Below are 72,089 nucleotides of genomic sequence, written 5' to 3' on the forward strand. Positions count from 1 at the left end.
TGCCCCAAGGCCCTCAAACGCTGCCTGGGGTTCTTTTCCTACTACGCTCAGTGGGTCCCAAACTATGCGGACAAGGCCTGCCCACTCATTCAGTCCATCCAATTCCCCCTTGCGGCCGAGGCACAACATGCTTTCGCCCGCATCAGAGCAGACATCGCCAAGGCCGGGATGCGCGCAGTGGATGAGTCACTGCCTTTCCAAGTAGAAATCGACCCTTCAGACGTCGCCCTTTCCACCACTCTACACCAGGCAGGCAGGCCCGTGGCATTCTTTTCCCGCACCCTTCATGCCTCTTAAATTCGACACTCATCCGTCGAGAAGGAGGCCCAAGCTATCGTTGAAGCGGTGCGGCATTGGAGGCATTACCTGGTCGGTAAGGGATTCACTCTTCTTACGGACCAATGGTCGGTAGCAGTCATGTTCAATAACACACAGAGGGGTAAGATCAAAAATGATAAAATCTTGCGGTGGAGAATCGAGCTCTCCACCTATAATTACGAGATCTTGTATCGCCCCAGTAAACTCAACGACCCCCCAGACGCCCTCTCCTGAGGTACATGTGCCAGCGCACAAGTGGACCAACTCCGGGCCCTACATGACAGCCTTTGTCACCCGGGGGTCACTCGATTGTACCATCTGGTCAAAGCTCGCAATCTGCCCTACTCCGTCGAGGAAGTAAGGACAGTCACCAGGGACGGCCAGGTCTGTGCGGAGTGCAAGGCACACTTCTACCGGCCGGACCTTGCGTGCCTGGTGAAGGCTTCCCGCCCCTTTGAACGCCTCAGCGTGGATGTCAAAGGGCACCACCCCTCCACCGACCGTAACACGTACATCTCAGTGTGGTCGATGAGTACTCCAGATTCCCCTTATATGACATCTGCCACTGTCATCAAGGCCCTCAGCACCATCTTCGCTCTGTTCGGTTTCCCCGCCTACATCCACAGTGACAGGGGATCCTCATTCATGAGCGATGAGCTGCGTCAGTTCCTGCTCAGCAGGGGTGACGAGCAGCTACAACCCCCGGGGAAACGGGCAAGTCGAACGGGAGAATGGGATGGTTTGGAGGGCCGTCCAGCTGGCCATACGGTCCAGGAACCTCCCAGCCTCTCGCTGGCAGGAGGTCTGCCCTGACGCTCTGCACTCCATCCAGTCACTATTGGTCACCGCCACTAATAACACACCCCATGAACGTGTTTTTACCTTCCCCAGGAAGTCCACATCCGGGGTGTCGCTCCCGACTTGGCTCACTGCTCCAGGACCGGTCCTTCTCCGTAGGCACGTCCGACTCCACAAGCCGGATCCCTTGGTCGACAGGGTTCACCTGCTCCATGCCAACCCTCAATATGCCTACGTTGAGTTCCCCGACAGCCGCCAAGATACTGTCTCACTCAGGGACCTGGCACCGTCAGGTTCCACCCCAACCCCCCCCCCAACCAATGCGTCCCCCCCCACCTCCCATCGCGCCGCCAATATTGGCCCCACCAGACCACCCCCCCTCCCCTTTTCCGCACAAGAGGACGAAGAGGACTTTGGCACGCTTCCGGAGTTCCCCGATGACTGGCCAGCATCAGCACCGCCACCACCGCCATCTGTGCCACCTCCACCACCGCCAGCACCGACTTCGCCGCCACCGTTACACCGGTCCCAACAAAGCACCAAAGCACCGGACCGGCTGAACCTTTGACGGACTCCGGACTGTCAACGTGGAGTTTTCTTTCCCTGTAAATAATTGCACTAATTATATATAGCTTCACATCACCCCCGCCGGACTCATTTTTAACAGGGGGTGAATGTGGTGAACCACTGTAATAGGAGATGTAAGGTAGGACCTGCACTACAGGTTCGCCGGTAGCTCCTGCCGGCTGGCTCCGCCCACGGAGAACTGTATAAATATGTCTGACCTCTAGTGCCCTGCCATTTCGCAGGAGGCCACACATCTGACTGTAATAATGCCACAGTTGTACCCAACTTTAGTCTTTGTGCAATTGATCGTGCATCAAAGGTACACTCCATCATGTTAAGAATAATATTGCATTTGTTGATCCAAGTGACTGAACTGAATTTTAGCAAACTGCTATTTATCGTACATTACTCACTATAAAAGCTGCATTCACTGTATGCCAAACACAACTTCACATCTTTCCACAAATATCAAGAGTTCTTAAATTCTGAGAGGTTTCATTTGGTGCCAAGTTTTGATTTTCTAAATTAAGACATACAGGTCCTGGCTTCAGCAGTCTCTCAATAACACTACTGTGAAGCTGATTGAGTAGCTTACTTTCCAAACTAAGAGGATGTTCATATATCAAGTAGTTTGTTTATGGCATGAGGGAATGTTTGCAGGTGCTGGCAAGTGTAATGTCACAGCCACTGATCTTTTTTCCAACTCTTACAGGATCTGAGAGAGTAGTTTCTTTGTGAGATTTGTGCTGTATATTGGTACATGGCATGCAAGGAGAGTCTCTCTAATAACAAACTCCAGACAGAATTGGAACTGAGCACTTTGCAGAGCTGCTACCACATAATTATAGTGTAAAGTGAGGTGATCCCAATGCATTATGGGTTTACATTCTTTTCTTTTGCCTTGATAACAATTTTAATCTCCAGTTTCAAAGTTGTCGTTTAAATTTTCCATATATTTATCGAACAGCATTCTTACTTAAATCATTTTATTCCTGTTTAATTTTCTGGAGGTACTGCAATTATGCATATCTTTCTTTTGAAATATATAAGCTTAAGTGAGACTTAGGCAGTTTGTCTGGGAAACATTGTTGGAGAAAGGACTTTGATGGATAAGAGCTAATTAGATCCATGAACTGGATAAAGCTTGGTTTGCATCCGAACAATTTTCACAACAGAAGTATTGGAAAATAAAAACAAAGTTTAAAATTACTGCCTAAGTATTTCTGCTTCCCTTCACCACTGGACCAATGTTTCAGATCAGAGATCCGCTTGCGAGAACTCTGTAGCACACTTCCATTGTCTGATGACATTTCAAATCTCACCCAGGTGGAACTGTGACAGCAGCATGAGGGCCTGACTGAAAATGATTAGACTAGCTCCACCCCAAGTGAGAGCTTGGAAACATGGTACTGGTTCCCAGAAAGTTACCTCCTTTTATTTTTTTTTAAGTGCCAGGAATTCTCTCAGAGTCACTACTATTCTACTGCCACAACTTTACTCAAAGTGCACCAGAAATCCCATTTATGTACCCAATTCATTTTTCCAATTAAGGGGCAATTTAGCGTAGTCAATCCACCTACCCTGCACATCTTTTGGGTTGTGGGGACAAAATCCAGCCAAACACGGGGAGAATGTGCAAATTCCACACGGACAGTGACCCAGAGCCGGGATCAAACCTGGGACCTCGGCGCCGTGAGGCTGAAGTGTTACCCAGTGCGCCACCGTGCTGCCCTGGAAATCCCACTTATGTGACAGAGAGGTAGCGCGCTTGAGAAAATTCCATGCCAATGTTTCTCTTACACACCACCTTGCTGAGTAACAGTAACTAGTACATAATAACATAACTACTTTAAAAAGCAACATTGATTCAAGAAATCTGAGACAAATAGGTTGTGAGATGAGGAGGTGGCACTGACCAAGACAAATTTCATAAGTGAAGAAGAACAAGTGGTAAATTAACAATAAATAAACTTTCTATGCGTCCAGCCCAAGTGGTTAAAAAGTTTGGCACTCTTCTTGGCTTGCCTTTAGAAGGCTGTGAATTTCTGATATTTTTTTGACAGTAAGAAGTCTTACAACACCAGGTTAAAGTCCAACAGGTTTGTTTCAATGCCACTAGCTTTCGGAGCGCTGCTCCTTCCTCAGGTGAATGAAGAGGTATGTTCCAGAAACATATATATAGACTGATTCAAAGATGCCAGACAATGCTTGGAATGCAAGCATTAGCAGGTGATTAAATCTTTACAGATCCAGAGATGGGGTAACCCCAGGTTAAAGAGGTGTGAATTGTGTCAAGCCAGGACAGTTGGTAGGATTTCGCAGGCCAGATGGTGGGGGATGAATATAATGCGACATGAATCCCAGGTCCCGGTTGAGGCCGCACTCCTGTGTGCGGAACTTGGCTATAAGCTTCTTTTTTGGGCAGTGCATGTCTTGCTGCAAGGGATTTTAGTGAATGTGTAGATAAAAGTGATGGAATGTGCTAACTGTTGTATACCATGGAATGACTGCTATCTCGCAAACATCTGTAAGGGAGTCAGACCAAACACTGACATACATTCTCTCAAGGATACTCTTACTCAGGATGTGGAGATGCCGATGTTGGACTGGGGTGAGCACAATAAGAAGTATTACAACACCAGGTTAAAGTCCAACAGGTTTGTTTCAAATCACTAGTTTTTGGAGCGCTGCTCTTTCCTCAGGTGAATGAAGAGATATATTCCAGAAACATAAACAAAGTCAAAGATGCAAGACAATGCTTTGAATGTGAGCATTTTGCAGGTAATTAAGTCTTTACATATCCAGAGGTATGGGTAACACCAGGTTAAAGAGGTGTGAATTGTCTCAAGCCAGGATAGTTGGTAGGATTTCGCAAGCCCCAGGCCAGATGGTGGGGGATGAATGTAATGTGACATGAATCCAAGGTCCGGGTTGAGGCCGTACTCATTTGTGTGGAACTTGACTATAAGTTTCTGGTCGGCAATTTTGCATTGTCGCGCGTCCTGAAGGCCACCTTGGAGAATGCTTACCCGGATATCAGAGGCTGAATTGCATCCTTTCCTGTCCTGAAGCGTGGTACATTGGCGAGACCATGCAGATGCTGCGACAACGGATGAACGGACATTGTGCGACAATCGCAAGGCAGGAATGTTCCCTTCCAGTCGGTGAACACGTCAACAGTCAAGAGCATTCAGCCTCTGATCTCCGGGTAAGCGTTCTCCAAGGGAGCCTTCAGGACGCTCGACAACGCAAAATCGTCGAGCAGAAACTTATAGTCAAGTTCCGCACACATGAGTATGGCCTCAACCCGGACCTTGGATTCATGTCACATTACATTCAACCCCCATCATCTGGCCTGCGAAATCCTACCAACTGTCCAGGCTTGAGACAATTCACAACTTTTTAACCTGGGGTTACCCCTATCTCTGGATCTGTAAAGACTTAATTATGTTTCTGGAAAAATGTTTCTGGAACATACCTCTTCATTCACCTGAGGAAGGAGCAGTGCTCCGAAAGCTAGTGATTTGAAATAAACCTGTTAGACTTTAACCTGGTGTTGTAAGACTTCTTACTGTACTCTTACTCAGGCCATTGAAATCTTATGTGCTAACTTATAAATTCTGCCGTAGCCAGATTTGACAGATTGAGAGAGCCATGACAATAACATTTACAGAATCTCACACAGCCTGCATGCTTCCTCGCAGGAGTGGCCAGCGCCTGACTGGAAAAAGGACAAATGATGGACCGCCTATCCATCTAAACCAACGAAACTCATCAAAGGATTACACAGTGCCAGGTAGTGGGAAAGTGCACTTTCTCCGGCATGGCTCCAACTTTGGCAGGTCCATACTCATGCCCACCAACATCCAGAAGTAAACATCATCTCAGCGTTATTGTGGACAGATGTGGCTGCATCAGGTTGGTCGGTGAGGACAAAGTCACATGGGTATTTTTCTCCTATAATTCCCTTATTGACGGAAGCATGTTTATTTTGGCAGCCGTTCCTCCAGGACTTTTGTCAGTTCACTCAGAAAATGTACAACTCAGATGTTTATTTCACTTCCCATCCTGTTTAGTCACCCAATAACCTGCCACCAAATGTGCAATGGTCAGCAGCCCCATGCCTATAGCCTAGTCAAGGCAGCTTGTCAGTAAAAGTTGCAAAAATGACGATTACATGATGAAAATAATCGAATTAAAGAAGCAAAATACATTTACAGATTTTCACGTTTCACAAAACAAGTATAGGCTATAATGTAGGAAAATGGGGCGGGATTTTCCATTTCAGAACCTAAGGGCTGGATTCTCTGATTTTGAGGCTATGTCCGGAGCATGTGTCTAGTCTTACGACAAAACCACCGGCGGTGCCCCCACACTGATGCTCCGCCCGGTGGGGAGCTAGCCCCATAACCACATACGCCACGTAACGGCTTTACCTGCAGATACGGACGGAGAATTGCCGGGTCCGTGGCCGCGCATACGCATGGCAGCGGCCCGTGGCAGTCATGCCTTAAAACATGGCGCTGGCCACGCGTGGACAGGAAGTGCCAGATAGTGCTCCCCCTGTAGCCCTCCTCGCCACCCCCGGACCAACCCTCACCAGTCCCCCCAGCCCCCGTCGAAACCCACCCCCAGCCAGTGGAACGGCTCCCCACCGACTGTGGCGGCGCTGGACACAGTCCACAGCTGCTGCACAAGGTCCCCACGAGCACACATGCTGTCGGGAAGTCCGCCCGTCATACTCAGCGATGATGCCGTTTTTGAGGGAGTGCAGCATCCGGAATAGTTTGTGTTGGTGAGTTGGTGGGATGATTTTGGCGTAAAAACGGATTCTCCGGCCAACCGCCAAACGCGATTTCGGCATCGGCAGTCGGCGACTCCATCCCTAAGTGTTGCCATATCAGGACTGAATCGGTGGACCTCTACGACCACTAAATTGGCACTAGCCCCAGAGCAATTCATGAGCGGTTAAATAACTAAGACCGGCGCCATGTGGAACTTGAGAGATTCCAATTAAAAACAGTGCCCAATTTGCTGGGGTTGGGATTGACACGCGAGAGGCTGACAAGCTGAAATCACATATCAGCACTCCGCTCCCCACATAGACTCATTCCAGCCAATAAGATGGCAGCACTCCAGTTTGAGGGTGCGGAGCTGGAGATCTTGCTAGATGCTGTGGAGAAGAGGCGGGACACCCTGTACCCCAGGGTGGGAAGGAGGCTGCCATCCGCCACCGTACACCGGGCCTAGGCACATGTTGCAGAGGCCGTTAGCCCCAGAGCCAGGATTGGCTAACAGTGCCGAGAAAAGCTGCATGACTCCTCAGGGCAGCCAGGGTGAGTAGACAGCCCTGTGTCCCTGGCACCAACTCCCGCCCAAACACCTGTAACCCTCCCCAACCCAGAGAGCGACCGAACCCTACCCGCCGGCAGAGTGCACGCTCCCTAACCTGGACAACATGCCAGCCCTCATACCGCCATGGCTGGGTGCCCTGATCACAAAGGCCACCAACAGCCCACTCCCTGTACTGCTCGCGTCCAACTGTCTAACACTGTGCGCTTTCTGTCTCTCCCACCACCAGGAGAAGGAGGCACATTACCGTAGAGAGCAGGAGAAAACTGGATGGGGACCCCTGGACTGCGACCTCTCATTGCAGTGGAGTGGCTGGCACTGCACCTGGTCGGTGGTTCCGGAGAGGGGGTAGTCACCGAGGTGGAGGTCAGCATCGAGCAACCAAGTGAGACCCCGCTGCGCTGGGATTTCCCATGGCATGAGTGGCATCACCACCACTACCTCACACCCCTCCTCATCTCGCCCTCATCATTCCCTCACCACCCTACCCCTCACTGCACCACTCCTCCCAACAACCCCACTTCATCACCTCGCAACCCCCACCCCACCCCCTCACCACCTGCACCCCATCTCACCACCCCCATCCCATCCACTCACCAAACCAACCTATGAACCAATCGTGTGTAATGTCTTCTGTCTTGCAGGATCGCCTAGCAACAAGGTGGGCACTTCTGGTGTCCTCCAAATCCAACCACAAGCAGATACCAGCAACAAGGAGGACATGAACACCGAAGCAAGCCCCCAAACACCAGCCCAAGACACCCTGGAGCACCAGCCTGGGGACAACACTGACTTTCTGTCATAGCTGTGCCCAACAACCTCACCATCCCAGAGACACTCACCTTGATTTGGGATTTTAGCGAAAAGGTTCCTGGAGCACAATCTGGTGCGCACCACAAGCATGCCGCGGTACCATCAGGTGGAGGTAGGAACCTCCAAGGAGACGGGTGGCGGGCGGCCCGACCCCAGGGACTAGCTGCCGTTCAAATGTGTCTCAGGCTTTTGGAAAGGATGGTCCCATGGATAATGGAGATACTGTCACAGAGCCAGGGAGTACATGAGGGGTTGTCAGCAACCATCAAGTGCCTGCAGGTGCAGTTGGAGGAGTTCAACTGCCTTCAGGGGCAGGAGGTGGTCCCGATCATGCATTCCACCCAGGCCAACACCGCACTGTGGCGTCCAAGGCAGAGGCCTTGCCGGTTGAAGGTATCGGCCATGGGTCAAGATGTCCAAGGCCTGCGGCGCTCTGTGCAGGCAGTGCACCAGGCACAGGACAGGGCTGCATTTTCACAGGCAGCTATGTAGCAGGGCCACCTGGACACAGAGCTTGGCCCACTCACAGCGGGATACAGCTGAGGGCGCACTCGGCATGCTCGGGTGCTGGCTGAACTGCGCCAGTCCTGGAGGGAGGTGGCTCAGTCCCTGAGTGATGTGTCACAGTCCCAAAGGAGGAGGTCTACTCCCTGTGCTCTATGGCCACGAGCCTGGAGACCCTAGTAGACATGAGAGTGGGCCTCCAAGACTGACGGCACCAGGTGGCGGGAGAGCCCCGGAGTTCGCGCCAGTTTCATGGAGTAGCCCGAAGTCCATCGAGCATCCCGAGGGAGGAGGAGGTGATGGGGACCGTGCAGGCGACACATGCAGTGTGGGGCGCTGTGGAGTGGGGTGGATGGGCGGATGGTGGAGCTGGTCACGGGCCGGGGCCCTCAGGTCAGGCACTGCACATCGCCCAGTACTCTGCCCCTCTTTCCCAACACCCCAACCCCCCCCCCCCCCACCCCACCACCCCACCCCCACCCCCCACCTCCGCCCCCCCAAGGATTTGTGATGGAATAGCCAGCTCGCTTGCTGGGATCAGCCAGCGGATGGTGGAACATGCCACCATGGGTAAGAGTCAGACAAAGTCAAGTGATGCAGAGCACCAGAGCTCATTGCAGAGCAGGTTGTCATTATCCTCCACTCCATCGTCCAGACCCGCTGTTACTGCCAACTCAGGTAGGAATCACAGAGGGGTTGTAAGGGATGGGAGGTTTTGATACTAGAATACAATGTCCGCGCCATCTGCCTCTGGTGGTTAACCTGGAGGCGATTAGAGTGTCCCTTAGGCGCTAATCCTTTGTGCGGCTTCCTATGCCTGCCTGGGCCCCATGCCCTGCCTGTCATGGCCACCCTCCGCGTCGGTCTGTGGCTTCTGGATAGGCGTCATCACTCATATCAGCAGCGGATAACCCCTGTCGCCCAAAAGCCCACCCCTCATATGACGGTGCGCCTCGAAGGTATCAGGAACCATTGAGTGCGTCAGGATGAAGGGGTCGTGCACACTGCCTGGGTACCGTGCATAGGCGTGCATGATGCGCATCTCATGGACGCGCATCAGCTGCACGTTCATGCAGTGGAACTTCTTTTGGTTTGTGAAGACTGGCCTGTCATGTGCCGGTGCTCGCAGGGTAACATGCATCTCGTTGATCAACCCCTAGACCTGGGGAATCCAGGCAATGTCAGTGAAACACGCTGCCTGGGCAGCCTGGTGGGCTCGGTCAACATTGAATTTCATATATTGTGCTGACCGGGGTTATAGGGCCTCCGTGGCAGCGAGTATGCACCTGTGCACCTAGCTCACTGACGTTCCAGACAGGTCCCCACTCGGCATGTGGAAGGATTCAGTGGCGTAAAGGTTCAGGGTGACCACCAGGAGCAGATGTCCTCCCCCATACCCCAGCGGCTCCAGATGCACCATGATCTGGCAAATAGGTCGCACTGTCCCCCTGCGCAGTTGCAATATTCGGCGGCATGCCCAGTCCGGCAGGTCCACGAATGACAGTTGCTGTCGGCATACCCGAGGCCTCCTACGGCGCTCCCTTTCCCCCTCCTCGGCCTGTTAGAGGGCTGGCTCTCCATCCTCACTGGCTGGCTCCTGTTCCACTGGGACAGGCTTTGCCGCAGTAGGGTCCTCCTCGAGCAAGTGCTTACCCCCATGCCCAACCAAGTCCGCTCTGGGCTACCTGGTGGCCCCGGCCTGCACTGCAGCACATGCCCCCGCCTGCCCCCTCCCCCCATCCCCATGTCCACAATTTCCGCCTCATGCGCGATTCTCCGCCCAATCACATTCCCCGAATCCGGCACCGCCTGATGGAGAATCCCACCCATGAACTTTGGTGGGAAGAATAAAAAAAATCTGAATATTATTTAAATTGAGAAAGACTGCAAAAAAACTGCAGCACAGTGGGGTTTGGGGGTCCTCGTGCATGAATCACAAAAAGCTAAAATGCAAGTTCAACAGGTAATTGGGAAGGCAAATGGAATGTTGGCCTTTATTTCTTTTATTAGACATTTCTTTGGAGGAGAACTCCATTGGAGTTTCCCGACTCTCTCCTTTGTTTACACACACTTTCCCAGAGATCAATGTCCTTCCCAACTCTGGTGTTGATACCTCTGAAGATGGCAAATTTGTTGCCTGCCAGGAATCAGGTTAGAAGTTGCTCAAGGTCAGTGTCGAGTTTATCCTTGGCCTCGTCTGTTGCATCAAATGAAGGAGTGTATGTGCTGAAGAATGTGGCATGCTGATTCCTTGGTAGCATGAGTCAGACAGTCATGAAATGTTTGCTTATTCCACAGGAGGAGTATCTGAAGTACCAGACAAACTAATGTTTCATGGCGACGCTAGCCCATAGAGGGATCATTCCTCTTCTGGAAGGCCCATCTACAGAAAGGTGTAGTTGCTGCTTTGCTCCTACAGTTGGCTTCTCCTCACTTAGGGCGACAATGTATGATGGTAACATGGTGGTCAGGTCTATTGTTGTTCAGGTTGTCTACCCTGACACCAGGTCCTAAACTTCATTTTGATGAGTGGAAGGCCTGTGCATTTGTTTGAGAAGCGGGGCTGTGGTTGCATGCTAACGACCATCATCTCAGACAGGAGACTGAATCTCAGATTCTCAGTTGATTGATTTGAGAGGGTCTGCAAGTTTTTCAGTTGGCCAGCAGAGAAATGATAAATTTGAGGCACCACAAGATAAAATATAAATTTTGGTTACATTAAACCCTCTCCCCATTCTTATGGTCACAGGCATCGCACCCCTCTCCCCACTTTTATAGTCATCAGCATCTAACCAGCACCACCCCCGCATCACACCACCCCCCCCACTCAATTGGTCAAAAACATCAACCCCACCCCACTCCCAACTTCACACCTTCCCAGTCCTATGGCAGAAGCTCTTTGTTTTTTCTCCTCAGAGTTGGCCATCCTGAGTGCAGTCCAGAGCAGGAAATGTCTTAATATTGGGAGGAATCCATGAGTTTGAAGCCAAGTTTGAAAGATTATGTAGATTTCGGTTTTCCCACAGGTTGCAGATCAGAAAAGAAAACTGTGCGATCCAAGATGGCTGCAAGCTGTGCTGGCAGCTCCCTTGCGAGCTCTTCGCCTGTGCATGGCCATCTGCTGCCAACTGCAGCTCCTGCTCTCCTGTAATCCTCACTTGTGCGGATTAAGTTCCCCTGATTCTAACTGTGGAAACATTTTAACCCAAGCTTCACGTTAACTGTTGGTTTAAACCCTTGGCGATCAAAAATATATATCTCATATCTCACTGTTTCCACACGGCTGCAACTTAGAATTAAAAGTAATGGCTCGAGTGACCTGGCAGCAGTATGATTTATTGCTTCAACAATGTTTGTTGAGATCTTTAAATGTGTTTTTTTTCAATTGGTTTGAGCTCAATTTGCTTAGCCCTCGATAATTTACAACAAATATGATTTATTTCAAAGTATTCATTCAATACTGGCATTGTATAATTCCATAATAAAAGCTTTATCAATCTCACAACCACCATGTAATGCTTTGTACACTAGCAAAGCAGTCAGTGGTACTCATGCATTGGAATTCTATTGCCACCCAGAATGTTCCTTCAAAAATCTCTAAATGATAAAGAACACATTTTAAAATCAATGGATAAAATGGCATACTGCACAAGTTAATGCCAGGAGTCTGAAGATCTTTCAATCGCAGTAAAACTATCTGTGGCAAAATTATTGGGATTGGAGTATGAGTGTAAAGAAAACTTACTCCAATTATTCCTGAGACACGCCTGCAGCATTATGTACAGTTGTGGACCCCTTATCAAAGGAAGGATACCCTTGTCTTAGAGAGAGTGCAAAGAACATGCATAGGACTGATACTTGGGATAAAAACATATGAATTAGGAGGAGTAGATCATTTGGCCCTTTGAGATTGTTCCACCCTTCAGGGCTGATCTTCTATCTCAATTCCACTTTCTGGCAATATTCCCATATCCCTTAATTTCCAAAGTATAGAAAAATCCATGTCTTGAATATATTCAATGAACATCCAAAATCTCTCTGGCGTAGAGAAATCTAAAGATCTTCAAACATTTGAGTGAAGAAATCTCACATTTCCTCAGCCCTAAATGACTGTCCCTTTGTTCTCAGAATGTGCTCCCTAGTTTGAGATTCCACAGCTAGGAGACAGACCATCCCAGCATCTAGCCGACCAAGCCATTCAAAGGCGATCACCTCTCATTCAGAGGACAAGTCCCTCATCCCAGGAACCAGTCCAGCGACGTTTCGCTCCATTCCCCCAGGCTGGTAAATCCTTTCTTAAGTGTTAAAACCCAAAGCTTGTCTCCACAGATCCATAATTTTGAGTCACTGCAATTCACAATGTTTGAAAGAATCGCGGTATTCTAGGTATCATCTCACAAAGACGCTGTACAATTTGTGAGAAATTGGGGATTTTAATAACTGGTATTTTCCACATAGTAAAGAACTTTTATGAGATTAGCTGAACAGCATTGATTCTCTCTCTGGAAAGGCAATTTGTAAAATTTTCTAAGAAGTCCCAGGTCGTTTGATTCAGGCTGCCATGTTGACATTCATAAATTGTTAGGATGGCATTTTATACACTCCTTTATCAATGCAATTGATTAGAAAGGACCAGAGTATAACCCTCGGCATGATGTAAACTAACAATCTGACCTCCTGTACGGTGATGAATAGGGGAGGAGATTAACACCCTGATAATTTGTGTCTCTGTGCTGTATCCATTGGTCAGAAGAGTTTGAAAAGGTGATTGACACTGGAGAGGCTAAGCAGCATGGTGATGCAGTGGTTAGCATCAGTGGTTTGATCCCGGCCCGGGTCACTGTCCGTGTGGAGTTTGCACATTCTCCTCATGTCTGCGTGGTGTCATGTGAGTGTCCCTTTAAGAAATATTTTTGTCTTATCACATGGCTTCAGTGATGTCATTGTGTGGGTGGAGCTGGGCTGTGGCTCTGGGAGTTTACTTTCGCTTTTGACTTTTACTTTTGTTTTGAGTTTGGACTGGTTTGTACTGCACAGATTGAAAGAAGGGTTTCTCTATCTTCATTTTAAAAGTTGTTTCCAGACTGCTTGATAACTGAAAAGAGATAATTTCTTTCAGGAAGGAATTCAAACCTATTGTTTGGAAAGGAAACAAAAGTGTCAATAGCAAGTCTATTACCAGTAAGAGTGCTGTGTGCTGGGCCACACCTTTGGAAAGGGGGTTCTGTTTTTTATTTGGATCTTTTTATTAAATTGGAGCAGTAAAGCAGGGGATTCATCAAGGGTTATACATAGATTACTGTAGCTGTGCGGGGTATTTATGTTTGTAGTTGATAAAAATTCTTGCATCTGTGTGTTTATACAAATGTTAACTAAATTCGTAGAATAACGTTTTTTTTTAATTAAAAGCACCTAAGACTCTGTTAAATAACACCTGAAAGGCAGGCTCTTGTGCTCATCCCAGCCATATTCAATAAACAGTTGTAGGTCAGATGAACTCTGCGATATACTTTGGAGTTTTCTAAACCCTGGCCCATAACAGTGGGTCTCACCCCCACAACCCAAAAATGTGCAGGGTAGATGAATTGGCCTCGCCAAATTGCCCCTTAATTGGAAAAAGCAGAATTGGATATTCTAATTTTGTTTTAACAAAGACACTGGAGAAGCTACTAGCCTTCCCCAAAAAGGTATATCATCAAGTCCTCAGGGGCGAGCCGGCAGATCCTGTGGAGGTGAGTGCTCATCAGCTAGCCATCTTCTTCAGATGGAAAAGGGAGATGCAGAGGCGGTGGAAGAGCGAGGGAAGAGTTCCCTGACACTTTGATTAGAGAGCAGAATGCTGCTATCAAAAGCTATCGAGATCAACGCACAGTATGAAAGTGTCCATTCATTCTTTGAGATCAGTAAATCGTTCTCAAACATCACGGATCGTATACATTTTCTGTTGAATTAAGTAATGCATTGTATCTAAACCATTGCTTCTTAATAAAGTACCTTAAAATTACTCGCGAATATTCGTCAGTCTATCTCAGGTATCTGTGTCCCAAATCCACAAATGTTCCAAATTGCAACAACTTGTTTTCACTCTTGTATTTTAATTCCTTTGTAATAAAGGTGATATTATCATTTGCTTTCCTAACTGTTTTCTGCAGCTACATGTTAACTTTCCATAAATTGTGTAATTTATAGCCTTTCACCATCTAAACGTTTTTAAAAAATTATTTCCCAAATAATTGACATTTCCTCACATTATATTAAATATTTCCTCTTCGTGGCCTTTGTGGTCTCCACACAGCTTGGCTTCCCAGCTAGCTTTGTATCATCAGAAAACCTGAGTACATTACAATTATTCCCCTCATCTAAGCAATTAATATAGACTGTAAAAAGCTGAGGATCAAATATTGTTCTTGTAATATCCGTCTAGATACAGATTTGCAACTCAATTCCTCTTGTTTTCTATCTGTTGACCAATCCTCTATTCATGCTAATATATTACCCTCACTCCAAAAAGCCCTAATTTTGTGCAATAATCTTGCGCGGCACCTTATAGAATGCTTTTGAAAACCCAAATACACTGCACCAACTTGTTTCCTTTTATCTACCCTATTAATTACAAACTCAAAAAATGGATTTGTTAATCAAAACAGCCCCTTCAGAAATTCAAGTTGACTCTGCCCAAACATTTTTTTTAAATACATTTAAAGTGCTCAATTCTTTTTTTTCCAATTAAGGGGCAATTTAGCATGGCCAATCCATGTACCTGCGCATCTTTGGGTTGTGGGGGTGAGACTCACATAGACACAGGGAGAACATGCAAACTCCACATAGACAGTGACCCGGGGTCGGGATTGAATCCGTGTTTCGGCGCCATGAGACTCTGCCCAATCATCATATGACTCTCTAAATGCTCTGTTATTGCATCCCTAATAATAGATTCTAGAATTTTATCCATTAATGAAGAGAGATTGAGTAGACTGTTTCAAAGGATATAAAAATCTTAAGGCTAGATGTTGAGCAGCACTCAGGGGTCAGAACTAGGGGTCATTGTCTTAGAATATGGAGCTGGAGGAGGGACAGTAAAATCCAGCTCAAAGAATCAAATATTCAGGATTGAGATGGGGAGAAATTTCTTCATTCAAAGAGGTTCTGAATCTTTGGAATTGTTCACCCCAGAAGGTTGAGATGTTCACTTGTTGAATATATTCAAAACAGAGGTTGATAGTTTTTTTTTAGATACTAAGAGAATCAAGGAATATATGGATAGTGCACAAAATGAAATGAAAGAAGTGATGTGGAGATGCCGGCATTGGACTGGGGTGGGCACAGTAAGAGGTCTGCAACACCAGGTGAAATTCCAACAGGTTTATTTGGAATCACTAGCTTTCGGAGCGTAACTCCTTCATTGAAGAAAACTGACCATGATCTTATTGAAGGGCCGAATGGCCCATTTCTGCTCCTAATTCTTATGTTCTTAAGATATCTTGTCAACAGATGATTGGTTGGCGTCACTCTTATGCTATCGACAAACAGTGAATCTCATGCCACGAAGAACCTATATGGGAATCAACAAAGAGAGATAATAATAAGAACATGCGATTAACTGAACACCACTAAAGACACTGCAGCGTATTGTAATTAACCATGCAAGGAGTAAGTAATCATAGGTAAGATTAAAATGTTAGATGGTAAAATCCCATCTTGGCATTGCTGGGAAGTCTGAACCTCTGGAACTATAGATTTCTTATGGCTGTTTCACTGTATTTCTTCTCCCAACTTAAAATTTAGGTTATTAACTAACTGTTGCTATAGGGTTACACTCCTGACTTATTGTACTTTGATTTAAGACATTTTAAAATCTTGTGGTACATTTCCTGACCTCCCACCATAACTTTGACAGAAGATTGCTGGAAACCATGTCGAGCAAAGGTCTTCAAAACTTTTTTTCCGGGGACCCATTTTTATCAACCGGCCAACCTTCGGGACCCAACCCTGCCGACATTCGCGACCCACTCCGGCCGACCTGCGCGACCCGCCATTTTCTCTTCTCTTGTTTGCTGCTGACAAAAATGGGAAATGGTTTTCGGTCCCTTTGGCTCTTGTACACGCTCCTCTAATGGAACCTGTTGGATGAAGATGAAGGCTTCCGGTGCCGGAAAGTATGGAGTCTCCATCTGTGCAAAGTTCTGCATTTTTTTTCTGTAAAATTTTATCAAATACAAACCCCCCAAACTTTTTAAAAAAAAAATAAATAAAATGAATAAAAGAAATGAAAAAAATAAAAATAAATAAAATGAATAAAAGAAATGAAAAAAATAAAAATAAATAAAATGAATAAAATAAATGAATAAAATGAATAAGACCCCCCCGAACTTGTAAAACAAAAAGCTGCGACCGTTTAAAAAAAAAGTGGCCGCACTGCGCATGCGTGCCTGATCATCGGCGCGCATGCACTTAGTTTTGCACATGCGCGTCGATGATCTGGCATGCATGCACAGTGCGGCCGCATTTTTATTACATGGTCGTGGCCATTTTGAAGGCCGCTTGCAGCCAGTGTTATTAACAGCCGGCTGCTGCGGCTGTTGTGTGTAGATTTGCACGATCGGGAGCGCCGCGACGGACGGCTCCGCGACCCTCCCGACACCCGCCCGCGACCCAGGGCCAGAATGGAACCCGGGTCCCTGAGGTAGCAATGTTAATCACTGTGTCACCGTCCCTCCGGTTTGTGACAAACAGATGCTTCTTTGATTTTAAATTGCTCATCAATTTAGTGAGTCATGTGATAAATATGTGACCAAATATGAGGTCACTATAAAGCTGCTGAGAGAGTAGGCAGGATAAAAAAAGGGAGGGTGTGGGAAGAAGCAGCAGTGATGCTGCCTTGAGCTTTTCCCACTGACTGTCATTAGGGTGTCTGAAAGGTTTGCATTGTAAAACATCAAACAATGTGTTTTCCAGATTATTACCGCTACCAGCTGGAAACTGTCAAACAAAAACAGTGAAGCCATCTGGATGTTGCTCAACCTTAGCTGCTCCTTCCATGGAAGAATTGGACTGGGTTTTATGGGCACGGGATATCTACCCATTCCAGAATCATCCCACTTTCATCCCGGAAGCCAGACAATGGAGGTGAGATCGCGACAATGGGATTAGTCCAGCCTTCCAATTCCCACTTCCGAGATGGAATTTCAGCCCCTCTCTCAACGTCCAGAACCTGGTTAAGGTGAATGACCCTAACCTCAGAAAATATCTCAAGAATAATTCTACCTGTGACCAACTAATCAACCAAAATGACTGATCAGTGATACAAATTTCTTGCAAACATGTTAACAAATAGTATTGTGAAAAGCAAGGAATTGCACAAAAACACATTTCTAATAATTTTCTCCCAGTGTCCACCCAACTGGATTTCGGTTGAGAATTTTAGGGCTTTCCCCACTCTAGCAGAGTAACTTTGGAGGTCTATGCACGTAAATATGGTTTTCAGCAAACTACTGCTGAAGCTATGGTGGTAGCTATGGAGAAACCCAAAGATAATTGTTGATGTTCATACTGATAATGGCCCTTAAGGCTGCATTAGCAACCCAAGGACCATGACGCATCAACAAACCATGCTTCTTCATCTGGGAAAAAGTCCGTGCTTCAGTAGCTACAAGGGTTCTTAATTAACTGCACTCGGTCACACAATAATTTGTATACGTCCCACAAGGATTGACTCTTAATTTGTAGCACCACTCACAAGTATTTTTCCTTTCTTAATTATTGTTTTAATGGACAGTGCGACGATTCACTCTGCAATCCATATGAACTCAGTATGCACTCCTTGCAATCCAAGAAAGTTGCCTTTGAAAAACAGTTCATATACCCTGCAGATAAAGTCAGCTCCTGTACATTTACCGTCAATTTTGAACTACCAAAGCTCTTGAATTAAGCATTTTGAAATCAGAGAAGTTGTAACTTGGTTTCTCTCTTCACAGGTGCTGCCAGACCCGCGGAGAGCTCCCCGCATTTTCTGTTTTTATTTCTTCAGAATTGTCCCTCTTTTTATTGTTATTCTTTATGAGCATAGCCAGTTCTCCCTCAGTCGTTATCATTTCTAACTAGTTCCTTTGATCTACCTACTATGCTGAAAAATCCACTCGCTACACTGTTCCAGTTAAATTTTCCTTTTGTTCCTGTGCAGTCTGTAGCACTGTACTCCTAATCATGTTCCATATATTATGAGACTGAGTTCTAAATCAACATGACTTCTGCCAGGCAACGGAATAGATCATGGTTTCTTGACACAAAATTAGCTGTGCATTAATTTTGTTTCCCTCAAGGAATTAATCTTATTTTCGTAGTCTGAGCTACACTAATTGCTGAATATGATTAAAGGGAATGCCCCAAGTAACTTTCTCTTAACAAGATGGAACAGCTCTCCAATATCTATTTCATCTGCTAATTCATTTTTTATAATTCTGTACGTATAAGGAAAAATGAAAATGAATGCCTTCCATTATTGAATGTTGCAGTCAGGATGTTGTGTGAAGATTACAAGCAGGCATTCGTTATCAGATTAAGGTGTCACAGTTTTTACTGTTGGCACAAAAATTAAAAATAAATTAGCGGCAGTAGCTCGATCGAAGAGGAATATACAACAATCACAGATCAATAAAGAGGGGTGTTCTTGAATTCTCCTTTATTGAAATGAACAACGGCACTGGTGTGACTGAGTGAGGGAGCTGCCAAATAGTGACCCTTCATCGAATAATGAAAACAGAACATTTATGGCACATAAAGATGTCTTTTGGCCCATTTTGTCTGTGTCAGCTAAAAAAAAGAGCTATTTAACCCCACTTTCCAGCTATTGGACAGTAGATGTGTTGGTTACTGCACTTTGGGTGCAAATCCAAGTATATTTTAAATACAATGAGGTTTCTGTGTTTACCATTCTTTCAGGCAGTGAGATCCAGACTCTTACCACCCGCTGCGGAAAGTAATTACTCCTCAGCTCTCTTCTAATCCATTGACAATGATTGTAAATCTATAGCCCTTAGTTACTGAACTCTCTGCTAATAAAAATAAGACCTTCTAACCCACTCTATCTCGGTTTTTCATAATTCATAATCTGCGGAGATTAAAACTACTGTCGAATTTTAGACTGCCACTGTCTGGTCATCCTCTCCGAGTACTGCACAATCATTCTTACCTAATTTCTCTGTGTCTGCAGGGCCAGCCCAGTAAAGGAAGATAAAAGAGGAGGAGGAAGATAATGACGGTGAGGGAAATCTTGGGTGATTTTGATAAAGATGAGATTTTGGGGACAAAAATGAACGACTTGACTAGCATCTTATCTTGTGTGCAAAATGCGAGGTGGTAAATCATATTACTGATTTTCCATCTCTGGGGTCATCCATCTTGCAGTAATATGTTGACATTCTGCCAGTTACATGGGATATCAGTCAACTATCCATATAAAAGCAATATGCATAAAGCTGCTACATTCATGATGTAACAGGACTGCAGTAAATTGCACTGCAGGAGCCGTGGGGAGGGGTGAAATTGGGTTCAGTGGTGCCCATTTCTGGCTATGAGGCCCCTTAAGATTCCAAAATGGTGCCGGCTGTGCACATTCAAACATCATGCAATGCTCCAGATGCTATGTTGGTAAACGGGTTAGGGTATACACTTGCGTCAAAGGAAGAAAAACAGAGCAGATAGGTTGGTGTGCAATGCTGATGTCTCCTCAGCACCACACTCCAGCCTATACACTCTCTTACCCTCACACAGCCAAGCACATTTTAAACAACACAAAGGATACACACCATCCCACACCACATCAACATCCTTCCCCGTCCACCCCACCAACTGCTACACACAGAGCAGGAGAAGTCGTTAGAAAGAGCAGGGGACCAGGCCTCTTAGCAGGGGGGGGACACAGCCACCCAGCGTTCTCTGTGAACAAAACCTCAATGACTATCTAAGCCTCAATTAGGAACTGTGCCTGTATTTCACAAAGGAGGCCTTCACTGAAATCTGGCATGTGCTGCAACAACATCTCCAACCTGACAGCATGGTGAGAGTTGCATTGTCAGAGGCTGAGAAGGTGACAGTGGCTAACAACCTTTACGTACCTGGTTCCTCCCAGGCTGGTTTTTGAGATATTTTAGCAATGTCATATGGAAGACTATGACCTACAGTGTGTTTGGATAAATATCTTTGTACCTGTGTCTTACTATAACAGCTGTAGCCACCTGAGTTGGCCACTTCCCAACTTAAAATGGAGAACCGCAAAGGCTGAAGGGAAATTCAGCCAACACAGGCCAAGACTAGCAAATACAGAAATCATGTGTATTGAAACCTGTGAGGAACCAGATAGCACTGAAACCAGCAGCCATCTGCATAGTAATGCAGCAGCCATCTGCATAGTAATGAGCGATTCCAAGGCACAATCGCAACAGTTAAGGTGAATAAAGCCAAGCCAGACTCCTCGGCGCCAGCAGGAGCCAAGACAAAGGAAGGCCAACGGACATTTAGGGACCGCCCAACAATCAGGGAACAACTCCAGTATTGGAGAAATCGATCCAAGTGATTGGAACGCAGTCCAATCACTTGGAACCAGGTACGGGGTCCGCCCCGAAGGACAGGAAGCCCCTAGGGACTATAAAGTAAAGCCCCCAAGTTCAAATCGTCCTTCTTTGGCAGGGTCACTCAGCAACTTGAACCAACCCTTGACAGTGACCTGCCTCGCTGCCTCCAACCAAGTAATTCTCAAGTCAATGCTCGCTACGAGATAGGCGCTCCTAGCTACCAGTCCATACCAGCTTTTGAATCCTGCAGACTCAGAACCTGAACAAAAGGCCAGTTGTTGTTCCCCTGACCTGGTGGGACAGTCCGAAGCTAAGTACAGGCCTTTTAGTGCTAGGAATAGCCTAGAAAGTAGAGTTTACGCATGAGTAGTGATTTACTGTGTATAATAAATGTGCTTTGATTTGCCTCTTACTAATTGGTGTGTTGAGATATTGATCATTACTTGAACTTGAACCTCGTGGCGGTATCATAAAGATACCTGCCGACTCTCGAGCAATGGTTAAACAAACAGAGCAAATTACGATTTAAGAGCCAACCAAAAGTTAGCAACATATTACTGGCAACATCCTGACGGAACCCGATCTAGAAGTGGCTTAATCACTCCGGGAGAACCCAAAATTTGAATTAGAAATCCAATTGGGAACAGAAAAACCACAAGTGTTCAAGCAGTTATAATCAATCCTCATAATTCGGAAGTGTGTTAATGCATGCGTAACTAACAGGGCGATAAGGTAAACTGATAGATTTTTGTTGCGACAAAACTGTATTCCGGAAAATAGCGAAAGCCGTACCCGTAATTACAGCACCGCCTTAATACCCCTTGTTCCAAATTTTAAGAGAAGTATTCAGAGAGGAAAGATGGCAATGCAACGCCTCATGAACCCCGAAGAATTCGTGGTCGCAGCGACCAGCAGTAGAGTAGGACAGTGTCCCATTTGGGAAGAGGAAATCAGAAAGTACCTCAAAGGGAAAGGATGACCCCTTTGGAGCGAATTCTGTGAAAATGAGGAAACATGTCCCGGGAGTATAGGACATACTTGGTGGGAGAACCTGAGCGAAATCCATAAGAAAAGCTTGGGAAAAGCTCGCAAGCCGATGGCAATCATGTCCTGTTTGGCACAATTGCGAGGCACAGAGGAGGTCGTTCGGAGGCTCTATAAAGAGATAGAGGAGACACATCAAATGAGTAAGGTCGATGTGAGCGAGATAGAGAAAGAGAACCTAGAATTAAGAAGGAAGTTAGCAGCAAAGGACGGAGAGGTGGATGATGCCAAGTTGGCACACCAGTCTTGTCTGGCGCACCTAAGCAGCTTCCAGACACAGTACGAAAAGGCCTATCAGGACACGCAACGTGCAGACCTGGTGAGAGAGAAAACAGAGAAACAGGTAGAGGCATTGCAAAGGCAGTGTAGCGACCTGAAAGCAGCATTACGAGCACTCCATGCTGCCACCACAGAGCACAGACAAAGCTCACTGGATCACGCAAAGTGCCGGAAGCAGATTGCAGAACTGCAATCTTTACTTTCAGTTCAGAATGGATTCCAGAGCACCTTTGGATCCCAGTTAGATGAGGAAGACGGCCCGGATTGGGAAGAATTAAATGAGACCGCGCATAGATATGTTCAGGGAACATGTGCGCAAGCCCCAGAAGAGAAAAGCGCCCCAACCCCCCACAGAGCAGATAGTTCAGGCACCAATGAATCCAGTAACCACCCACCGCACAGTCACCTCGGAAGGAGACACAGAATTCCTGCACACGACCCCCTTAACTGTGACCCAATTATGGGCAGCGTGCGAGAAAATCACACCGTTCCTCCCCACCTTAGACCCCCACCACTTCTTTGCTAGAGTAAAGCAGCAGGCGACCATGTACGGCCTGGACGAGCGTGAGCACGTGAAGCTCACAGTTTTGAGTGTAGACCCTTCAGTCGTAGCAGCCCTTCCCGACCCACAGAATGTAGGAGCAGGAACCCTTGCAGAAATGCACGCAGCGATCCTAGACGCGATCGGCTACAACAGAGGTGACCCAGTAGAAGGCCTGAATAAGTGCAGGCAGAAAAAGACAGAACACCCCACAGCATTTGCTGGACGCCTGTGGATTCATTTCACAGCAGTTTTCGGTAATCTAGAACACGCCCATTTGTCCCAAGGCAGTATGGCCAAATGGACCCGCACCCTTATCTCCCATGCCACAGAGGCAGGACAAAAAGCCTGTACGAATTATGACCCCTCAGAAGAAGCCCACAATGAGAAATGGGTTTTAAAAAGATTGTCCCGCGCCTGGGAGCAGTCTGTACAAAACAAACCCACAGTTTGGAAACCCGAGGAACAGCAGGCAGAAGCAGACATCCAAGCGGTGAAAACGCACCAGAACCCCGCATGGGTGAACGAAGGCAAGAACAGCCCCCCACAGAAGCCAAAGGAGTGTTACAACTGTGGACAGTTAGGACACTTTGCACGAGAATGCAATGCCCCACGAAAGCCACAGAGAGCCCAGCAGGCAGGCACTCTGAATAAGAATAGGACAGAGCCCATACATAGTATGAGCACCCGTTCAGACCAGACGGACCTGAACAGAACGGACTGACGGTGTTCGGGCTCCCCCAGTTGGGCCTGTGACACCCTTTGGGATAGGTCCGGCCGACCAGTAGTTGCAGCAAAGATACGGGGGCAGCCCATCGAATTTCTCTGGGACACAGGAGGGTCCCGCACCACAATTAATTCCTCCACCATATTCCAGAAAGACACATGGCCCACTACAGCCACCATTACCTCAACGGCTTTACAGGCCACTAACAACAGGGACACATCACAGCATCTGTACCCATTCAAATCGGCAACGTCACCACCAAGCACCCCATAGTCTTAGTCGACCTGCCCTACACAGCAGAACACATTTTGGGCATCGATTTTATGAATTCCCACAACCTGTCCTTTGATCCAGTCAACCAATGTGTTTGGAGAATCGCAAAATCCGCAAGAGCCCCCGCAACGCTCACAATAGGAGAATATGCAAACAAGATTAGCGCAGTCGGCGAATTTTGGTTTGACCCGACCACAATTAGCACAGACAAGCAGGTTAGGGCAGTTCTGCAGAAGCACAGGACAGCATTTGCGACCCACAAACACGACTGTGGCCGGATGACTGGTTCCGTTCAAATCACAGGACCTGACCCTAGACCCCAAAAACAGTACGGATTTCCCCAAGAGGCAGAGGGAGAAATCGCAAAAGTTATCGACAGCTTATTAGAGCAGGGCGTACTCAGATCAGTAGCCTCCACTAATAATGCCCCGATTTGGCCAGTGAGAAAGCCCGATGGATCATGGCGACTGACCATCGATTACCGGGAACTCAACAAAGTTACCCCCGCAGCAGCCCCCACGGTAGCCACAAGTCCCGAGACCATGCTCAAACAGGGACTCAACTCACAATACTTTACGGTTTTGGACGTCAGTAATGGATTCTGGTCCATTCCATTGGCAAAAACGTAGCAATACAAATTTGCCTTCACTTTTAAAAATCAGCAGTACACGTGGACATGCCTTCCACAAGGATTCCACAACTCCCCCTCCATTTTCCACCGACAGCTGGCAAATGGATTATCAAAATTTTCTCACCCCAAATGTCTGGTCCAGTATGTGGACGACCTATTACTGCAGAGACACCAAGGCAGAGCATATCGAGCTTCTGGCAGTGTAGCGACCTGAAAGCAGCATTACGAGCACTCCATGCTGCCACCACAGAGCACAGACAAAGCTCACTGGATCACGCAAAGTGCCGGAAGCAGATTGCAGAACTGCAATCTTTACTTTCAGTTCAGAATGGCCGAACTCCTGGAACTCCTACAGAAAATTGGTTGTAAAGTAAACCCCAAAAAGGCCCAGATTTTGGAAAACAAAGTGATATATTTGGGTACAATTATCAAGCACGGGAAACGCGAGATCGAGCACAAAAGGATTGACTCGATTGCCAAATTGCCCCTTCCCTAGAATGTTTCAGCCCTCCGGTCGTTTTTAGGACTGGTTGGCTACTGCCGAAACCACATTGACAGTTTCGCCAGCAAGGCAGCACCCCTCTCGGAACTCCTAAAGAAAGGAGCCCCTTGGGAATGGCTTCCGCAGCATACGGATGCTGTGGATGCTTTGAAAAGAGCCCTCAATGCAGCCCCCGCACTACAGGTTCCAGACCCGCTTTCCCCCTACGCGATAGAAATAGCTAGCACCGACCGCACCCTTTCGGCCGTGCTCCTCCAGGAACAGCACAATTAAGACCCATGGCTTATGCCTCCAGACGTTTAGATCCTGTGGAGCAGGGATTTTCGGCCTGTGAAAGGCACCTGCTCACAGTTTTCTGGGCAGTTCAGTATTTTTCTTACATAACCGGACTAAACACCATCAATAGCCACAGCACGCCTTCCTACTATCCCCAGGCAACAGGACCCACACCCAGCGAATCTGACCACGATTCGAGTGATCCGTTCCTCATCACATTGCTCAACAAACCCCACCAAACACCACCGCCCTACGATAACGATTCCTTCCCCACAGAACTAGACACCACCTTTTGGCACCGCGACAACTCATACAGGCTCGTCCAGAACGACGAGATGGACCCCAAATCGTACCATGCAGCCCTATCAGCCCTTATACATTCGCGAGTATGGCATCTGGGAGAAGATGACGACTTTGAGTCTGACTCCCAAAGCGAGAACCCCTTTGCGACACACTGTTCGCAACTGATAACTGAGGTGTCCAGATGATGTTTTAAAAAGGAACCGCTTGAGAGAAACGGTGTCCCTTCTGATGGAACCTGCAGCATGTTGTTTAATGTTGTTTGTTACTGTTAGTGTAAAATGTTGTACGTAAGATTGGAAATTATTTCCATGGCCACACGCCATATTTTTCGGCAGAAACCTTTGAGAACGTGCCAGCACACTCATCGGCCGAAACCGCTGAGAACTTGCCAAACCCCCCGTTCATAACTGCCCTTCTGGTTCGAAGGTAGAACCAATACGGCAACCCCCACGATGACTACATTTTTACCCGTTCTTGTCGGTTGCTCAGGCAGTGGAGAAACAGCATTGGTCTCCGCCCTGCCTGAGTGCCCCCCCCTCTGGTCAGCTAAGCTCGGCTAGAGAACACAAGGTTGAATAGCTTTCAGAGTGTGATTTGTGTAAGATGTAACTATAGGTTTGCAACAGACTTAAGTGATTGAGGATGAGTTGAAGCATATCCCTCTATGAGTCCAGACAGAGATTGCTGCTGGGGAATGATGAGGGCAGTAACTGATGTGAGTGGAATACGGCATTTGAAGATACATTCACTGATTTGAACCTTGGCGGAAGGTTATTGAACTTCTTGTTGAACTGCATCCAACTGTTCGGGGCTAGACTCCCATAGAATCCCTACAGTGCAGATGGATGCCATTCAGCCCATCGAGTCTGCACCAACCCTCCGAAAGAGCACTCTACCTCGGCCCACTGCCCAGCCCCATCCTCATAGGATGCAGTGGAGATGTGCAAAACGACTCAGACTTTGACGGGAATGGAATATTCCACCGGTTCCTAATGGCGAGGAGCCTCCAGCGAAAGAAAATACACATGGCTGGAGCGGGGGAGGGGGTGAAAATCCCTGCCATTATTTTAGAATAAAACAAATTAGTGTCCGTTTCCTGCTGTGCTGGCTCCGACACCAATCAGATCGCAAACACGTTGCCCACAATTTTCAATCCATCAGAGTTGAGAATTAAAGATTGTTCAGGAAGGGAATTTGCAATAAAGACCACGGTAATATATAAACCCTCTCTCACATCAACATAGTTGAGTCATCAGATATTCTTTGGGTCTTCTTGTGCATGTGTTGGTGGCTGATGAGACTAGTGTTTTCTTACACCGGTCATTATGAAGGATAGTCTTGTTATAGTCCAATTTGCTGCAGGGGGTAATTTTGGATTTTTGAGATAGTGCAAAACTGGTGATTGTTAATCAGAAGAACATTTCATATCTGTCCTGCTGTCTATTTCCAGTGACTTCAATGGAAATGAAAATCAGGAAAGATGTAAATGAATTGTCAACTTACTCTCACTCATCTTACACTATTTTGCACCAAGTCAAAATAGTCACCAATTTGTGATTTCATGCTTTGCTCACTTTTCGGTCAACTTATACAGGCACTGCTTTCAAATTGAGAGGCACTAAGGCACTGTCGGGATGTTGATCCATGAAAGAGTGAGAAGGTGAGTTAAAGATCAGCCCAGCAACAGTCACTATGTTCACAATTGAAGCAAGACCAGGGGACAGAAACTTGATGTTCTGCCAATAATATATTCCAGACAATAACAAGGAAACTGCAAATGCAGTTGTGATCATGAGATGGTTGACGTTTGGTGATGCACAATAAACATGATAAAATACTCAGAATTGGGCTAAAGGTTATTATATAAAGCAATGTACAGTAAATGGACCAATCGAGAGAGGGAAAAGAAATGTTGGTTTGAAAAGGAGAAATTGCATATAATGTCACAACCACAGAAAATGTGTTTCCTTAAACAACTCTGTGAACAAAGGATTTGTGTATGAGTATGTAGCCCCCTTTTAATTTATGAATAATTCTATTTTAAACAAGCTTCAGTCTTTAAAAAATGAAGGTTAGTTTGTTTTAAAATTGCTGAAAGGTAATTAGGCAAAAGTGATGCAGTTATGAACGAAATACAGATACAATGATTGAAATCAGACAATGATTTTTTTTTAAACTTCAAGATGAGATTTGAAATCCGTTTGCATTAGAGATCTGTGAGATATTGTTGTTCCTTCTTTCCAAAGTGAAGAGGGTTTAGGCTTGAGGTCCAGTCTAACAGCTGTGGTTGCTTTTGTAGTCAACCATTCAGAGGTTTTCCTTTTCAGGAGGAGTCAGCAGGTTTTTCAGAGAGAGAGAAGGGGCTGGATACTCTATTATTGAGACTATGTCCCCACGCCGGCGTCAAAACGGTGGGGTTTTACCCCTGAAAATCCTGGGAAAAAAGTGAAATGAATTCACAGCCCTGCAGGGGGCTCACATGGACCTGGAGTAAATCGTGCAGCTTTTGCTGCAGATATGGGTCCCCTCACGTCTGGGTCAGAGGCGGACTCGGACCGCGGAGCTGAACCCGAAAAAGAGACCTCCCCCAATTGGGCGCACACCCGACCCTCAAACACTGCACAATCATTAGGCCTATTAGGCCTCCCCTGGCCTCTGATTGTCCTGCCCCCGACACAAACTTTCTCGAATGGATTTTCTCAGAGTTCTTCTTGGGGTTCCACAAATAAAATGACTGTTCTAAACAATTTTTATACAGTTCCAAAACTTGAAATTACTGCAATGCCAAACTGTTAAATCATGCTTCCATATTAGATATTGGGTTAGTCCTAGACTGGGAGCATGTACACATACATTGTCTTTTTAGCCAAGGCAATTAAACTCTGAATACCTTAGCCATTAAATTAAATGGTTCCCATTCCCCAAGGTTTCAGGAGATAGGAAATATCTACCTATGCCTCCAGGGAAGCCACAATGAGGTTCTGTTTACCCTTGTGGAAATGCAAATTGAATTTCAAATGCCTCCACATGTCTGGATGTGTCACCTGCAATCCACTTGGAGCCTTCTGTCGCTTGACCACATTGCACATGGAAAAGGACATTTGAATTTTGACAGCCATCTTTAAGGCTTCTTGTGTCCATTTAAAAGGAAGGTTAGCTTTTTTTCAACAAAAATCTCTAATATCACAGCTACACATACATAACAATAAGTACAAGCATTTTCTTTTGTTCAGATTGTACAAGAAGTATGTATGACTGCTGAATAGTTTTCTATCTACTGATGATATTCTGCTTATAAATTGTTTGAACACTGAAGACAGATTATTTTGCTTGTAGATTGATTCATGTGTCGAAGTAAAGTATAAAGTAATTGCATCTCCCAACTGATTTCATTACTATTCAAGCAAGCAACACATTTTTGTTTGTTTTAATAACAGATACCATTGTGCCCTGCCTGTTACTCTCAGGCATTAGTGCAGCTCATGTCAGACACCAATGAGTTTGTTTTTCAATGAATCTTTGCAGCTCTTCTATTGCCAAGACAGCAATGCTTGCAAATTTCTTTGTTCAGGGGGAACACCTTCTTGTTATGGGCCAGGGTTTAGAGAACCCCAAAGTGTATCATGGAGTTCACCTGGCCCACAACTTTTACTAGATTGTGGTATGGGGAGCACACGGCTCACTCTGCAGGTGTGGCACAGCAGAAATGGAAAAGTATTTTTTAAAGCAAAACAATGTTCATTCTACTCAAGTTAACCTTTTTAAAACATACAGTGAACATCTTAGCAACCATTAATTCAAATACAACCCACAAAGACTACAACACTAAGTCAACCTTTAAGCTTTCCCTTTAACATCCATAAGACTTAAAGCACCTTTTACCAGAAGCACATCAGGTTAAAGTCACTACTGTTATTAGTTTTAAATCACCAGGATCGATTTACAGTCTTCAGATTACAGAGAGAAAGATTCATACACCTTCTGGCTGTGACTACAGCTATCCAGCTCTGAAAACAAAACTAAAACACATCCTGCAGCAAACAGCCTAAAACGAAAGTAAAAAGCTGACTGACAGCCCAGCTCCACCCACATGCTGACATCACTGATAAACACCCATTTCTTAAAGGTACATTTCTTAAACACCCATTTCTTAAAGGTACTCTCACACAAATCCTCCTGTCTCACGTTCAAATGATCAGAGAATCATAGAATCCCTACAGTGCAGAAGGAGACCATTCGGCCCATCAGGTCTGCACCGACCTTTCGAATGAGCACTCTACACATTTACACCCGCCTCCACCAACCCCACTCTATTCCCGTAACCCGATAATCTAACCCGCATGTCCCTTGAAATTAAGGGGCAATTTATCACGGCCAATCCACCTAACCTGCACATCTTTGGACTGTGGAAGGAAACTGGAGCATGATGTACTTTAGTGAGTAATGTTGAGCTTTCTGAGCACCATTTTAATGTTGATTCAGTTGGTTAGTGACAAAACGAGCGTGGTTTAACGGAAACATTTCTAAGTGTCATTTTGGGCGCGATTGGCGGGGTATTTCTCGACGGCCGCGTTGACGAGATCGCGTCCCCTATTTCATGCCAAAAATGAACCCCTCACAAGACTCGCGGTATTGCTGGCTGACTCACCATCTGATTCGCCAGACTCGCACCTTGCTGCTAACAAGGAGAGCTGCTTTTAAACGCTCCCTCACCACTCACTCCCAGTCAACACACAAGTATGGCAGCGCGCAGACCTGTTACTCAGTCTGGTGGTGCCGACCTGGCCAGGCCTCTCAACGCTAAGGATACTAGAGGGGCATGCTGTTTTCCCAAGGGGGTCAGAGCACCAGCAGCAGGGTCACCAATACCACCTGGTAGGCAGTGGTAGTGGCTGTCAGTGCAGGCACCATGACCAGGAGTACCACTGTACAATGTCGAAAGAAGACAAATGACCTCCACGAGCTGTAAAACTAAGTTACCATCTTTCTCGTGGCATCGGTTCCGCATGCCACATCTCAAATTCCCAACACCGCGCCTCGCCTCCACAATTCACTGGCTGACACCTCGAACCTTCCCCACATCCAATCTTCGTGCATGATCTTTAACATTCCCTGGCATACACCAGCACAACTGCTTCATGTCCAGTTGCGGTGCCCACACAAGCACTAGCTATGGACGCCTCTGATCCACCAATTGTGCGGGTCACAATGCAGTCTCTTTGTCATCGCAGGAGCGGATAGCCCATAATAGGCGGGAAAGGACCAAGTGTCGGGATGGAGTCCCAGAGATCCGAGTCCTCATCCCCTGTGAGGAGCGAGCCCAGTGGGTCAAGGGATGACCAAGGAGAAAGCACCACTGACAGCGAGGTTAGTCTCACAGGGGACAGGTGAGGATCCACTGCCCCTTGAGGTGATAACACATCTCGAGTGAGTTGTTAATGTCAGACAAAATGATCCTTATCACTCACTGACCACATGCCCATTCTCTCGCAGCATCTCCATCCAATGTGGCCAGACCATCTGGAGTAATCCCCCCCCCCCCCCCCACGCCCCCACCACCCGCACCCACCACCCACCCTACCACCCTAGAGACCAGCTTGGAGGAGAGTTCCGAGGAGACTGTCTGTGCGGAGTCTGCACATCCTCCCCGTGTGTGCATGGGTTTCCTCCGGGTGCTCCGGTTTCCTCCCACAGTCCAAAGATGTGCAGGTTAGGTGGATTGGCCATGATAAATTGCCCTTAGTGTTGGGTGGGGTTACTGGATTATGGGGATAGGGTGGAGGTGTTGGCCTTGGGTAGGGTGCTCTTTCCAAGAGCCGGTGCAGACTCGAAGGGCCGAATGGCTGCCTTCTGCACTGTAAATTCTATGATTCTATGAAACCACCATCAAGGCATCACAGCTATCACCGTCACCTTCCACTAGTGCAGAGGCACACACCTTGGCGACATTAGAGGACAGGCTTCTGGGGCACAATCTAGTGAGCACACACAGTTGCTGATGCAAATCAGGTGGAGGCAGGAACGTCCAAGAGAATCAGCAGTTGGAGGTCTGCTGGACCTAGAAAGACGCTAGAACACGGGCGAGAGATTCAGGAGGGGATGTCAGCGACATTCTGTCGAATGCAGAGCCTATTGGAGGTGTTGCACAAGAGACAATGCGTGGCACCGAAGCTAACACTGCTAAGGCAATGACCGCAGTGGAAAGCCTGGAGCACGACGTCAGCATCTTGAGTGGTGGTGCCCAAGTCATGGCTCAGTCTGTGAGGACCATGGCTGAGGGCCTCAGCATCACGTCCCTGCCGCTCAGGGACGTGTCTCAGATGCAGGTGGGTTTTGCCAAGGCGCTCCAGAGCATGTCCCATTTGCTGAGGGACATGTCCCAGATGTAGGTGGACATTGGATAAAAGCAAATTACTGCGGAACTGGAATCCGAAACCAAAGAGAAAATGCTGGAAAATCTCAGCATGTCTGGCAGTATCTGTAGGGGGGGAAAAGAGCTAACGTTTTGAGTCCAGATGACCCTTTATCAAAGCTAACAGACAGAGAAAGTGGGAAATAATTATACTGTGGAGTGAGAATGAAAAATGAGTCATAGCCACAGAAACACAGGCAAACGGGGTGCTAATAGCCATAGAAACCATGGGGAAAGAGTGCTAATGACAGTCCCCAGGGAGAACAAAAGGTGTGAAAAGTCAAATAGCAGAGAAACTAACATCAGAGGGTAAACTGTGACAGATGTAGATGTGGGGGGAGGGGAAGGGGGAAGCAAAGGGGAGAAACGGTAAGGAAAGTTGGATAAATGGGGGGTTAAATATTTAAAGAAAGGCAAGAGAGAAAGGAATGTTAAAAGACAGTTAAAATGAAATGGGATGAAAACAAATGGGTCGAGGTGGGGTAGAGCTAATCATCTGAAGTTGTTGAATTCGATGTTGAGACCGAAAGGCTGTAGCGTGCCCAACCGGAAGATGAGATGTTGTTCCTCCAATTTGCGTTGAGTTCACTGGAACATTGCAGCAGGCCAAGGACAGACTTGTGAGCATGGGAGTAGGGTTTTGTGTGAAAATGACAAGCAACAGGAAGGTCAGCGCACGGACAGAAGATGCTCAGCAAAGTGATCACCAAGTCTGCGTTTGATCTCTCCGATATAGAGGAGACCATATTGGGAGCAGAGAATGTAATAGACCAGATTGAATGAGGTGCAAGTGAAACGCTGCTTAACATGGAATGAGTGTTTTGGGCCTGGAATGTGAAGCATGGAAGAGGTAAATAAGCAGGTGTTACACCTTCTTTGTCAGTGTTGGAGGTGGACATTGCCGGGGCATTACCTCCCATGGTACCTCCCCATTGTTTGCACAATGGTGTCGATGCCCTCAGCGATGGTCCTCAGTGACTTGGCCAAAGTGGCCAAGTCACTGAGGACCATCGCTGAGGGCATCAACACCATTGTGCAAACAATGGGGAGGTACCAGGACTGGCAGAGTCAGATCACACAGAGGTCTCTGGAGCTCATCCAGCTGCCCTCTGTCCCATGGAGTCCCCCAGGGCCCTACAGACACTGTCAGGGAGGAAGAAGCACTGGAGGTCAACCGGGGGCCTGCCACCAAGGAGACGATGGCGGTCTCCAGTTTTTCCGAATCCCCCCCTCTTGACACTGGTGCATCTCAAGGGCAGCGAGTATAACAGGATGACATGGCGCTGCAGGTGACACCGGTATGTTGGCCAGGGCTCCCCAGCTCCAGGCCCTCCAGAGGATGTCCATCAAGGGCATCAAAGGCCACAGTGCATGAAAACCTGCAGGTTGCCTGCATCTCTGATGTGCATTCCGGGGACACACCTAGACGTCGCACTGGACCATGTAAGATGAAGAAGATTGCGGATCACTGAGTGGGCATTTGCTGGGGGCGGGTCACAGTGTGTAGCTAGGGGGAATGGAAATGCTCACAATTATAACATCACACCTGATAGACGTGAAGCCTCTGTCATGTTCATCTTCATAGCGGGCCTGCCTGCACCGCCATCCGTGTTGCCCTCCACTCCATCCACTACCTGCCCCACAGTCACCATGGCCCAAGGTCAAACGCCCCAATGCAGACCCCGTTCAGAGGATGGGTGTGAGTGCGCTGTCTGCAGAAAGACAGGAGTCAGACTTTAGCATCAACTGAGCAGCACCAGAGCTTTCCCATAGCGAGTTATCATCATTCTTCTGCTTGTTTAGTGACCCACTGACAGTGCCGATACAGGCCCATCACCCTGGGTGATGTTGCACCGATTCCTGGAAGGTAGATAAGGGTAGTTGGGGATGGGGGTGTGAGGGTTGGGAATGGGGATGAAAGAGGGGAATTGGGGGAAAAGGGGAATGGGGGGAAGGAGCAGAATGGGGGGAAGAGGGGATGAGCTGACGGACAAAGCTTTGTCCTGTGAGAATCAGACAATGATCAGGGCCTCACTGGTGCCCCGGGCATGCCGGACCCTTGCCGCCGCCTGTCCTCCATCCTCCGGCTCTTCCTATGGGTCCTCCCCAGCTTCGTGTACCATCTCTTCCAGATCCACCTTTTCCTCCCCTTAGGTAAGGCCGCATGCTCCTCCTCGTCCCACTGCTGTACCAGATTGTGGAGGGCACAGCGGACCACCACAATGCGGGAGTCCCTCAGGGGGGTGGTCTGCAGGGCACCACCAGAGCAGTGCAGGCATCAGAACTGCATTTTAAGCAGTCCGATGCACCGCTCAATGGCAGCGCGGTTGGCAACGTTGGCGTCGTTGTATCAGGTGTCTGCTTCGGTTTCCAGCATCCGCGCTGACGTTATCAGTCCGGAGCTCAGCGGGTCAACTTTATTCCCAAAAAGCCAACCCGTCATCCTGGGGTGATCCTTGAAGATGCCGGGGAATCTCTGAGTGTCCCAGAATGTAGTTGTCATACACACTCCCTGGACAGCGTGCACACACGTCCATGATCCGAAGGTGGTGGTCGCACATGGGTTGAACATTTAGGGAATGGAACCACTTCCTGTTAATGAAGAGCACTCCCTGATGCCCTGGTATGCGGAAGGTAACATGCATGCCATCAATTACCCCCTGGACCTGGGGCTACACAGGCGCCGCACCATCTCATTGTTGAGACTGAGTCTCCTGCGGCACATGCTTCCGACATCTCCTTGAACGGCCAACGACACCTTGGGCCACCGCTGGCCTCCCCCTCTGGACTAATCCTCAGCTTGCTGGATGGCTGGGTATGCAGGTGCGTGGCGGCTCCCTGCACATGGAGTGCCGCCTCTAGCCTGCATAGATGCTGCTGCCTTCTCTGGAGTCTGGACACCTGGGCTGCCACCAACACCACGAGGGCATCCTCTGTGGGGTCAACACCACTGTCCATTTTGATACCTGTAAGGAATTAGAGAAGGAGAAAGACCAACAATTAGTTCAGGCTTCCATCCTGGGACCCTCAAATTGCCCAAGCCTCCCCCATCCTTACATACCCCATCTTCTCTCAGAGTGCCATCCACCAAGCCAGTTGTGCTGGAGAACCTCACTGCACATTTACCCCCGGCCACAGCAGGAGCCCCAGGCCCCTGTCGGAATATTAGGGAGATTGGGCTTAGGTGACCCCCCCTGATCCACACACTTACATATAGTCGTGAAGATATCCCCAGTGCTGAAGCCCAGCTTTTGAGTGTTTGATTGTTGGCTGCTGCCGCTGTGGTACTGACACTTCTAGACTTCGGGCAAATTGTTCCGGCATCAAAGTGTGATTGAAATGCGATGCAATAATCATCGTCTGAGAAATGTCACATGTACCCACGAGAATGCGCTTGAAAATATTTTGTTTATTAAACATTCAACAATACCTTTATACAAAAGATACAATTAAACCAGTTAACAGTCCATATATCACATTAACCATCAACCATCGAGGAAAAGACACAATGCCATACACACACAAGCACCTCTTCGCTACAGAATACCAGTACAAACACAAAACTACAACAGTACATTTATACAAGGAAAACCAACCACACTTTAAACATAAAATAGTCGGGGTGACATTGTGGCATAGTGGTTAGCAATGCTACCTCACGGTGCAGAGGGCCCTGGTTCGATCCCAGGACCAGGTCACTGTCCCTGTGGAGTTTGCACATTTTCCCCGTTTATGCGTGCGTCTCACCCCCACAACCCAAAGATGTGCAGGCTAGGTGGATTAGCCGCACAAAATTGCCCCATTGGGGAAAAAAAGAATTGGATACTCTAAATTTATATTAAAAAAAACATAAAACAGTACAATGAAGTCAGCAGCTTCCGAATCAACCCACTGCTCGCGCACCCTCCCGCAGCTCCCAGCAGTAGACTCACGCCATTGGAAAGTCGTTCCGCTGTAGCATAACAATACACCGGAAAGTCACACTGACACAGAGCACAGCAGAAGAGCGAGACAGCAGCCCTTCCCCTCTCCAGTACTGGCAGTAGGTAACTTACTCCAAGCCACAGAAGCAAACAGGGCTGCAGTAGAACACATCAGGAGTGCGAAAAAGCACCCGTTCCCACTCCCCATCAGTGATAATAGGTAATCTCACTGACTCCCTTTCCCTTGCTCCAAGCCACAGAAGCAGAGGGGGCGGGGGGCGGGGGGCGGGGGGGGGGGGGGGGGGGGGGGCGGGGGCAGCAGACAATTACACGACTTCCAACTATTAAACATTAAATAATCAAAAATACAGAACTGGTAGTGGATCATCTTACTTCCTCCATTTCCTCGCCCCAGGCCACAGGAGCACAAGAGGTGGCGGAAAAGAGACCCACTGCTTCCAGGCATTTATCACTGAAGAGTCAACAGAACAATAAAGTCACCAGCAATCTGCAAAGCCATTTCTTCAATACCGTCATCAAATCACTCAGTCGAATCTGTCCGCCACCCCTTCCCCAACTCCAGCACTGGTAATGGGGTCACCTTACTTCCTTCCTTTCCTCATTCCAGGCCACAGAAACAAAAGAGGTGGCAACAAACAGACACACAGCCTCCAGGCATTTGCAGCCACCAGCAGGAGCAAGCAGCAAACAAAACCTGCAGCTGTGAAGTTCTCTCACAACTAACAAGGTCAATTCCTTATGAACAGTGGCCTTCAGCTGTGAAGCTAGAGGCTGCTCACAATCAAAGGGAGTTAAAGTGACCGTTGGCATTCAACCAGGAACAGGAGTTTGTCCTGGAAGTGTTTGGTAGGACAGACAGGCAGCAGCTGTAGTTGCCCCTGTTATGAGTATCCACAATATTTAGAGATGGCTTGAAGACCTCATAGACGAAAAGCTGCTCAACGACCCCAACTACGGCCTCGGGGCAACCGCCGACCTGGATTGCTTTACCCACCCCCCTACCAAGCCCAACCCCTTGAGGGGTCCCCAATTCCCCTCTCCACCACCGCCCCCCCCCCCCCCCCCCCGCATGCCTCCAGTGCCCTTGAGCTGCATGTTTGAAAATGGAAATGGCTACTCACCTCCTTATCAGCCATTGCATCAGCTTCACGTTTTTAAAAAGGCACACAAAACGTGCCTGCATGATTTCTCACTGGGTAGCAATTACTCCCCAGGAGGGCGTTATATTCGACATCCATCTCATTCATGAGATGGAAATTGGTGCTAATTAGGGTAAATGATATGCATGCCATATCTGGCCGTGATCCGGAACTTGCCATCGGGAGCGAGCTGGTTAAATAGCAACCCGATTCGCAACCGGCCCAAATCTCGATTTTGGCCTTTCCCACTATTTAACTGGCGTGCCCAGATCTGCACCTGATGCACCACGACGGTTAAATTGCCCCCGTCATCTCCACTGTATAGCCAGTTGAAGAGTAACCACTGCTGAAACATGTGAAATTTGACATTTCCCTGTAGCATGTGAATTCTTGTAGCCATAATAGATCAGCAGAAATAGTGAAAGTAAAGCAGCTAATTCCATGTGGGTTGAGATTTAATCGCCTCGTCGTGCCCGTCTTTGTGACTCGATGGGGCTGTTTAATCTCGCAAGAGGTCTCTCACAGGATTCGCAATGTAATAATTATAATCGCTTATTGTCACAAGCAGGCTTCAATTAAGTTACTGTGAAAAGCCTCTAGTCGCCACATTCCGGCACCTGTTCGGGGAGGGCGGTACGGGAATTGAACCCGCGCTACTGACCCTTGTTCTGCATTACAAGCCAGCTGTTTAGCCCACTATGCTAAACCAGCTCCTATTGGAATGCCTTGCGAGATCTAATGAGGACTGGACTTCGCCCTCGCTGGGGGAAGATCCAGATTAACATATTTAAATGAGCCATTGGGCTGATTTAAATACATCTGTGCCGGATTCTGCCAAGGTCCAGGAATTAATGACCTCGCCTGGGAGACCTCGGCATGGCACCATTTATCACCGGTCCACAGAAACTTGTAACAGGATAACAGCAACTGGTGGTAGGTGGGGGAGTCTCCCAGCCATTGGAGGCCCCCTGCTGGTCGGACTCTGGGCAGAAGTCCTGCTAGCACCCGGGAACCTTGGACACAATAAGCCTGGCACCTTGGCACAGCCAGCATGACCTGGCACTGCCAGGGTGCCCAGGATGGCAGTGCCAAGATTCCCAGGTGAAAGGTTGCTTGTGCCAGGGATCAGACCCCGGGGTGCCCTGCCCTGAAGAGGTGTTGTTTGTGGGGGCCCCGAGGATCTCCTAAGAGGTAAGTTGGGGCAGTGGGGGATCCAGCGGCCATGGTGGGGATGCCAAGGGTGGTCGAAAGATTGGGGTGGCATTTAAAATTGGCATCCCGATCTATTCCTAGAAGTGTAGGAAATGAGATAAGTGCGGCCTCGGCACAGCATTCCTGACTGAGACCAGGAAAAGAGACAGAGTCCTGTTTAATAGCGAGGTTGTTCTCAGCCCTGCAGGTGACGAGAAGCACCCCGCTCATTATTATAAAAAAGCTATACGTGCCCAAAACAGCACTCTTTTTTGTCATTAAATCGCGCCCATGGCCTTTAAAGGTGAAAACAAATTGCTGGCTGCTGCAGTATCTTATGAATGTGTAGTCAAATACCTAAAATTTATTTGAGAAGTAAGAACTGCATGGTATGAATTTCCAGAGACATTCCAGCAGAAGTAGGGGCCGCTTCTAATTCTTCAGCTGATAAATGGGTGACCAGCAGTTGACAATTAGGGAGGGGACAGCTCATCTACCCCTTAAATGTGCAAGGCCTGTCTGAGACATTTTTCACTTGTTCTCAGCACTGTGATGATATGGTGGCATGTTCTTACCCTCTCTCTGGGGTCAGCTACAACTTCACCAGTAGGTTTGACCTGCTGGCTCTAGCATAGGGACCAACTGATTCCCCATGGTCTCACAGCCGATAAAGTGCACAGGTACGCCTCTTTGGTGCCTGCAGCCCATTGACTACATTCAAAATTGGTTTGGACTGAAAATTATTTTTGCCTCTGGATATATGCTTCAGGCTGTTGGCAACTCCACCGACTTAGTGCCTGTTTTGACAATTACCCCTTGATTTATCTTCCATTGTCTATTGTCTATTACTTTAAAATACTGTAACTGAATTTGCCACTGAAATAGTTCAGCACTCATCTGTAACCTGCAACTTCAGTGAATTATCTGACAAGCTTTTCTTTTACTCTCAGTTTAAAGTCAGCCTGAAACCCTAATTAGTTAAACAAAATCCAATAGAAATGGCAGGGCAGGTCTTGCGTTGCAGGGATGGCACGTGGAAGCTGGTACATATCAGAGTGATCCACAGCAACCACATTTGCAATACGTGCCTGCAGCTTGAGGAACTTTGGCCCAGGTTTGATGAGTTGGAGTCTGAGCTATGGACATTGCAAAGGATCAGAGAGGGAGAAAACTACCTGGAAACTTTGTTTCTGGAGGCAGCCACACACCCCTTAGATTCAGTACATCAGATTAGATTTGTGAACTTGGGCCGGAGAATGTGACTACATATGAGACAGGGGGCGAAATTCTCCGTTATCGGCGGAAAGTCCGCCGATCGGCGCAAAAAACGGCGCAAATCCCACTTGCGTCACGTCATAAAAATGGGCCGATAGTCTCCGGCCCGAAATGGGCTAGCAGCGACGTAACGGGATCCGCGCTTGCGCAGTGGTTCACGCCATGCAGCGTCATACGCGCTGCACGGCATGACGGCTCATAAGGCCGCGCAGCTCCCCCCCACCCGTCCGGAACACCCGACCGCAACACCCGACTGGATGGCTAGCCGTCGCTCAGCCCCGAGGTTCGAGTCACGCGATGTGGAGGCGCTCCTGGACGCGGTGGAGCAGAGGAGGGACGCCCTGTATCCCGGGCACGGCCGCAGAGTTGCCCCACGCCACAGCCGGCGTCTGTGGAGGGAAGTGGCAGAGGCCGTCACCGCTGTGGCCCTAACACCACGGACAGGCACCCTGTGCCACAAGAAGGCGAACGACCTCGTCAGAGCAGGCAGGGTGAGCCTCCCCCATATCCCCCATATCCCCCCCCCATATCCCCCCTCCCCCATATCCCCCATATCCCCCCCTCCCCCATATCCCCCCTCCCCCATATCCCCCATATCTCCCCCTCCCCATATACCCCCTCCCCCATATCCCCCCTCCCCCATATCCCCCCTCCCCCATATCACCCATACCCCCCTCCCCCATATCCCCCCTCCCCATATCCCCCCTCCCCCATATCCCCCATATCCCCCCTCCCCCATATCCCCCCTCCCCATATCCCCCCTCCCCATATCCCCCCTCCCCCATTTCCCCCCTCCCCCATATCCCCCATATCCCCCCCTCCCCCATATCCCGCCCTCCCCCATATCCCCCTCCCCCATATCCCCCATATCCCCCCTCCCCCATATCCCCCCCTCCCCCATATCCCCCTCCCCCATATCCCCCCTCCCCCATATCCCCCCTCCCCCATATCCCCCCTCCCCCATATCCCCCATATCCACCCCTCCCCCATATCCCCCCTCCCCCATATCCCCCATATCCCCCCTCCCCATATCCCCCCCTCCCCCATATCCCCCCTCCCCCATATCCCCCATATCCCCAAGTGAATCCAGCCCTAACCTTAACCTCTGCAATGCACGCGCAACCGATGGCGTGCATTCATATACCTGCCTAACACTGTTGCCTTTTACCCCTGCCACCACCTCCCCCCCCCCACAGGAGAACCGCGCACACAACAATAGGGAGCATGTGAGGACTGGAGGAGGGCCCGCTGATGAGAGGCCACTGACCGTACACGAGGAAAGGGCCCTGGAACTGGCTGGCGGACCTGAGGACCGGGAGGTTGCTGATGCAGAGGTCCGGGCCCCACGAGCAAGTGAGCCACCAACAGCCCGTCCCCATATCCCCCCTCCCCTATATCCCCCTCCCCCGTATCACCTGATCACTGCCTGATGTCTAAGCATGCATGCTTCATTGTGTATCGCAGGACCAAACGTCCAGGCACCCATCCCCGCAGATGCACACCGCCCGCAGGATGCCCCTCGGAGACCACAGGAGACGGAGAGACCCGCACCCTCCAGCATGCGACGCCCGCAGGATGCCCCTCGGAGACCACGGGAGACGGAGAGATCCGGACCCTCCAGCATGCGACGCCCGCAGGATGCCCCTCGGAGACCACGGGAGACGGAGAGACCCGGACCCTCCAGCATGCGACGCCCGCAGGATGCCCCTCGCACACCACGGGAGACGGAGAGACCCGAACCCTCCAGCATGCGACGCCCGCAGGATGCCCCTCGCACACCACGGGAGACGGAGAGACCCGGACCCTCCAGCATGCGACGCTCGCAGGGTGCCCCTCGGAGACCACGGGAGACGGAGAGACCCGGACCCTCCAGCATGCGACGCCCACAGGATGCCCCTCGCACACCATGGGAGACGGAGAGACCTGGAGCAACCGGGAGACGACACCCCCGTCAAGTGCGGGAGCGACCACCCAGCGATGAGGGGGGCAGCCACAGGCCCCCGTCATATCCGAGCCAGGACACCACTACCCAGGACACCACTATCCAGGACACCCCTACCCGGGACACCACTACCCAGGACACCCCTACCCGGGACACCACTAGCCAGGACACCCCTACCCGGGACAGCACTACCCGGGACAGCACTACCCGGGACAGCACTACCCGGGACAGCACTACCCGGGACAGCACTACCCAGGACACCCCTACCCGGGAAGACGAAATACCGGACAGTGACTCAGAGTGGATGGGTGGAGACGAACCCCCACCCCAAAGTGCCATGGAGTCAGAGTGGGACGAAGAGCACGACACAACGCCACTGCTGTCACCAACACCCTCCACCATCGCAGAAACACTCACCACGGTTGGGCACTTTAGTGATGAGGCGTCTGGTACACTCACTGGTGCGCACAACACAGCCGTCCTGGTACAGCAGGTGGAGGTAGGAGCAGCAGAGGGACCGGGCGGTCGGAGGGCAGCCCAGGCCAAGCGAACATCTGCCGCCCAGATGGATCCCGGGTTCCTGCAGTTACCACACCCACACATAGATCCGATGCAACCACCGACACGGAGACGAGCGAATAGGGTGACGGGTGGCTTGCGGCGGCTGCGGTCGCAGGTGGAGGAGTCCACCCGCGTCCAGGAGCTGGGAGTGGTCCCGGTCATGCGTGCCACCCAGGCTGACACCGCACGGGTGGCGTCCGCGGTGGAGGCAATGGGTGCGACGGTGTCAGACATGGGGAACGGTTTGCGAGGCCTGGGGCCTTCCGTGCAGGCGGCGTCTGTGGCCCAGGAAATGGCTGCCCTCTCACAGGAGGCCATGAGCCAGTGCCAGCGCCAGATGGCAGAGGCGCTCAACGCCATAGCCCAGTCTCAGCAGGCCATGGCCCAGTCTCAGCAGGCCATAGCCCAGTCTCTGCAGGCCATGGCCCAGTCTCTGCAGGCCATGGCCCAGTCTCAGCAGGCCATCGCTGAGGGCATCGGCGCCAGTGGCCATGTGCGAGCCGGCGTCGCACTGTCACAGACAGGGTTCGACAACCCCCTGGGCTCCATGGCTGCAAACCTGCAGACCCCTGTCGATACCAGCACGGGCCTCCAGGACTGGCAGCGCCAGATGTTGGGGGCGCGTCGGTTGGCCAGTCCGTTCGCATCCCCCACCCATGTAGAGGCCTGGGGGCCATCGGGCATCCCGAGGGAGGAGGAGGTGGTGTGGTCCATCCCGGCTCCCTCTGTAGGGGAGGTCCCGGTACACCGCGACACCTCGGACTCCCCCCCTTCCGTCCCGGGTGCATCGGGTGGGCAACGGGCAGGACAGGCTGGCAGCTCGCCATCCCAGTCACCCGGGCCGCAGCCTGGCCCATCTAGGCCAGGACGCCCCAGGAAACGGCCGCCAAAGGGATCCAGTGTCAGAGGGGAGGAATCACAGGAGTCCATCTCCAGTTCTGCTGTACCGTCTGGGGAACCACGTAGACATAGTCAAAGGGCCCGTAAGGCCAAACAATTAGACACTGAGTAAGTTGGCACGGGTGCAGGGCACAGATGAGTTTTAGGGGCTAGGGCACGTGCATGAACTCCTTTGGTTATTAAAGTCAATGTTACACCTACCGAAGCTGCCTTTGTGCTCTGTTCAAAATGTGCGGGCGTGTCATGTACATTGAGCGCAAGTGTGTGTGTGACGGGTGGTCTTACCTCAGCCCCAGGTGAGTCTGTCCCCTTCCCCCTGGGCCGCCATCAACATCCCCCGGGCAGAGGACGGGACCGTGCGCTGCAGTGTCACAGCCGCATGCAGGGATGGTCCGGGTGGATGGTGGTACTGTGGCCATGGGTCAGACATAGTCCAACGATGTAGAGCCAGGAGCTCATCGGAGGCGGGTTGTCATCATCCTCCATGGCCTGCGATAGACACGCGTCCACCCGCAACTGGGTGAGCCCGGCCCGTTGTGCCGCCGGTGGATCGGCAATTGGGGGGGGGGGTGGTGTGCATGCGGGTGGGGTGTGTGGGGTTTGGGAGGGGGGTGAGGGTGCTGGGTGGGTGGATGGGTGGGGGGTGTGGGTGGTCGGCTGTTGTCATGGTGTGCGGTCTGTGGCCATACTACCCGATTCCCACGCCCATCTAGTCAGTGAAGCGGGCGTCTATCAGTCTGTCCCGTGCCCGCTGGGCCAGCCGGTAACGGTGGACAGCCACCCGCCTGTGTCTACCCCGTCTGCCCTGACCACTGCCCCCATCCCCCTCATCTGGGGAGGACTGGGCCTCTTCCTGCTGCTCCTCCACTCCGCCCTCCTCTGCCTGCGGCACATCGCCCCTCTGCTGGGCTATGTTGTGCAGGATGCAGCACACCACAATGATGCGGCCGACCCTATCTGACCGATACTGGAGGGCGCCCCCAGAGAGGTCCAGGCACCTGAAACGCATCTTCAGCACGCCAAAGCACCTCTCGATCACTACCCTTGTCGCTACATGGGCATCATTGTAGCGGTTCTCCGCCTCATTGCGTGGCCTCCGTATAGGCGTCATCAGCCACGATCGCAATGGGAAGCCCCTGTCGCCCAGCAACCAGCCCCTCAGCCGGGGATGGCGTCCCTCGTACATGCCGGGGATGGATGACCGCGACAACACGAATGAGTCGTGTACACTGCCTGGGTGACGGGCGCAGACGTGCAGGATCATCATGCGGTGGTCGCAGACCACCTGTACGTTCATTGAATAGGTCCCCTTCCTATTAGTGAACACGGCCCTGTTCTCTGCAGGTGGCCGCACGGCGACGTGCATCCCATCGATCGCGCCCTGGACCATGGGGAACCCGGCAACGGCAGAGAAGCCCACGGCCCGGGCATCTTGGCTGACCCGGTCCACGGGGAAGCGGATGTAGCGGTGCGCCATGGCATAAAGGGCATCTGTCACTGCCCGGATGCACCGATGCACCGATGTCTGCGATATGCCGGACAGGTCCCCACTCGGTGCCTGGAATGACCCCGTTGCATAAACGTTCCGGGCCACCGTAACCTTGACGGACACGGGGAGAGGGTGTCCCCCGCCAGTGCCACGCGGTGACAGGTGTGCCAGCAGGTGGCAGATGTGTGCCACGGTTTCCCGGCTCATCCGGAGTCTCCTCCTGCATTCCCGGTCCGTGAGGTCCTGGTATGACTGCCGGGGCCGGTACACACGGGGCGCCCTCGGGTGCCTCCGTTGCCGTGGGGCCGCGACGTCCTCCTCCCCCTCCTCGTCCTGTCGGTCAGGTGTCCCTCCAGCCTGGGCGGCTGCCGCCTGCCCCTCTGCGGCAGCCTGCGCCGCCTATCTGGCACGCTCCTCCTCCTCCTCCTCATCCAGGGCAACATAGACATGAGCGGCTGCCACCACGGCGGCCAACATCGCTGGATGGTCTGAAAACATGACGGCCTGGTGGGGGGGAGGGGAACGACGACATGTCATCATTGCCCATATCCCCTCCTCCCCCCAGCCAGGTGGCATGGACCGCATGGGTCCAACTGTTGGAGGCTGGCACCTGGCCAGGTGGACCAACTCATTTGCCCTCCCATCACCCTACCCGGCACGGACCCCCTCCCCAACCCCCAACCTCCACCCCAGCACGGACCCCCCCCCCAACCTCCACCCCAGCACGGACCCCCCCCCAACCTCCACCCCGGCACGGACCCCCTCCCCAACCTCCACCGCAGCACGGACCCCCCCAACCCCCAACCTCCACCCCAGCACGGACCCCCCCTCCCAACCTCCACCCCAGCACGGACCCCCCCCCAACCTCCACCCCAGCACGGACCCACCTCCCAACCTCCACCCCGGCACGGACCCCCTCCCCAACCTCCACCCCAGCACGGACCCCCTCCCCAACCTCCACCCCAGCACGGACCCCCCCCCAACCCCCAACCTCCACCCCAGCACGGACCCCCCCCCAACCTCCACCCCAGCACGGACCCCCCCCCCATCCTCCACTCCGGCATGGACCCCCTCCCCGACCTCCACCCCAGCACGGACCCCCTCCCCAACCTCCACCCCAGCACGGACCCCCCCCAACCCCCAACCTCCACCCCAGCACGGACCCCCCCCCAACCTCCACCCCAGCACGGACCCCCTCCCAACATCCACCCCGGCATGGACCCCCTCCCCAACCCCCAACCTCCACCCCAGCACGGACCCCCCCCCCAACCTCCACCCCAGCATGGACCCCCCCCCCCAAACTCCACCCCGGCACGGACCCCCTCCCCAACCTCCACCCCAGCACGGACCTCCCCCAACCCCCAACCTCCACCCCAGCACGGACCCCCCCTCCCAACCTCCACCCCAGCACGGACCCCCCCCCAACCTCCACCCCAGCACGGACCCCCCCAACCTCCACCCCGGCACGGACCCCCTCCCCAACCTCCACCCCAGCACGGACCCCCTCCCCAACCTCCACCCCAGCACGGACCCCCCCCAATCCCCAACCTCCACCCCAGCACGGACCCCCCCAAAACCTCCACCCCGGCACGGACACCCCCCCCAACCTCCACCCCGGCACGGACCCCCTCCCCAACCTCCACCCCAGCACGGACCCCCCCCAACCCCCAACCTCCACCCCAGCACGGACCCCCCCTCCCAACCTCCACCCCAGCACGGACCCCCCCCCAACCTCCACCCCAGCACGGACCCCCCCCCAACCTCCACCCCGGCACGGACCCCCTCCCCAACCTCCACCCCAGCACGGACCCCCTCCCCAACCTCCACACCAGCACGGACCCCCCCCAACACCCAACCACCACCCCAGCATGGACCCCCCCCCAACCTCCACCCCGGCACGGACCCCCCCCCAACCTCCACCCCGGCACGGACCCCCTCCCCAACCTCCACCCCAGCACGGACCCCCCCCAACCCCCAACCTCCACCCCAGCACGGACCCCCCCTCCCAACCTCCACCCCGGCACGGACCCCCCCCCCAACCTCCACCCCGGCACGGACCCCCCCCAACCCCCAACCTCCACCCCGGCACGGACCCCCTCCCGGCACTCCCCCGGAGCCCAGCCTACTCTAACCACCCCCCCCCCCCCCCCGCCGCACATTCACACAAGCCGAGACACACCTCTCCTCACAATCAATCTGCGGCCACGCCATTTCCTGCCCAGAGCCAACCCCCCAGGCCGTCACTCACCTCCTCGCTGGTCGGCGTGAGCCTGGAGCACCGGGTCACGCCGATGAAAAGGAGGTTTGATTCACGTCGACGTGAACGGTCATCACGTCGACGGGACTTCGGCCCATCCGGAAGGGAGAATATCGGCAGGCCGAAAATCGGCTGCCTTGCGCAGACCCGTGACATTCTCCGCGGCAGCGGCGCCATTAACGCCCCGCCGACTTTTCTCCCTTCGGAAACTTCGGCGGGGGCGGGATTCACGGCGGCCAACGGCCATTCTCCGACCCGGCGGGGGGTCGGAGAATGACGCCCAGGTTTAGGGATCGCGAAGGCATAACAGGGGAGCATCAGCCTTTGCAATTGTCCAACAAATGTGAGGTTCTTGCAGACTCTGTGGATGAGAATAAAGACTGCAGGAAAAATGTCAAAATTTAATAAAGCATATGGGTACCATTAATGTTGGGAGAGTAAAAATGAGTGGAGGAGGATTAGTAGGGAGAGTATAGTTAGCTGGATAGATGCTGTGCTCAGTAGCTGAGAGAATGAGTCCCAAAGGCTCTGTTGCTTGCCCATGACACCAAGACAACATTTGACTGAGTGTGGTATCAAGGAGCCCCAGCGACATTGAGGTCAATGGGGAACGGCGTAATTCATTGGAGTTATACCTAGCACAAAGGAAGTTTGTTGGAGGTTGCTGGAGGCCAATCATCCCTGCCCCAGGATATCACCGCAGGAGTTCCTCGTGCTCGTGCTCAAGGCGCAACCATCTTCAAATGGTTCAGCGATGTTCCCTCCATCAGAATGTCAAAAGTGGGGATATTTACTGATGATTGCACAACGTTCAGTGCCATTTAGAATTCCCCAGAGACTGATACTATCATTATGCAGCAAGATCTTAACAACACTTCAACTTGGGATAATAAGTGGGCCAGCCATACAAACACTGTGGCTTCAAGAGCAGGCCCGAGGTTTGGAATTCTGCAGCGAGTAATTCACCTCCTGACTCTTTAAAGCCTGCCCACCACCTACAAGGAACGATTCAGGGGTGTGATGGAATGTTCTCCACGTACCTGGATGAGTGTAGTGCCAACGCACTTAAGAAGCTCAACACCATCCAGAACAAAGCAGCCCGCTTGATTGACACCCCATCCATCATCTTAAACATTCACTCCCTCCATCACCGATGTACCGTGGCAGTCGTGTGTACCATCTACAAAGTGCATTCCAGCAACTCACCAAGGCTCCTTCAACAATATTTTCAACTGCCAATTTCCATCACCTCGAAGCAGAGGGGTAAGGATTCCTGGGAACACTACCACCAAGTTCCGGTTCAAGTCACAGACCATCCTGACTTGGAGCTATTTCGCTGTTCCTTCACTGTCGCTGGGTCAACATTCTGCAACTCCCTTCCTTACACCAATGTGGGTGTTCCGACACCATATGGTCGGCAGCAGTTCAAGAAGGTAACTCACCACCATCTTAAAAATGGCAATTAGGGCAGCAAATGCTGTCCTTGACAACAATACCGTCATCCCTTGAAAGAATAAAAACAATTTCAGGCCCAGAATTCTCACTCTCAAACTGAACATGAAATTTCATGATCAATTTTGTCCCGAGGATCCTTTACTGTGAGATCATTAATTAATCCTGTCTCATTACACATTAGCAGGTCTAAAATAGCCTGTTCCCTGGTTTGTTCCAGAATGTATTGCTCTAAGGAACTGTCCCAAATACATCCTATGAAGTCATCCTCAAGGCTACATTTGAAAATTTGAACTGTGTCTGCAGTGATTTGGTACAAGTGCGTGGCTTGCTGGGCAATTTCAGAGGACATTCAAGATTCAACCACATTGCTGTGGCTCTGGAGTCATAAGAAGTCCAGACTAGATAAGGATGACACATTTTCTTCCCTAAAAAGATTTGTGAACTTGAAATATTCGTACATTATACTCCATTGACCAGATTTTTGCCCACTCACTTAACCTATTTCACATTCCTTTGTAGATTCCTTGGGTGGGTTTCTCTGCCATGCTGCACCAGATTTCTGGAGAGGCACGCTGTTTCGCTGGCTGGTCAGTGGGGTTTCCCATTGTGGGGCAGCCGCACGCCATTGGGAAACCCCCGGCTACTGGCAAAACTGAGAATCACGACGGCAGAGAATTCAGCCTCTTATGTCCTCTTCACAACTTACTTTCCCACTTACCTTGGTATCATAAGAAAATTTAACAAACATACATTCAGTGCTGTCATCCAAGTCATTAATATAGATTGCAAATAATTGAGGACCCAGCACTGATGCCTGTGGCATTCCACACATTACCTCTTCTACCTCTTGCCAGCCCAAAAATGATCCATTTATGCCTGCGCTATGTTTCCTGTTAGTTATCCAATCCTCCACCCATGCTAATATGTACTCCTTATGTCATGAGTTCTTATTTTGTGTTGTAACCTTTGATGTGGCACCTTGTCAGATGTCTTTTGGAACCCTAAGTAAACCACATCCACAGGTTCCCTTTTATCCATGTTGCTTATTACTTCAGCAAAGAACTCGATAGTGAAACACGATTTCCATTTTCACAAAACCACGTTGACTCTGCCTGATTTTATTGAGATTTTCTAAGTGCCCTGTAGTATCCTCCTTAATAATAGATTCCAACATTTTCCCTATGACAAATGTTAAACTAACTGGTCGACAATTTCCTGATTTTTGTCTCCTTTTCTTGAATAAAGGAGTCATAATCGGTATTTTTCAATCTGATAGGACCTTTCCAAGATTTAGGAAATATTGAAAAATTAAAATTGATGCATGTGCTCACTCAGCAGCTACTTCTTTTAACATGCTGGGATGAAGCCCATTAGGACTGAGGGACGTCTCAGCTTTTAATAGTTCTCTAATAATAGTTCTAATAATTTTCTCAGTACCCTTTCCTTGTTGATTGCAATTGTTTTAAGTTCCTCCCTGCCTTTCACCTCTCGATGCACAATTATTTCTGGGATGTTATTTGTAAACTCTACTTTGAAAACAGAAGCAAATGTCTATTCAATTCATCTGCATTTCCTTATTTTCTATTATTAATTCTCCGGATTCACTTTGTAAATTATACGTTCACTGAGTTTAACTTTTCCTCATTTCATTTCTCAAGACGGCAGATTCAACTGGCGCCCAGTACTCAACGACTGCTCCTGGAAGACCTCGCCAGGGTTGCACTTAGTGCTGGTTCACACAATCGTAGACATTGGCAGGACTGGAAAATCCTGCTGACGACCAATGATGAACCACCTCCGCCACTGTAAAACACACAATGGTGGGGAGGGCTGAAAATCCTGCCTGTGGTAGCGTGGCCCCTTTAAGTGGCAATCCTTTGCAGGCCTTGTGACCCGCCCAGAGCCAATGGAGATGGAGCACGTGAACCTGAACCTATCGCGGTCTGAGGTAATGAGGGATCATCAGAGTAAGTTTGGGAGTCGAGGGAACTAGTCCTGTGTTTAAGTTGTGTTGACCTGTAATATAAAGTTCTTCCTTTGTTTCGTAAATCACCGATCGATTTACCACTGTCTCGTTGTATTGCCTCGCAGTATAATATTGGTGATGAGAATAAATCAGTCCAGTCGAAAGAAGCGTTGTTGATTTTCGGAAGGGGTGAAGAGTGGTCTCTCGGTGTCCTGCAAAGAGGTAAAGAATCAACCACAGTCGAATAGCATGCCACTCTATGGGAAAGTTTACCCATTTGATCCGGAGGTTGAAAGTTGGGGCCAATATGTGAAACAAAAATTGATACTTTTCTGCTGTCATTAAAATCAGGGCAGAAGACTAGCAAAATCTTCTCTATCTCCACAATCTCCTCGACGCCTAAATGCTCCAAGACATCTGTACTCATCTATTCTGGCTTTGTGTACATGCCCAATTATTTCTGCTCCACAAATGCAATCAGTTATCTAGCCCCAAGTTCTGGAATTTCTTCCTTAAATGTCTCTGTCTCTCTAACTGACGTTCCTCCTTTAGTTATACCTCTTTGATCTAGCTCCTGGTCATCTGACATATATCTCCTTACATTGCTTATATTGTGATGCACGATCAATGACCACTAAAGCGAGGTTGTAGTCCAACTGAAGGCTTTAATAAGCTACATGTTTCCCCCAGCAGCTCAGGTACAGAAAGAAGGCTGCTGGGGCTCTTATACCCCACCTTGTAGGGCGGAGCTACCGTACAGCTTGACCAATAGGTAACATACAAAATCTACCAATGGTGTTCCAGCATTACCTGGTACCGTAATACCTCTACATAGACTACCACATTCACCCCGTATTAAAAAAGAGTCCGGTGGGGGTGGTGGCTTGATATTACAACATGGTGACGTGGTAGAAATTATAGCTATGGAGGTACCGTAATACCTCCGTACAGCGTTTTGTCTTATTGTCGTAACTATTTACAGATTCACAAATAACTATATACACTTTAAAATGAAGCAATCAGTCGATCGGGGGGCCTGGTCGTCCTCTGTGATTGTCGAAGCTCTGGTGGTGACGCCGGTGGAGGCTCGGGCGTCTGTGACTCCAGGAGCGTGGCCTCGATCTCTGGCAGCTTCCTCAACACCCCTAGATGTCGCTGGTGGGGAAACCGGTTGACCTGGGAAGGGAGCGTCTGTGGGGTGCGTCGGTGGGCGGGGCGGCCTAGATGGGGCCGGCGGAAGGACCGATCCTCCTGGGAAGGGGGCGGCTGTAAGGTGCACCGGTGGGAGGGAGGGTTGGACTGGTGGCTGGGGTGTGCGTGGGGATCCGGTGGGCACCAGGTCTCGTAGGGAGACTGTATCTTGTCGGCTGTCGGCGTACGCCACGTAGGCATACTGGGGGTTAGCGTGGAGAAGGTGGACCCTCTCGACCAACGGGTCCGACTTGTGTGCCCGCACGTGTTTTTGGAGCAGGATGGGTCCGGGAGCTGCCAACCAGGTCGGGAGCGAGGTCCCAGAAGAGGATTTCCTGGGGAAGACAAGGAGACGTTCATGAGGTGTTTGGTTGGTCGTGGTGCAAAGTAGTGACTGGATGGAGTGGAGGGCATTCGGGAGGACTTCCTGCCAGCGGGAGACTGTGAGATTTCTGGACCGTAGGGCCAGTCGGACGGTCTTCCAGACCGTTCCGTTCTCCCTCTCTACCTGGCCGTTACCCCGGGGATTGTAACTGGTCGGCCTGCTCGAGGCGATGCCCTTGCTGAGCAGGAATTGACGCAGTTCGTCGCTCATAAAGGAGGACCCCCTATCACTATGTATGTAAGCGGGGAACCCGAACAGCGTAAAGATGCTATGGAGGGCCTTGATGACGGTGGTTGCGGTCATGTCGGGGCAGTGATGGCGAATGGGAACCGGGAGTACTCGTCAATCACGTTCAGGAAGTACGTGTTGCGGTCGGTGGAGGGGAGGGGGCCTTTGAAGTCCATACTGAGGCGTTCAAAGGGACGGGAAGCCTTTATCAGGTGCGCTTTCTCTGGCCTGTAGAAGTGCGGTTTGCACTCCGCGCAGATTTGGCAATTCCTGGTGGCTGTCCTGACCTCCTCAATGGAGTAGGGCAGGTTGCAGGTCTTGATAAAGTGGAAAAGCGAGTGACCCCGGGGTGGCAGAGGTCCTCGTGGAGAGCTCGGAGGCGGTCCATTTGTGCGTTGGCACATGTGCCACGGGACAGGGCATCAGGAGGCTCATTTAGCTTCCCGGGATGATACGAGATCTCATAGTTATAGGTGGAGAGTTCGATCCTCCACCGCAAGATCTTATCATTTTTTATCTTGCCCGGCTGTGCATTATCGAACATAAAAGCAACCGACCATTGGTCAGTGAGGAGAGTGAATCTCCTGCTGGCCAGGTAATGCCTCCAATGTCGCACAGCTTCTACTATGACCTGGGCCTCCTTTTCGACTGAGGAGTGGCGGATTTCGGAAGCATGGAGGGTACGTGAGAAGAAGGCCACGGGTCTGCCTGCTTGGTTGACGGTGGCCGCCAGAGCTACGTTTGACGCGTCGCTCTCGACCTGGAAGGGGAGGGACTCATCGATGGCGTGCATCGTGGCCTTTGCAATGTCTGCTTTGATGCTGCTGAAGGCCTGGCTGGCCTCTATCGACAGGGGAAAAACTGTGGATTGGATCAGGGGACGGGCCTTGTCCGCATAGTTGGGGACCCACTGGGCATAGTAAGAGAAAAACCCTAGGCAGTGCTTCAGGGCCTTGGAGCAGTGAGGGAGGGGGTACTCCATAAGGGGGCGCATGCGTTCAGGGTCGGGGCCTATAATCCATTTCGCGCTACGTAGCTGAGGATGGCTACGCGATCGTTGCTAAACACGCATTTATCCTTGTTACACGTAAGGTTAAGGATCTTTGCGGTCTGGAGGAATTTTCGGAGGGTGGTGTCGTGGTCCTGCTGGTCGTGGCCGCAGATGGTGACATTATCGAGATACGGGAATGTTGCCCGTAAACCGTACTGATCAACCATTCGGCCTATCTCGCGCTGGAAAACCGAGACCCCATTAGTGACACCGAAGGGAACCCTTAAGAAGTGGTAGAGCCGCCCATCTGCCTCGAAGGCAGTGTACTTGCAGTCACTAGTGCGGATGGGGAGTTGGTGGTAGGCGGACTTAAGATCCACCGTGGAGAAGACCTTGTAATGCGCGACCCTGTTTACCAGGTCGGATATGCGGGGGAGAGGGCACGCGTCCAGCTGCGTAAACCTGTTGATGGTGTGACTGTAGTCAATGACCATCCTATGCTTCTCCCCGGTCATTACCACCACTACTTGAGCTCTCCAGGGACTGTTGTTAGCTTCAATGACTCCTTCCCTCAGTAGCCTTTGGACCTCTCACCGAATAAAGATCCGATACTGGGCACTGTACCGTCTGCTTCTGGTGGCGATGGGTTTGCAATCCGGGGTGAGGTTCGCAAACAGGGAAGGCGGATTGACCTTGAGGGTTGCGAGGCTGCACACAGTGAGAGGGGGGAATTTGAAAGTTAGACTTTGGAGATTGCACTGGAAGTCTAACCCTAGGAGTGTGGCCGCGCAGAGGTAGGGAAGGACGTAGAGCCGGTAATTGTTAAACTCCCTTCCCTGGACCATGAGGTTTGCTACACAAAACCCCTTTATCTCTACTGAGTGGGAACCGGAGGCCAGGGGGATTTTTTAATTAACGGGGTGGACGGGGAGAGAATAGTGCCTTACCGTGTCGGGGTGTATGAAGCTCTCCGTGCTCCCAGAGTCGATTAAGCAGGACGTCTCGTGCCCGTTGATTAGTACTGTTGTTGTAGCAGTTAAGAGTGTTCGAGGCCGGGACTGGTCCAGGGTCACCGAGGCTAATCGCAGCCGCAGTTGAGTGTTCTCTTTGGGCGGTGTGTGGTCAGCCGAGGGGTCCTGGGAGTCCATCCAAGATGGTGGCGCCCATTGGTCGCACATGGCTGGGGTTGCACAAAATGGCGGCGCCCATCCATCGCACGTGGCGTCCGCAGGACAAGATGGCGGTGCCTGAGGGCCGCACGTGGCCCTGGAGGAGGAAGATGGCAGCGCCCGCTGGCCGCATGGGGCCGCAGAAAGGGTTGTGGTGGCGGTCCGCATTCGTCACTGGAGACCGCAGCGACCGCTTGGGCCTGGCATACCACCACGAAGTGGCCTTTTTTACCGCATCCCTTACAGGTGGATGCGCGGGATGGACAGCGCTGCCGGGGCTGCTTGGCCTGCCCGCAAAAGTAGCTGCGAGGCCCCCGGGGTTGCCAGGCCGCCTTGCAGCACAAGCTTGTGGGGGGATGGGAGATGTCTCGGGATCGGCTGCGGAGGGGTTCCATGCTGCCCAGGTGGCTGCCACTCGGTCGGGGACATAAGCGCGGGCGTTTCGGGAGGCCACATCCAGGGAGCCTGCAAGGGCCCGTGCTGCCTTGAGGCCTAGGGTGTCTTTCTCCAGCAACCGCTGGTGGGTTTGGGAGGACAGCATACCTGCAACAAAAGCGTCTTGGATCAAAAGTTCTGTGTGGTCACTTGCCGAAATTTGCGGGCAGCTGCAGTTTCACCCCAACACCAGAAGCGCACGGTAGAATTCTTCCAGCGAGTCCCCAGGGATTTGTCGCCTCGTTGCTAACAGATGTCGGGTGTAGACCTGGTTTACCGGGTGAATATAATGTCCTTTTAGCAGCTCTATTGCTGCATCAAAGTCGTCCGTGTCCTCGATGAGGGTGTAAATTTCCGGGCTCACCCTCGAGTGCAGGACTTGCAATTTCTGTTCTCCCGTGGGTGTGTTTTCGGCCGTTCCGAGATATCCGTTAAAACACGCCAGCCAGTGCTTGAAGGTTGCCGCTGAGTTCGCCGCATGGGGGCTGAGTTGCAGACACTCCGGCTTGATTCGGAGCTCCATCCTTTTAAATCTAGCTTATTAAATTGATATACGATCAATGACCATGAAAGCGAGGTTGTCGTCCAACTGAAGGCTTTAATAAGCTAGATGTTTCCCCCAGCAGCTCAGGTACAGAAAGAAGGCTGCTGGGGTGGCAGGGGCTCTTATACCCCGCCTTGCAGGGCAGAGCTACCATACAGCTTGACCAATAGGAAACATACAATATCTACCAATGGTGTTCCAGCATTACCAGGTACCGTAATATCTCTACACAGACTACCACATACTGTTGTATAATGCTCCTGTAATGCGCTTTGGGACATTTTGTTATGTTGAAGGCAGTATTCAACAAAGAGTTGTTACTGTTGGAGCTCTAGGCTTTCAATCCAAACAGCACATTAGAAAGATTTTTTTGGCCCCTTATTAATGTGTTTGGAGGCTGTGGCTGGGAAAGAAGCAAAATCCCTAATTGGCCCCACTCTAGCCATGCTTCCCGTGGCAGTGTGTCACTGGAGTCGGCAACCCACTCACTGGAGTTGGTCAGACAATCAATATGATTAAAGCCTCAATTATTGCCATTTCTAGAGAGGGAGGCATGCTTGTTAACATTGCTCAGGCTCTCCTCTGTGTCCAGAGCCCCAGCAATGTTTGCAGAGGCTCTTTGCAAGGGAAGGTCAGATGCACATTCCATTATCAAAAAGCCCAAAGGTTGAAACTGGTACATTCACAGCCAAACACTTCCTTGTGGAAGCATTTCCCCTCCATTCTAATAGGTCCTCCTGCTCTGGGATTTCTTTTTAAACCTGCTCTCTGCATCCTTTCAGAAGCACCTCCATTCTAAGGCACTTCCAAGTTCTCCCTTTGCCTGCACAAGACTTAACTTTTCCAATGGAGCTGCCATCCCTTTGGGATCCCTGATTGACCATCCTGTATCTCTGTCCTACCTGATGTACCTAACTGGATGGCAAATGCAGAGGTGACCAGTTAGTAGACCACTTCCCATGAACTTGTACCTGTGGCTGCACTGCCAAGAAGTATGGACTTGGGACCCTATAAATTATACCAACAACACCTTGGGGAAATACTTTCTATTTTCTCAACATCTATCCTGTAGAGTAAAGGTTTAACATGAGAAGCACCTGATACTGATGTAACTATGATGTGATGACATATGAGGAAGTAACAGACATCTGGAGGAACAAAATGTCTAGCCTCACACAGAGTTCTTATGATTTGCACAGAGCTGTAAATAAATGAAACCCTGAAGAATGTCATCCAGACCCTGAACACACAGCGGAACCCACTCTGTCAAGCCCCTTGAGAATCTTATATGTTTCAATGTGATCACATCTCCATCTTCTAGACTCCAGAGAATATAGACCCATTCTACTCAATCTCTTCTCGTAGGATTCCCCTCTCAGGGCAGGAATCAACCTGGTGAACCTTGCACTCTCTCTTTTGCAAGTATGGGCGGGATTCTCTGTCCCGCTGCACCAGTTTTCTGGTGCGCGCGCCTCCGCCGACGGCGGGATCCTCCGTCTCGCCAGCCGTCCTATGGGGTTTCCCATTGTGGGCGGCCCCATGCTATCGGGAAATCCCTGGGCGCCGGCGCAACAGAGACTCCCAATCACAGAGAATCCAACCCGATATCTTTCCGTAGATAAGGAGAACAAAACTGTTAACTCTACTCCAGTATCGCCTTGACCGCTGGTTATACACACCATCTGTTATTCAATTCCATTGAGGTCAGAGACAGAGGGTTAAAAAGCTGAACCATCAGTGGTATCCTTGTTCTCCCAGAATACAAGCACTCAATTGCTTGGGTATCTGCAAACAAATGTGGCACTATTGACTGTTGTAAGGTAGTCATGGCTGCAGTCAGAGATTTTAACCCACTATATTAATAGAGTGGGCACACAAATGCTGGATATATATGGAAGAATAGCCATTTCAGTTTATGTCTATGCAGGAGCATATTGGGCTACATGGGTCACCATTGTTGTCCTTGGGGAAATTGATGTACCTGTTTGTTCAAATATAAAACTCAGGATCGATTTTGCTTTCCCTTAAACTTTGCGATTCAAAGACATATCAGCATCAATCCATCAATTCTTTTTTTGATACACTGATGACTCCACTACTACTCCTGCCCCTAACTGGAAAGAAACATAAGAACACAAGAACTAGGAGCAGGAGTAGGCCACCTGGCCCCTCGAGCCTTCTCCTCCATTCAATGAGGTCATGGCTGATCTTTTGTGGACTCAGCTCCACTTTCCGGCCCGAACACCATAACCCTTAATCCCTTTATTCGTCAAAAAACTATCTATCTTTATCTTAAAAACATTTAATGAAGGAGCCTCAACTGCTTCACTGGGCAAGGAATTACATAGATTCACAACCCTTTGGGTGAAGAAGTTTCTCCTAAACTCAGTCCTAAATCTACTTCCCCTTATTTTGAGGCTATGTCCCCTAGTTCTGCTTTCACCCGCCAGTGGAAACAACCTGCCCGCATCTATCCTATCTATTCCCTTCATAATTTTATATGTTTCTGTAAGATGCCCCCTCATCCTTCTAAATTCCAATGAGTACAGTCCCAGTCTACTCAACCTCTCCTCATAATCCAACCCCTTCAGCTCTGGGATTAACCTAGTGAATCTCCTCTGCACACCCTCCAGTGCCAGTACGTCCATTCTCAAATAAGGAAACCAAAACTGAACACAATACTCCAGGTGTGGCCTCAATAATACCTTATACAATTGCAGCATAACCTCCCTAGTCTTAAACTCCATCCCTCTAGCAATGAAGGACAAAATTCCATTTGCCTTCTTAATCACCTGTTGCACCAGTAAACCAACATTTTGCGACTCATGCACTAGCACACCCAGGTCTCTCTGCACAGCAGCATGTTTTAATATTTTATCATTTAAATAATAATCCCTTTTGCTGTTATTCCTACCAAAATGGATAACCTCACATTTGTCAACATTGTATTCCATCTGCCAGACCCTAGCCCATTCACTTAACCTATCCAAATCCCTCTGCAGACTTCCAGTATCCTCAGCACTTTTTGCTTTACCACTCATCTTAGTGTCGATTGCAAACTTGGACACATTGCCCTTGGTCCCCAACTCCAAATCATCTATGTAAATTGTGAACAATTGTGGGCCCAACATTGATCCCTGAGGGACACCACTAGCTACTGGTTGCCAACCAGAGAAAGACCCATTAATCCCCACTCTTTGCTTTCTATTAATTAACCAATCCTCTATCCATGCTACTATTTTACCCTTAATGCCATGCATCTTTATCTTATGCAGCAACCTTTTGTGTGGCACCTTGTCAAAGGCTTTCTGGAAATCCAGATATACCACTCCATTGGCTCCCCGTTATCTACCGCACTGGTAATGTCCTCAAAAAATCCACTAAATTAGTTAGGCACGACCTGCCCTTTATGAATCCATGCTGCATCTGTCCAATGGGACAATTTCCATCCAGATGCCTCGCTATTTCTTCCTTGATGATAGATTCCAGCATCTTCCCTACTCCTGAAGTTAAGCTCACTGGCCTATAATTACCCGCTTTCTGCCTACCTCCTTTTTAAAACAGTGGTGTCACGTTTGCTAATTTCCAATCCATCGGGATCACCCCAGAGTCGAGTGAATTTTGGTAAATTATCACTAGTGCATTTGCAATTTCCCTCGCCATCTCTTTTAGCACTCCATCAGGATGCATTCCATCAGGGCCAGGAGACTTGTCTACTTTTAGCCCCATTAGCTTGCCCATCACTACCTCCTTCATGATAACAATCCTCTCAAGGTCCTCACCTGTCATAGCCTCATTTCTATCAGTCACTGGCATGTTATTTGTGTCTTCCACTGTGAAGACCGACCCAAAAAACCTGTTCAGTTCCTCAGCCATTTCCTCATCTCCCATTATTAAATCTCCCTTCTCATCCTCTAAAGGACCAATATTTACCTGAGCCACTTTTTTTTGTTTTATATATTTGTAGAAATTTTTACTATCTGTTTTTATATTCTGAGCAAGTGTACTCTCATAATTTATCTTACTCTTCTTTATAGCTTTTTTAGTAGCTTTCTGTTGCCCCCTAAAGATTTCCCAGTCCTCTAGTCTCCAACTAATCTTTGCCACTTTGTATGCTTTTTCATTCAATTTGATACTCTCCCTTATTTCCTTAGATATCCACGGTCGATTTTCCCTCTTTCTACCGTCCTTCCTTTTTGTTGGTATAAACCTTTGCTGAGCACTGTGAAAAATCGCTTGGAAGGTTCTCCACTGTTTCTCAACTGTTTCACCATAAAGTCTTTGCTCCCAGTCTACCTTAGCTAGTTCTTTTCTCATCCCATTGTAATCTCCTTTGTTTAAGCACAAAACACTAGTGTTTGATTTTACCTTCTCACCCTCCATCTGTAATTTAAATTCCACCATATTGTGATCGCTCCTTCCGAGAGGATCCCTAACTATGAGATCATGAATGAATTTTGTCTCATTACACAGGACCAGCTCTAGGACCGCTTGTTCCCTCGTAGGTCCCATTACATACTGTTCTAGGAAATTGTCGCAGATACATTCTATAAACTCCTCCTCAAGGCTGCCTTGACCGACCTGGTTAAACCAATCGACATGTAGATTAAAATCCCCCATGATAACTGTTGTACCATTTCTACATGCATCCGTTTTTTCTTTGTTTATTGCCTGAGGCAATCAAACTGAAGATACTTTACACCCTTGTTGCTGGCAATGGTTTGTTGCTGGGCATGAATACTGGATTCAGCATTCCCTACAGCACCAATGCCAGGATCTGTATCAGATCATTTTGAGAAGTGAAAATCCTGCCTCACCACACTTCTCATAGACATCTAGCTGAAGAAACCAAGCTACAGAATTTGTTGATTTTAAGCTGTTTGAGTTTATAACTGTACAAGTCTGCACTTCTGCTCAGAAGCATCCACTGTCAAGAGTGAATTTTGGAGATTTGGAAGCCCACCTGACATTATTTTCCAAACAGTTATTTTCCTAGTAAGGAAATGGTGGGAAATGTGTATCTATATTCCTGGACTGCACGACTACTGGCAAGTGAGACTTCCCATAATTTTGTACCCTGTGCTCTCAGGAAGTGCTGCTCCTCACTGGGAGCATTTGATTCTGGCATTAGCCCAACTATTTAAAGATAACTCTATATTAAAGTGAGAAGTCATTGAGACCGTAAGCTGGAGGGAGGAAGGCAACGGACTAGGAGCATATACGAGAGAATAAAATATCAAGAGATGATGTAGGACCCAGGAAACAAGTTTAGTGCTGACTTTTGCCTTATATCTGGGTTTGAGAATTCTTTCAACTTTGTGAGCTGGAAGGTGTAGAGAACGACATGACCCCATGTGAGTGAAATTGTATTCTGCTCCTGGGTATTGGGCTGGGAGGTGGGGTGGGCATCGAATTGGGAGGGAAGGCAGGGGTGACATACACATCACTTCCATACTCCCTGTGATTCATTCGGGGTGGGAAAGGTTGAAGATGGTCTTCTAACCCATAGGCCAATTGATTCCCTACAGTGGCCAATTGAGGGTTGAATGCCAGCAGCAGGGTCTCTCCGTCATGTGGGGTGACCACCCAGTAAAACTTGGCAGCTCATTGTGAGATTCAGAATTCTGGGCTCTGGCATCCCTCTGAGCGCTGGTTCCCTAGGACATCCCTGCCTCTGTCTGCTATGGATCTTCAGGAGTGAGGTACTCACCAGTGAGTGATCCAGAAGCTTTCCTGCCTACTGGTTAATCTCGCTGAGGCACGAGTATCTGCACTGGTGGATGGTGAAGGTGAAACATCTGACACCTCTTCAATGTCGGTCTCCTGCATTGATTGACCTGCAATGGAAGTGCAATCATATTAGTGTGGGACAGGGGTACACTGATTGGAGAAAGGTCACTCATGTGAGGCTTACGCTATGGCTGGATGTGTTGAGGGTTCTCACATGTGTCTTTGGCTGTGACCTCACCCACTGCACAGCTGCGGTCCTGCTCTTCGCTGCAAGCTCAAGGGCCCATTCTTCAAATGGGGTTTGGGACTTTAGCTCCGGCATCACTCTGGCCAGCTTGCCCATTCAAGCCTGTCTTGATTGAATTTATCCTGTAATGAGACAGTTCAAAGATGTGTGCATTGGATGGATTGGCCATCATAGTGTTTTGGGATGTGCAGGTTCGGTTATGGGTTTACAGTGATAGGGAGGAGTGGGCAAAGAGTGTTCATTCGAAGAGTTGGTGAGGACCCAATGGGCCGAATGGCCCCCTTCTGCGCTGTAGGGATTCTCTGATTCTATGAAATGGGGAGAGTGTAGGCGGGAGTCACGCCACGTCAGATGGTACTGTTGTGTAGCATGCGTGGCAGGGATGCATGACGGTGAGGATGTGAGGAGCAGAGGAGCTACGTGGAGGATAAATGAGGGGGGGGGGGTGAGTGTGGCAGGGCAACTGTTCGGCTCTGCGAGGTGGTTGGAGTCCTGTCTCTGTGGAGGTGTGAGCCATGTGTTCGGGGGTCTGCGGGACATGAGAGATGGCAGGCGTACCTTGGCTGCATGAAAAGGTCACTCATCTTCTTACAACATTGCAGCCCTGTCCTCTTAAGGAGTGAGCTGGTGCTTGCCACCGCGGCCACAGCCTCCCAGGTAAAGTTGGTGACCTCCTTTGCAGGACGTCTACCCGGTGAAGGATAGAGGGCCTCCTGCCTCTCCCGAACCCCACCCAGAAGCTTACTGGGGGCTCCCTGAGTGAAGTATGGTGCAATCTTTCTGGTGGCCATCCCCACGATTGGACTTGGAACAAGTGTTGTTGAGGCGTTTAAATGGTGCACCATACTGATTGCAGCCATTAAGTTGTAGCCGGATGAGCGAATCTGCCCCATGTGTGGCGTGAAACTTTGTGGTAAATGATCACGTGAGTACTGGATTCAGAAATTTGCTTTCTTCAACAGGACAGAGGTTCAAAAGGAGCAAAATATGTTGTATTATCTGATTGCAGCAGTCCAAAACCAGTCGTCAAAGTACACCTGCAGGATGTATTGTTTCAAACAGATGCATTGAATAGACATAATCATAGACTGTCCCACTACTATGTAATATAGTTATTATGGCACAACATATTCATAATTATATGGGTAAGTCTTGAGTTAATGTGTCAATTATTGTACTAAAAGTAGAGAATTGTAAGTTGCATTAAAGAATGTTTGTGGTTAGCACAGCTGCCTCACGATGCCGAGGACCCGGGTTCGGTCCCGGCCCTGGGTCACTGTTCATGTGGACTTTCTCCCATTGTCTGCGTGGGTCTCACCCCCACATCCAAAGATGTGCAGGATAGGTGGATTGGCCATGCTAAATTGCCCCTTAATTGGAAATTATTTTTAAAAATAATGTTTACAATGGGTTCTTATATTATGGTGCTTTCATTCAATGTATATTATTAAATTCTATAATGCATCGCTTTTATACATCCCTAATCGTTCTTAAATACTTAATTTCCTTCAATTACCTTTACCTGTAACTAACCTGTATTTTGAGGGGTTAGATATTAGTTAATCTTAATTGAGTGAAGTCAAAATATTGCGTCGGTAAATATTTTGTTATTTCCCACATTTTTTGCCACACAAACCCTTTCTCGTGTTTGTGGAAAATGAAAAACTCAGGAAACGCACTGGAAGTCAGACTCACTTTGAGCAACTTGGAGTTTTTCACCCTGTACAACAAATTAAATAGCATATTCTGACCTTGTTCATATTTAATGCCAATTCATTAGATTTTTAATGGTGTTGTTTTCAACTTTCCAAGCCAAATTATTCCTACTCACCTGAGTTAGAATATTAATTCATGACTCGAGTGTAAATTGGTTCTAGTTTTCAATGCTTTAAGACCATCTGACTCAGATGATTCAATGGCTCTCAGTTTTACAGTCGAAGATTTTTAGTTTAATTATTCGCAACTCCAGATTCAAACAGACAAAAGCAGGAATGTGTTTGCACCTGGATAAAAGCTTTCATGAAGAGCTGTCACTGTAAGTGAATATGGTGGGTTAATTTGTGCAGAGGAGGTTCCCACATATAGCAATGGCAGTACAGTGACACAGTGGTTAGCACTGCTGCCTCACAGCACTAGGGGCCTGGGATCAATTCCAGTCTTGGGTGACCGTCTGTGTGGAGTTTGCACATTCTCCCCGTGTCTGTGTCGGTTCCTTCCCATCCACAGTCCAACGATGGCAAGTTAGTTGGGTTTGCGGGGACAGGGTGGGGGTGTGCACCTAGGTAGGTGCTCTTTTGGAGGTTCAGTGCAGATGTGATGGGCCAAATGGCCTCCTTCTGTACTGTAGGGGTTCAATGGATAAGATAATTAAACAGGTAATCTATCATTATGGGTTTAACTGAGGAATGAATCATAGAAAGAATGCTGGAAGGTCCCCATTGAACTTCATTAAGTAGTGCAACAGAACATGCTATATTCACTTGAACAGGCAGGATGTTAGTGTAACATAATACTCAAGGGGTTGGCACCTACTACAGTGTTGAAATGAACTGACATTCCAATTTTGATACTTGTGCTGTGTATTAGTTGGGGCTTGGACCCACAACTTTCCAGACTTAGAAATGAAATGCTGCCACCGAGCAAGGCTGACAAAATAGCAAGCACCATAGGTTAATTACAGTTCATTCAATGCAAGTGGGAGCTATTCAGCAGAGGATCTGATTCCATTTCCTGAAGCTAAAATTCAATAGACACTTAAAATTCAATTGACTGGATTCTATTTCAGGTAATGGGTTGGATTACCATGGCTACTAAGAGTTAAAGGTCATAAAAACTAACACTTTACAAGTGGACTCTGGATAACTTTCAACATACCAACTATGGCTACAGATCAATGTTTGGGTAATTACTGCAAAAATAGATTCATTGATGTGCTGTCGAGCTAGCCTTTACTCGTCACATGCTAATATTTTAAATATTTCTAGTTGCATGGTGTTAAACTGGAGAATTAAGCTGATAGCATGTTTAATTTTCCACACACAGATATTTTATGTCTAATTTTTCGAAGAACTGTCACTTATCAAAACGATAAATGACAAAAATGGAAATAGTTGCATTATTTAGGTGGTTGTTGTAGGTTTTAAAACCATTATTCCCTCAGGTGTCATAACTCTACTGTGAGCAAGCTTTCACTATTTCCGTGTTTACATTAATGCCATAATTCCAGCCATTCATAGTTTATCACTGACAACATTGATCACATATTTGGAATAATGTAATAGTAATGCTTTCAGTTTTCAGGAGCAATTGGGCCATAGCAACAAGAGGTAGGCGAGCACACTAGGTTTTAAACAGGAATATATGATGTACAGGACGATGATATGCACTAATCTAGTAAAACTATTCTTTCTTTTCAAATACTTCACTCAGGCTCAGTTGGGTTAATTGTAATTTTCAGATAATTGGCTGACGACACGACTGACAAAAACACCCACCTGTTCCAAAAGAGGCCCTGGTGTTTAGAAGACCGAGGCTACAATTAAATTTAGCAAGTAAACCATGGGGTTCTAAACAGGTGACCCAATATAGTTTGCATTCATAGAGACCTCAAGTTTGGGTCAGGCGGCTGCCAGCAAGGAAAATTGCGGCGGGTGGATGACGACCATAGAGGGTGGGTGTCCCGGGGTAGCAGTGCGCCAGATTATTTTGATTGACCCAGGAGCAGCAGGAGAGCGGAACCCTTTCATGGCCCAGAAAGTTGCTTAACTTTGGTGAGCCTCTTTGGTTCCACCGCCTATGGAGTTGGAGCGAACAAGCTCCTTCCAGTTTCAGCTTAAAATACAAACTACAGCCCTGGCTAGGTCATCGGATCCCAATTTCCAGATTAACATGGGTCTATTGCATGGAACAGGTGGGTGCTTTTGTCAGTCGCATCATCAGTGTTAACTGGGCAGTTAGGTTAGTTGTTCTACTTTGTGGCCATTATCAGCCACTTAATGCCAGCCAAAGGCAGTGGAAATCCAACAACCCCCCCCCAAACCCCACTTCCACCCCCTATCCCCAACCTCATTCGCTCCAAGGAGAGTGGACATCAATGCAGGCCACCCTCTATCTTAGGTTGGGTGGTGCTGGGGGCAGGCAGCCTATTCCTAGCAATCGGGGGTTGGGCTATGGTGCATGAATGGTACTGTTGTCAAGACAGCAGCCAGGGGTGCATCCGTGGGCCATGAAGAGCCCATCAAGGAAGGCCCACTTAAAAACTGCTGGGAGCCCACCAGGTTTCAATGGTCAGTCTCCCTATGCAACAATTGGCTCTCCTGATGCAGGAAAATTTGAAATGGCCCTCAATTGGTCACTGAAATGGTTCAATTTTCCACCGGGTGGGCGACCAAGGCACCATACCTTCCTACCGCTACAAATATGGCATTGGGGTGGGAAGATGTTGCGCCCATTTGCCCTCCCTGCTATTTTGTCAGCTGTCCTGCCTCCTAGCTCATCGTCAATGAGCTGGGAAAGCTCAGCCCAATTTTTCTTAAATGTTTTCACAGAATGCAAGCATCACTGGCAATGGCAGCATTTGTTAGCCATCCCTTATTTCCCATTGGGAATGTGCGAGTGGGCAGTCTTTTGGAACTGCTGCTGTCCGTTTTGTGCATGTGAACCCACACTGCTGTTAGGAAGGGAGATCGGGGATTTTAGTGCAGCAACAATGAAGGAATGGTAATTTAGTTACAAGTCAGGATAGTGTGCAACTTGGAAGGGAACTTGTAACTGGCGCAGTTCCCATGAAGTTTCTGCTCTTGTCCTCCTCGGTTGTGGAGATTATGGGCTTGGCTTGGAAGCTGCTGTCGAAGGGGACTTGGTGAGTTCTTGCATTGCATCTTGTCTCTGGTACACAGTGCTGTCACTGTGTGCAATGGTGGAGAAAATTATCTAATGGCTGGGGCGCCGGCTGAGTGGGATGCTTTGCCCTGGATGATAGTGGGCTTTGAGTGCTGTTGGAGATGCACTTAAACAGGTAAGTGGAGAGCATTTCATCACACCCCTGACTTTTGTCTTGTAGATGGTGGACAGGCTCTGATGGGGAAGTGGCGGGGTGGTCAGAAGGGCAATCCCGACTTCTGGTGGCACGATGTGAGAGGATGATGTGCACGGGGTGGCCCCTGTTGGAAAGCTGACCTTTTTTTACCCTTTTTCCTGCCATCATGCGTCTTCAATCTCTCAGAAAAATCCTGGAATTTGGTTGTGTAGAATTCTCTCTTACCTGAAATGAGCGAGCTGGTTTAACTCAAGGGGCTGGTTTAGCTCACTGGGCTAAATCGCTGGCTTTTAAAGCAGGCCAAGGCAGGCCAGCAGCATGGTTCAATTCCCCAACCAGCCTCCCCGAACAGGTGTCGGAATGTGGTGACTAGGGGCTTTTCACAGTAACTTCATTGAAGCCTACTCGTGACAATAAGCGATTTTCATTTCATTTCATTTTTCATTTTCAAAAGGAATTGGTCCGAAACTCATTGACTGACTCTGAAGCCTCTCAGAGATCTACTGGAGGTAAAATGACTGAGTCAGCGTCTTCTCGGCTGACTCCCCAAACGGCTGAAGCTCTCACCAAATATTTGGCGATTGAGCTTGATAAACACCAACAAAACTTGTCAGTGGATCTTAAAAGATCCATTGAAGAGGCCCTGGCCCCCATTCGTTTCGTTCTTGAAGCCGCTCGTAAAAGCTTTGAAGCTCATGGAGCCACAAATTAAGGGCATGGAGGCTGCATTGTCAGATCATAGTGACAGGATCACCTCCCTAGAGTCTGACCTTGCTTCTGTGGTCGAGGTGAACAGAACCTTAACTAAGCTGAATGAGAACAGATCCAGGAGTCAGAACATGCATATTGTGGGGTTACCGGACGGGATCGAGGGCCTCAGCCCTACTGGATATTTCTGATTTATTCCACATGATGGTGGGTGAGAGTGTGCTTCCATCCCCCTGAGAATTAGACCAGGACCATCGCTCGCTTGGACCTAAGCCTCAGCCTGAAGCTCCTCCATCTGCGGTGATCACAAGATATCATAGTTGCAAAGAAAAGGAGCTGGTTCTTCGATGGGCAAGAGAGCAAGGGGATTTCACCATGCTTCACAGAGACATGGCTCACTCCTGCTTCACCGGACTCTGCCCGACAACCAGAGGGCTTCTCAATCCACCGAATGGATCGTATGGCGGCATCAGGCAAGACAAGGGGATGTGGGGTCTGCCTCCTAATCAACACCTCCTGGTGCCGAGATGTAGCAATACTGGCGAGTTTCTGCTCCCCGGACCTGGAATACCTGACGCTAAAATGCCGCCCCTTCTACCTTCCGCGGGAGTTCAGCTCCGTTATCCTGATGGCAGTTTACATCCCACCCCATGCGAATGTGAAAATCGCACTGGACGAAATATTCACCACCACAAATAGCCTTGAAACGAAACATCCCGAGGCCTTGTTCATTGTAGCTGAGGACTTCAATCAGGCCAAGCTCAAGAGCATACTGCTAAGTTACCACCAACACATCACCTGTTCTACCAGAGGCCCAGACATCCTGGACCACTGCTACACCAATATCAAACATGCCTACCGCTCTATTATGCCCACACTTTGGCAAATCTGACCACAAGGCTGTGCTCCTGCTCCCTGCTTATAAGCAAAAACTGAAGCGGGAGAATCCGTCAAAGAAAGTCGTGCAATGTTGGTCTGAGGAATCGGATGATCTCCTACGGGACTGTTTAGAGTCAGTGGACTGGTCAGTATTTTTAATCGCTGCGACCAGCCTGAACGAGTACGCCACTACAGTAACTGACTTCATTAGTAAGTGTGTAGAAGACTGTGTGCTAAAGAAGCAAATCCGCGTGTTTCCCAACCGGAAACCCTGGATGAACAGGGATATCCACTGCTTGCTGAAGTCTAGGTCTGAGGCGTTCAAGCCAGGTGACCTTGACCTCTACAAGAAAGCCAGATATGACCTAAAGAAATCCATCAAAGATGCCAAAAGAGACTTCCGGTGACGGGGGGCAGGAGGCAGCCGCGCGTTGGAGGGCTCCCGTTCGGGAACGGAATTGTCGGGGGTTAACGCCCGGTCCTAGGGCCAGCGAACGCAGTAAAAGTCGGGAGACAGCACAGAGGAGGGGAATGTCGAAGACCAGCAAAACAACGGCCGTGAAAAAAGCGACTGAAAGTCTGTCGGGGAGTGGAAAGGTCACCGCGGGGTCAGTAAAGAAAATGGAGGCTGGAGCACCAGGGGAGGCCGCATTGCTTACGGGTGAAGAAATAACTAAGGTGATGGCTGCGGAATTCGAAAGGCAGTTTGCAAAATGCATGGAGATGGTGAGGAAGGAGATGAGAGAGGTTTTGAGTGCGCTGGTGGAGGAGGCGATTTCCCCGGTGATGACGGCGGTGGCGAGCGCAGTGGCGGAGATGCGAGAGCAAGGGGAGTGGAGGAGACATTATTGCAACACGGTGATCAACTTGCCTCGATGGGGAAGGAGATGCGGAAGGTGATGGACATTAACAGGGATCTGCGAGGAAAAATGGAAGACCTGGAAAACAGATCCAGGCGACAGAATTTGAGGATTGTGGGGCTGCCCGAAGGAGTTGAAGGACCGAGGCCGATTGAGTATTTTGCCACGATGCTGACGAAACTATTGGGGGAGGGGGAGGATCCCTCCCGATATGAACTGGATTGGGCTCATCGGTCGTGGAGGCCTGTACCAAAGGCGAGTGAGCCGCCAAGGGCAGTGACTCTGTGCTTCCGTAGGTACAGTGTGAAGGAGAAGGTCCTGAGCTGGGCCAAGCAGAAGCAGGTGGTGCAGTGGGCTGGAGCTGGTATACGTGTATACCAGGACTTTATGGTGGAGCTGGCGAGGAGGCGGGCTGCCTTCAACCGGGTGAAGAGGGCACTGTACATTAGCAAGGTGCAGTGCGGCATTGTATATCCAGCGAAGCTGAGGGTGACTTATAAGCTCAGGGACTTTTATTTTGGAACGGCGGAAGCAGCGGAGGAGTTTGCGAAGGCAGAAGGACTGTGGCAGAACTGACAAATTGAGAAATGGCCATGTGCCGATGTAACCTCATGACTGTATTTTCTTCTTTTTTGTTTCACTGCGTGTGGGTGTAGGGGCTAAAGGGGCCAATGTTGTATATATTTGGACAAGAGAAGGGATGGGACTTTCACTCGAAATGAGGGCTCTTTGGGGTGTAGGTGGATATGCGGGGTGTGTGTGCTAAAAGAGGATCTCTGGGCTTTCCTAGGTGATGCACAATCAATACTTTCGAGACAAAGTGGAGTCATTTCTAATCGGCTTTAATCAGCTAGAACTGTACCCAGCAGCGATGATACAGAAAGTGAAGGCTGCTGGGACGGCATTGGTTCTTATACCCCGCCTCTCAGGGCGGGGCTATGTACATTATCCAATGGTAGACCCCCCGGTCTAGCCAATGATCATTCACCTCTCAGGTACTGCAATACCTGGTATTACCACATTCACCCCCTGTTAAAAAAGAAACCAGCGGGGTGATGGCCAGTGTTACTGTCGCCTTTTGCATGGTAGGACCAGGTATTGCAGGTACCATGATGTCGAGGGTAACAGAGAAAGTTTTTATTGTTTTATGGTGCAGCAATCAGACGATCGGGTGGCCTGGTCGTCCTTCTGGAGCGTCTGAGTTTCGGCGACGACCCTGGTGGGGGCCACGGCGGTTGTGACTCCGGGAACGTGGTGTCTTCCTCTCTGGCAGCTTCGTCACCCCTAGGCGGCGCTGTTGGGGCGAAATGTGGGCAGGGGGAGGGGCACCTGTAGGGGGCGTCGGTGCCTGTTCGGCGCTGGGTAAGGGCTCCGGCGGCAATACTGACCCTCCGGTCAGTACTGGGGGTTGGCATGCAGCAGGTGAACCCTCTCGACCAATGGGTTCGACTTGTGCGCCCTCACATGTTTCCGCAGCAGGACGGGTCCGGGTGTCGCTAGCCAGGTGGGGAGCGAGGTCCCGGAGGAGGACTTCCTGGGGAAAACAAGGAGATGTTCGTGAGGTGTCTGGTTTGTGGTAGTACATAGCAGCGACTGAATGGAGTGAAGGGCCACTGGGAGGACTTCTTGCCAGCGGGAGACTGGGAGATTCCTGGACCGAAGGGCCAGCAGAAGGGTCTTCCAGACCGTTCCCTTCTCCCTTTCTACCTGCCCGTTTCCCGGGGGGTTGTAACTGGTCGTCCTGCTCGAGGCGATGCCTTTGCTAAGCAGGAACTGGTGCAGCTCGTCGCTCATAAAAGAGGACCCGCTATCAATGTGGATGTATGCGGGGAAACCGAACAGTGTAAAAATACTTTGGAGGGCCTTGATGACGGTGGTTGTGGTCATGTCCGGGCAGGGGATGGCGAATGGGAACCGGGAGTGCTCATCAATCACATTCAGGAAATACGTGTTGCAGTCGGTGGAGGGGAGGGGGCCTTTGAAGTCCATGCTGAGGCATTCAAAGGGGCGGGAAGCCTTTATCAGATGCGCCCTCTCCGGTCGGTAGATCTGCACTCGGCGCAGATTTGGCAGTCCCTGGTGACGGTCCTGACCTCCTCGATGGAGTAAGGCAGGTTTCGGGTCTTAACAAAATGGAAGAACCGAGTGACCCCCGGGTGGCAGAGGTCCTCGTGGAGGGCACGGAGGCGGTCTACTTGTGCGGTGGCACAAGTGCCGCGGGAGAGGGCATCAGGAGGCTCGTTCAGCTTCCCGGGACGGTACAAGATCTCATAATTGTAGGTAGAGAGTTCGATCCTCCACCGCAAGATCTTGTCGTTTTTTATCTTGCCCCGCTGTGCATTATCGAGCATGAAGGCCACCGTTGGTCCGTGAGGAGAGTGAATCTCCTGCCGGCCAGGTAATGCCTCCAGTGTCGCACAGGCTCTACTATGACCTGGGCCTCCTTTTCGACCGAGGAGTGGCGAATTTCGGAAGGATGGAGAGTGCGGGAGAAGAAAGCCACGGGCCTGCCCGCTTGGTTGAGGGTGGCCGCCAGAGCTACGTCGGACGCGTCGCTCTCGGCCTGGAAGGAGAGGGACCCGTCGATGGCGCGCATCGTGGCTTTTGCGATGTCCGCTTTGATGTGGCAGAAGGCCTGGTGGGCCTCTGTCGACAGGGGGAAAGTTGTGAACTGGATTAGGGGTCGAGCCTTGTCTGCGTAATTAGGGACCCACTGTGCATAATAGCTAAAGAAGCCGAGGCAGCGCTTTAGGGCCTTGGGGCAGTGAGGGAGGGGGAACTCCATGAGGGGGCGCATGCGCTCAGGGTCGGGGCCTATGACTCCACTTCGCACTACGTAGCCTAGAATGGCTAGACGGTCGGTGCTAAAAACGCATTTCTCCTTATTGTAGGTCAGATTAAGGAGCTGCGCGGCCTGGAGAAATTTACGGAGGTTGGTGTTGTGGTCCTGCTGGTCATGGCCGCAGGTGGTGACGTTATCGAGATACGGGAACGTTGCGCGTAAGCCGTACCGGTCAACCATTCGGTCCATCTCACGCTGGAAGACCGAGACCCCGTTCGTGACACCGAAGGGAACCCTTAAAAAGTGGTAGAGCCGGCAATCTGCTTCGAAGGCAGTGTACTGGCGGTCACTATTATGGAGGGGTAGCTGGTGGTAGGCGGACTTGAGATCCACCGTGGAGAAGACCTTGTATTGCGCAATCCTGTTTACCAGGTCGGCAATACGGGGAAGAGGGTACGCGTCCAGCTGCGTAAACCGATTGATGGTCTGGCTATAGTCGATGACCATCCTATGTTTCTCCCCAGTCTTTACCACCGCTACTTGAGCCCTCCAGGGGCTGTTGCTTGCTTCGATGACCCCTTCCTTCAGCAGCCTTTGGACCTCGGACTTGATGAAGGTCCGGTCCTGGGCACTGTACCGTCTGCTCCTGGTAGCTACGGGTTTGCAATCAGGGGTGAGGTTCGCAAACAGGGAAGGCGGGTCGACCTTAAGGATCGCGAGGCCGCAGACAGTAAGGGGGGGTATAGGGCCTCCAAATTTATAAGTCAGGCTTTGTAGGTGGCACTGGAAATCCAGCCCGAGAAGGGTGGCTGCGCAGAGGTGCGGCAGCACGTACAGGCGGAAATTGCAGAATTCCCTGCATTGGATGGTGAGG

The sequence above is a fragment of the Scyliorhinus torazame genome, chromosome 3 (genome assembly GCF_047496885.1).
Source record: "Scyliorhinus torazame isolate Kashiwa2021f chromosome 3, sScyTor2.1, whole genome shotgun sequence".
Lineage (NCBI taxonomy): Eukaryota > Metazoa > Chordata > Chondrichthyes > Carcharhiniformes > Scyliorhinidae > Scyliorhinus > Scyliorhinus torazame.